We start from the raw sequence: 72,089 nt of genomic DNA on the forward strand, positions 1-72,089 counted from the left end.
GTAAGGGTTCAACTGTAGGTTGATATAAGGTACTGAGATTCTTTTACTTGTAACCGTTTGTTGTGATAATAGTGGATTCTCGAGAGTGATGACCTTAAAATCACCTTATGGAGTTTTTGCTTTGGAGGTTTTCTCAATTCGTAAACAAATCACCGTGTCAACTTTATTTTCCGCTGCATTTAAATTAGTTGGTGATTTGTTTGTACTACCACCCGTTTTGCATGTTAATTGAATTAATTAATTAACTTGACTAAATTAATTGGTTAATTTATCATAAAGGGTCAATACACTTTTGGCCTATCATATATATATATATGAGATATGTTCAAGTTACACCTGGTGTAACTCTAAAGAGTTACACATTTTTTAAGCCATTGGATTTAAGTACATCCAATGGTATAAAAAAAAAAAACCATCATTAATGCTAACATTTTTACAACTATCTCATTAATTATCCCTAATTTCTCTAAACCCAACAAAAGAAAATTCTGACTCTCTCTCTGCTTGTCTCTCTCTCTCTCTCTCCGTTTGTCTCCGTCTGACTTTCTACGTTGCTCCTCCACCATTGTTCCAGGTGCCGCTAGAAAAAAAAAAAAAAAAAAAACCAATCAGCTCGGTTCTATTGTGAGTACAAATCCACCATTGTTCCAGATAAAAAAAAAAACTAAGGTCACCATTGGCTGCTACCAGAAAAAAAAAAGAAAAAAAAAGAAAAAAAAAACAACCAGCCGAACTGTGGGTGTGTATGTGAGTGTGAGTACTCTATTTCTTGGGTCACTAGGTTGCCGCCAGGAAAAAAAAAAAAAACCAATCGCATTAAAGCTTCCATTGTTCCATCTCCACCATTGTGAGTACTCTGTTTCTATTTTTCCTTTATTTTCTGCTATGAGTGCTTCTTTTTTCTTTTTCTTTTTTTTTCTTTTTTTTTTTCTTTTTTTTTCAGGAACATAGTAAATGGTTCACAAAGAATCATGTGGCAATACAGATTTGTTAGAACTCAAAATACATATTCAATATAAAATCATTGAATGTGTAGGAAATTTAGAGAAACTTACACTGTGACTTACATCGTTGGTAGTTTCCTAGTTACATCCCCAAGTTGTGAGTGCTCTAAAAAAAAAACTTACACTGTTACTTACACTGTTGAATAGTTGAAGAAATTGATAAACAAAAGACATCACTGAAGCTAGACATGAACATATTAATTCTTTTTTCTTTTGCGAGAAAGAGACATGAACTTATATTTTTTTTGTTGAATAGACATGAACTTATATAGGTGGCCGATAATGATATAATAATGGACAAACAACAATTTGCCAACCAATTAATGATTTTGATGATGCAACTACTCTGGAGCAATTTAATAAAAAACACTATCTGGTAGAAATATCTCGTTTTCATGTTCCAAATCTGTAATTAGACTGATGGAATATATATATATTTTTTATTTAAAAAATCTCATGTTTTCAAAGTCGAAATCGAATTTGAGTGTCAATTTGAGTGTTTGGTTATGATTATGTACATTTTTATATCTTTGTCATATTTACAACTTCAAGTCAATTTGAGTGTTTGATTATGATTATGTACATTTTTATATCTTTGTCATTTTAAATATTTTTATTTAAAATGTTTGCATATTTTTTATTTGTGTTCATTATTTGTATTGGTTCTTATAGTTACTAAATCGCAAATGGAACATGAAGAGTTATATGATGCCCCAAATAATTAGAGACCATCAGAGCAAGAGTTACCACTTGAAGATTTTGGTGATTGTGAGTTGAAATCCAAGCCATATGTGGGAATGCAATTTGACTCCCTTGATGATGTCGAAACCTTTTACAAAGAATTAGCCAAAAAAGAAGGTTTTGGATCCGTATCCGTACGAGTAAAAAAGCACCCAGAAGTGATAATGTAACAAGTCGTATTTATGTATGTTGTAGTCAAGGGCAGCGCAAAACAAAAAATGCATTAGACAGTGGTTTGAGTAAAGAGGATGAAAACAAGGCCCGTAGAAGTTGCTTAAGCCTTAGAATTGGATGTGAGCAATGCTTAGGGTCGTGAAGAATAATAAGTTGCAGGAATGGGTTGTGAAGGGATTTGACAACAACCACAATCATAGTATTATTAGTCCAAAAAGTGTGTCATACCTCCGATGCCACAAAAAAATGTCTACTGCTGCTTAGAGTCTAGTTGAAAATTTTGGTGAAGAAGGTCTTCCAACAGGAAAAGTTGCCATGATGTTCAATGTAGGTGACCAGACATTTACAAGTAGAGATTGTTGGAATCACTTGAGAGATGTTAGGGGAAAAAATCTAGATGTTGGAGATGCCTCAGCTGTCCTTAATTATTGCCAAAAACAACAAGCTCAAAACTCCAATTTCTTTTATGCAATTCAATGTGATGATGTTGGCCATATGGTTAATTTTTTTTGGGTGGATGCGCGATCAAGAATGGCTTATCAATACTTCAGGGATGTAGTGACATTTAACACAACTTACAAAACAAACAAGTATGATATGCCATTTGCTCCTTTTACGGGGTTAAACCATCATTGTCAATTAATTTTATTTGGTTGTGCATTGTTGCAAGATGAGACAGAACAAACTTTTGTATGGCTGTTTGAAACTTGGCTTTAAGCAATGTGGGGGAAGGAACCAAAATCTATTATTACGGATCAAGATATAGCCATGGGTGCAGCTATTGCAAAGGTATTCCCAAGAACTTATCATCGTCTTTGTCTTTGGCATATTAAGAAGAAATTTCCAGAGAAACTTTCCCATATATATCATAAGAAGTCAATATTCAAACGTGAGTTGAAGAGATGCATACGTGAGTCACCTAGTGTGGAAAAATTTGAGGAGGCTTGGAAGAACCTAATATTGACTTTTGGCTTGGAGAGAAATGGATGGCTTGAAGGATTATATAATATCCGAGAGTCATGGGTACCGGTTTACAATAGAAATACTTTCTTTGTAGGAATGAACACTACCCAGAGAAGTGAAAGCATCAATGCATTCTTTGACTCCTTTGTTAACTCAAGAACTACATTAAAGGATTTTGTGGTCAAATTTGCAAAGGCGGTGGACAGTCATTATAAGAAAGAAAGGAAGGAAGACTTTGATTCAAGACATAAAACACCTTCTTTGGTAATTGGCTAAAAAATAGAGCATCAAGCTGCTTCTATATACACGAGAACCATATTTAGCAAGTTCCAAAAATAATTGGTGAGTAGTAATCACTTTATTGTGAAGCTGAACTTGGAATCAAAAGTTTGTGAATGTGACTGCCAACTTTTTGAGTTTATGGGAATTGTTTGTAGGCACATGTTATTAATCTTCCAGGTTAAAAATATTTTTTAGATTCCTAGCCACTACATCCTACAACGTTGGACAAAAGAAGCAAATAAAGAACTCAAAAGTGTAGAATATAGATCAAGCTTTGAGGATGAGCATCATATGTCAAGAGCCTTACGAAGCATCCATGTTTGTCAACGTGTAAGTCAATTGTCTTACCTTGCTGAAAAATCTGAAGATATATATAAAATGATAATCTCAGACTTAGACCACATCCTTAAGAAAGCTTCTGGAATGGAAAATGAACTGTTGGAAGATAAGGAAGATGATGAAATGGATATGCATCGCAAGAGTGGTGAATCAGCTGACATTGTTGAAGCAGAAGATTGCTCTGACATTGTTGAAGCAGAAGATTGCTCTGTCATTGTTCCTTTGAATATAAAATAACCACATGTATCAAAAACCAAAGGTCGAAAGAAAATTACTGAGAAACAGGGTCCTGGTGGGAGAATTAAAGGTGGGCTTGAAATATCCTTAGCTCGTGCAACAACAAAAAGATGATCTTGTCAACTTTGTGGGTGGCTATGGTCATAATTGTCGTACTTGTAAACAATATAATGGTGAAGGAAGTGATTACCAAGATGAAGAAAACATTACAGAGGTTGATGACAATGATATTGATGATTTAGCATAAAGTGAGTTCTTTCATTACATTTTTCGAGTTTTTTTTTTTAAAAAGAATTTTTTATTGTAATAATATATATATATATATATATATCTCATGTTTCAATTTTACTTATACCTTTTTTTGTTCTACTGTAGGTACATGTGGCTAAAGAGAATCACAAAATGATCATTCCTTGGTGGAATTTATATATATATTGAGTCCAAGTAGCTGAAGGAACTATGTTTAAGGATCTCTGTTGTTAATCATGATGAAATAGTTTTATTTGGTTTTTTGTTTTGTTTTTTTAAGGACCTATGTTGGAATACTATTATTTAAGGACATATGCCTCTTTTCTTTTTTTCTTTTTTTTTATTTTAGATTTTCAACTGCTCACCTCTTGTTTTGAGGGGGTACATGCAGCTTTGTGTTTGCTTTTTTAATAACAGTTTCTTAAGGATGATCTATCTTTGTTTGTGGTTCTAAATAACAGGTAGTATAGCTACTTTAAGTTATCGCATTAGTCGTTCTGCACTATTTACTGCACTGTTTACAGCACTTTACTGCACTGTTCTGTTTACTACATTGCACTGCATTAGTATAGCTGCACTGCACTTTACTGCCTCTGAAACTTCTTCTTGTTTACTGCACTGCACTACATTAGTATAGCTGCACTGCATTGCACTTTACTGCACTTTACTGCCTCTGAAACTTCTTCTTGTTTACTGCACTGCACTGCATTAGTATAGCTAAAACTTCTTCTTGTTTATTGTCTTTATTGTTATCTTTACCCTTATCATGCATCTATGAAGCACGGGTGCGGTGGGACTCGGCAATTAAAAAATTATTAAAAATATTTTTATTTATATTTTCTATATATTTTTACTATTAAAATATTCTTAAAAAACATATTACTAATTTACTATGCCTTGATTCACAAAACAAAGAAAGAAAAAAGCAAGAAACACAAAACACAACACAAAACCAAAAAGAAAACACAAAAAAGCAACAAATATTCAAAATAAAATTAAGGAAGGATAGATTTAGGGTTTTTGGGTCTCATTTAGAGCCAATTTCGGCTGTTGCAGCATGATTCGAGGCCTGTTTCGGTCGTTTCGGGCCTGTTTCGGCTGTTTCGGTCACCGGCCGATACGGCTCGATACGGCCGAAACAGCCCGATTCTGGCCGAATCGGCCCGAATCTGCTCGAATCGGCACCGCGTCGGCGCGAGTCGGCGGGAAAAATAAGATGCCACGTGGCCGATGCGGCCGGACGCCGCACCGACGCGCGAGCAGCGGCGTCCCTCGCGCGTCGGCGAGTCCCGCCGCGTCGGACGCAGGTGCGGCACCTCCGGTGCCACGTCCGTGCATCCCAGTCATGCATTTGAATGATTTTAAGGATCTTATATCTACTTCTTTCTTTATTCTTTTTTTTGTTCCAGTTCACTAGAGCCATTCTAGAAAACCCAAAAGATAAGACCAATGTTCATCTAATTTTTGCACACTTGCATATGATTTATGGAGTTTCCTTCCCTTCAAATATGATATGTAAGTCTTGCCAAGCCAGCTTCAACAACACAATATAAGAAGCGAACCTTTGATTATTTCAAGTAGTTGAACAGTTTTAAACTCCTGATTTGAGGCTTTGCAAGTAACTAAATCTTCCTAATTTGAACAAAAAGGCGTAAGCATTTTCTTTTGTATATCAACCAAAGCTTCAGCACTAGCAGGTTGGCAGTGCCTGTCGCCAGCAAAAACTCTTGAGGCACTAGGATTCAAGTGGCTAGCTAAATCATATATTATTCCTTGACCATATTTTTGCATAAGAGGTCCATTTGGGTGCCAATTAACATCCAATGGGGAAAAAAAAAAAACGTTGATTCCCACTGCCAATTTGATGCTTTAGATATTGCCTTGCCACCTCTTTAATCTAGAAGAAAAACAAAGCTTCACTCATCAATACAAAACTTCTTCATATTCTCTATGTGGTCTCAAAAATGATGGCTTATTTGGATTTGAAGGGAGGTCATGAGACCCTGTGCTTCCCTTTAGTTTTTATTTTATTTTATTTTAAGTTGCATGAATTAGCTTTAGCATATTTGGACAACTAGTATATAATATGAAAAAAATAAAGCATGTTTTGACAGTGAGTCTACAAAGATTTGGCTTGTTCAGCTTTAATGATTTACTACAAACGTGTGCTATACATGAACCATAACATGGAACAATAAGGCCGCATGGCTGCACATTCATTTTAGTCTATGTAATACTGTGTATGAATTAGACAAGTAGCAGTGAGCTAAACTCTTCATTTCCCATACTTCTTTCTCAATCTTTTGATAAGATTCACCTTATCCTATCCAAATAAGAAGAAACAGGGGATTGAAAGAAGAATGGAACTGTGAGAGATTAGAGAGAAAAGAAATAGAGATTAAGAAGAAGGAAAGACACAGGAATTGCATTAGATTTCTCATTGATACCCATATTCAGAACCTACATCCCTTTATACCTGAGCCTAACAGAATTGTAATACATTGGCATCTCCTATAACTGCTATTAACTAATTAACTAACTACCCCATCCCTTAATAGCTGTAACTAACTGAATACTACTAATTACAACTATCCCTTAACTAACTACACAATGACTTAGACCCATATACATGGTAGCAGCAACCTCTGATCCAAGCACAGCAGCCCTTGGCCACATCAGCACTCAACGCACCAGTCATCAGCACTCCACGCACCAGCCTTCAGCACCCCCCGCACCAGCAACACCCAATACACCAGAGCACTTCTATCATCTTTCTTTGACGAAATAATTCCGAGCTTCAGTTCAAGCTTGTTGAGGGGCAATGTTGACATAAGAGAGATGCACACCAGCAGCAAAAAGAGCAGCACCAAAGAAATGCCACAGTCATTAACAATTTCTTGGGAGTTGAAGGAAAGCTGAGCACCATTTTCCTTAATTATCTACATGCAAAAGGAGAAGATTCAATCAAAGATAACCAAAACTACACTCTTGAATCCAATTCCTATAAAGTATAAAATAAGCTAATTAGAGCCACAACATCACATATCCTACCCAACCAAGAGCTTAAAGGAAAAATAAAAAATCAGTTTTATCTAAATTCTAATAGGTTCATACTTCCAACAGCTTACTTGAGTATTATTAACTGGTAATCATCGTTAAAATTGTGCATATAACCATAGTAAGGTTGGCATTGAAGTGACTTCACAAGCATTAAGAGAGGGAGAGAGCTCCAATGGAACGTTGATTGTATTGCTAATTTGTAATCTAAAAGGAAAAAAAGAGGTTCAACTTATTTCTACATCTTTCCATTGTTATTTTTAAAAGAACACCATGGGTTTTCCAACCTGAGAAATTTGTTGGAATCCCTATCTTACAATCATGAAATTTTCAGGCTTTCTCAAACACATTAATAGAGATTATAAATTTTTTTTGTTTCCTATCAATTCAAACCATAACTATTAATCTACACTTTCAATAATTCTGTTACAACTTGTGTTTTGCAAAGGTATTCCATTGCTTATTCAAGAAACTATCATAATCTATTTTATTAGTGATTATCTAAACAATGTCATACTGTAAAAAAACATAGACAACCCAATCATTACTAAATTGCAGAAAAACAATTGAAAACCAAAAGAACTAAACAACCACCAAAAACAGCAGGAACATTTAAAAAAATATATATTTTAAGTTTGAAACTTTTGTTTTATCATATTATTTGAGAGCCATAAAAACTAAAACTGAGCCTAATAAAATCACTTTATTAGGCCCATATATATATAACACTTGTAATTCCGCGTGTCTCTTTGTCTTCGTAACAAACAACGTCCATACCTTTTTTTCCCCAACATTCCACTCGGCTCTTTGTCTTCGTAACAAACAACGTTACTTTTGTTTTTGTTTTTGTTCTTCCTGTTGTTTCTCCACATGGCTCAGTGCGGTTTGAATTGCGTCCGAGGTTTTCCTGTCGACCCGAACCACGGCTCCATCTCCGGTGTTCTCTTCCCTATGGACTCATCCTTCAGAATCTGGAAATCAAGATTGAGTAGCTTGAAATTGCGGGTGAGCTTTCCACGGGGGCCCTCCACCTCTATCTTCACCCCATCTGGGATCTCCATTGAAAGAAAGTAGAAAATGAAATTAAAAGTAGGTCACACATACCTTCAATTGAAGATTGAGAACGCGACAAAGGATTTTAGAGGGAAGAACATAGGTTGGCAATTGTTGCTCAAACACTTGATTTGTTGTTAACACAGATATCAAAACAAATATCGTAGTATGATTCAAAATTAACATTCCCAAATAAGAATTAAAAAAGAAACGATGATACAATGCAAAATTATTTATTAAAAAAAATTGATTGGATGCATGGGTAAATTATTGAAAATGACAAATGACATAATCTTGGTTTACTTTACTTCAATCATTGTTTTATTATAATCTAATAGGAGAACTGATTTTGCATAAATGCAAAATTCTTACTTTCATTTGGAAATTTCTGCATGATAGTCTTTCTGTTTTTGCAATCTTAAATAGCAGAGGAATTCCAGCTACTAACAGATGTCTTATGTGCAATGAAAAAGAGGAAATCATAACTCACCTTTTCCTACAATGTCCATTTGCAAGAGCTGTTTGGCATGGTTCTATCCTTGAGATTAGAACCTCTGATTTAATTCACAGCACAGTTAAACAATGGATATCAAATCGTATCAATACAAGCAAATCCATGGAGCAAAACAGAATTGAGTTTCCTACAATCCCTCTTCACCATCCTTTGGTCAATATGGAACCATAGAAATCTGGTCCTTCACCGAGGGAAATTTCCTAACCCCATGGAAGTTATTCTCACATCTCAATCTCTCATTTGCAGATACCAGGAAGCTTTTCAAGAAAATCAAGAACAGGAACATAACTCTAGACAGCATCCTCCACAACCATTCACTAACCAGGATTGGCAGATTATCATCAAAGTGGCAGCATATAGGAACAGAAAATCCAAGAGAAGTGACTATGCCTTTGAAGCCATAAATCTGGATGGGAGTACTCTATTCACAAAAGGAGCTAGCTGTGGAAGGAAACCTCACTATCTTGCGATCCAGGATGCTTTTTTTGAAGCAATTCTCAAGGCTGAATAGCTAGGATTCAGCAGAATACTAACCCTTAGCAATAGCACAAGACTAGAGCACGCTTGCAATTGTTCAAGAAATCCATCATGGCAGGAACAAACTCTCATATTAGACCTTAATCAACTGCAGCAACAGGGAATGGTCACACATTCCATTTTTGTACCTAACATAGTGATTTCACATGTAATAGAACCAGCCTCTATAACTACTAGTTTCTCTGTTCACCACTGTAGGCTAAATCCGAACTCTACATAAGCCAACTGGCTTTATTTTGTACTTCTCTCTATGATCAATGCATGTTTATTTGGTATTAAAATAAAAAATAAATAAATAAATTGACAAAACTAATTTACCAATGTATATACGAGGAAAACAATTAATCATCAATAGACGAAATAAAAGAACTAGTCAATGCTAGTTGGTAGTTATCATGACCTAAGAGAAACAAGAACCACCACTGGCAGACAAAGACGAAAAAACCATTAACCAGTAGTCAACCACGTGGCCGACTCACATAAGAATAAAAAGAATAAATAATCATCTAGTGCGTATAAAATATCAATTTTTTGAATAAAACAGTCATGCATGCAGTGCGTAAATGAAATTATGAACTTGAACGGATGCATAATGTTGACTTGTCCGGCCATGTAAACCGTGAGTTTTAGAGTGGTTGAAAAAAAGTTTTGATTTTTGTTTTTTGTTTCAATATATATTTTTAAATTTTTAACGTTTTCTACATAATCTATTTTTTAAATAAATTTAACGTAACAATTACCAAAACTTATATATTTAAATAAATACTATGCAAAAAAGTTACTAAGAATAAAAAAATATAGTTGTTAGGCCAATCAATTTCATAGCTGAATTTAATTGTTAATTCAAAAATAATAAAGGTATAACACCGAAACTATAGCTAGTACAGTGGGAAGGGAGGATTTAAACTCAAGATGTCTTGAAAACGTCAACAAGTACCAATTAGTTGAATTACAAAACTCTTGGCAAATTTTACTATTTTGACTTAATTGTCTACAAACATATACGGACGGCCAATGCAACCCACACTAAGATCTTCACATAAAAATGTAAGAACATAAGTTTCTTAATAACCATAATGATTCACAAGTTCAAAGGCAAATACCAATTACCAAATTCTTCATCAAGTGCAACAATAAAATTTTAATGGTAAAGAAAAATACAAAAAACAAAGTCACTATCTGAATTCCTTGGGGGTAAAAGTAATAAAAGGTAAAACAAGTCGCAGTCTAAAGAGCCAATGCAACAAGTGTTGATATCATAGTAATTTTAGTAGGAATCCTTCCTTTGTCTCTCCTCAAAGCCATTGCTTCAAAAATTGGCCAACAGTTCAAGGTGACAAAACTTGTTATGAACATTTGCACAAACAATCTTCCCAATTGCTGCCTCCAAAAATTTCTTTGAACCCCACAAAAAATGGGACCAAGTACTCAGCTAAATCAGACGAGTAACGCGAGGGTCAACTTGTGATCCAGATTCTTTGATCATTCCACCAACTCTGCATGGTTTCTCCAGCTAAGAAAAAGTCCAGGAACTCTTGCACATAGGCCCCTAAGAAAAGAAACATATACAAGAGAAACCGTCGCTCTGATACTTATATAACACAATTTTCAGTTTAATTTGATTAGTCATTTTGTTACAAACTAGTATTCTGAGTGTAACAATATTGGTTATTCATGAATTTTGGGTAAGTAAAACACAGTCCTAACACATCTTATAAGTATTTGGATTAGTCTGCTTACTGATTTAGGGCCCGTTTGGATTGAAGGGATAGGGAGTGAAGGAAAGTAGAGTTGAGTTGATTGAAAATAGGTTAATTTTGGGTAAATTTTATTTTACTTTACTTTTCCTCCCTCTTCAATCCAAATGCTCAATCCAAATGGACCATTACCGATTTGCTGAAAATGAATAAAAGTTCATTGTACTGAAAAGTTAAAGCTTTAAAAAAATTGAATATAAATAATTAAGATATTTTTTTAAAAATATAATCGAAATGCACATTTATGACCCAACCAAAAAATAGATACAACAAACTTATTGTAGGTAAATACACATACTACTTATCTTTGGGAATATAGTAATCTTATTAAGAAGAGTTAATCCTTCTCAAAAAAAAAAAAAAAGAAGAAGAGTTAGTGGGAGGTGAAAACATATGTAATAATTGGAGCTAACACAAGATGAAGACGTATATAATCATAATTGGAATGGACCATATGGCCCAATATTTAGCGTACAGAAGTAAGGCCCATCAGAGGGCCCATAGCCTGTGAGCCGAAGGTTAATTATAGGATTGTATTTAGAGAAGCCCACCAAAAGAAGGCCAATAGCCCACTACTTATTCTGATTTAGCACATTAATTTCAATTTAATACACCTATTTACTCAACTGGTAAAGTCTCTGATGGTTGTATAAGAAATTTGGAACTCAATCCCCGCCTACACAAAAAACTGATTGGTGTCTTGATCTGATGATAAAGAGCTATCATCAGGAGCAGATGCCATAGGTTGGAACTCTCTCAAAAAATGTTCAGTTTGAAAAGTTAAAGGGCAAGAATTTAAGAACTTTCTTAATATACAAAATGCTTTATTAAAAAGTAACAACTTTAAGCTATTTTGATCAATCTTCTTGACCTAGAAAGTCTTTACAATATTTGAAAAGGTGTTTAGGATCATTGGTGCACATTGGGTCAAGATAATTGGTGCATTAGTCATGGTAGCTGATACTCAAAGCTACATTAAAATTATATTATTTAAAATTTAAATATAGTATATAAAAAAGAATTGATTCCCAAGTTGTAATAATACTAATTAGATACATAACAAATTTTACAATGTTCTTCTCAACTTATTGAATTGATAAATTATGACTCGTGTAATATCACTTTTATATTGACCGCAACTTAACGCTAATTTTATTGTACATGAATTACAATATGCGAATTCAGTGGTCAAGACAAAATTAAAATTTATTGTGTAAATTATCTAAAACGAAAAGAATAAATTATTGTGCAAGGAGACATGTGCATAGGTATAGTCAATCAACTTGTAGGACAGGATACTTACCTAGACATTAAGGGCACCTGCCTTAAAATGGTGGGGTTGAAGTCCTGCTCTTTTCTCTGGAGACATAGATGAGATTTGGCATTACATTGCCAATGATATCTTTGTCCTTGTCACTCTTTAAATAAAATTTATTGAAAGTTCTAGATAGCCAACTAACACCAGCTATTTTTTGGGTCGTAATTATTTCTTCATTTACAAAATATCTCATTCACTAGGAATTGAAAACCTGGGACTTAATTTAAGATTTTTCTTTTAAATTTTAGTATTGGACAATGCTCAAGATTATTAGCATTGTATTGTTTGCAATACATATTTGCCTGCACATGTATGTTGTTTACAAGTAATCGGAATGGACCGAATCAATGCAAAATGTTACGGCCACTATCTTATTTACACACCATTGATGTGGCAAAAGCTTTTTGGTTCTCATCTGAGCTTATCATTAATATCATATTTTTATTCACTAATAATCACTTACAATATCAAAAATTTGTAAAAAAAAAATTGTAGCTTTATTATTTTTTATTTGAAATAAGATAGAGCAATAGAGACATTAGTTGCATTAGTTGCATTGAAAGTTCAAACCTGAATCACAATTGGATGATCTTTACGTGTAAATCTATCATTCCATTTTTTGAAAGCTCGTGCTCTTGATCTCTAGCAATGTACTCATCTTTAACTTTAATTTCCCTCTCTCAATAATATTAAATAGATCTAGTTTTATTTTTAAGGTATTAATTTTTATTTGAAATTTTCGTTGATTTCTTATCCTTGAATGACAAAGTTTTTTTAAAATTATAGTTCCATTTTTTCATTAATATCTTGGTATGCATTGCTGGCATGCTTGAAGCTTACATGACTAATAAATAATAATTAATAAACTTAATTATTAATTATTATTAATTTTTTAAGTTTATTATTAATTTGTTTCTCAAAAAAAAAATTAATAAACTTTAATAGAAATTTAAAAATGCCACATCAGCATTTAAATAATAAAAAACTTATTTTATTTTCTCTCATTTTCTTAGCAACCAAACAGAAAAAAAAAAAAAAAATCCCTCAATCATTTTTATTGGTTGAGATTGAAGGTTGCCCAAATTTCCAGAAATTACCATAACAATTCGTTTTTTCCACAAGAATATTTTATTAACCCTAACATACAAATATTAAAGTTTTTACACAATGAAAAGTAATAATAAACTGGTATAGAAAGCTATGCAAAGCTCATAAGTTCAACTCCTTAGAGTAAGAGAAGCTGCAGCAACAAGACCCCATGCTAGAAATATCGAAATTAACGTAGTTCTAATAGGAATCTTTCCTTTATCACTTCTCAAGACAATGGCTTCGTAAATTGGCCAGGAGTTCACCACTACAAAACCTGTTATGAACATTTGCACAAACAGTCCCTCCAATTTGCTGCCTCTAAAAACCTCTTCAAGCCCCCAAAAAAATGAAAGTAAGTTGATAATTGCTGCTGTTACTAGTGGCACAAACATGGGTGATGGAACTCCAAACTCATACATCCCTTGCTCATATCTTTTGTGTTGTTCATCATCAATCACTTTGCTTGTCACATTGAAACCATGTGTTGAAATGCCTAAGAACTTGAGAAAAAATTCCATGAATCCAAACAAGTAGCATGTTAGTCCCTTTATCATCCATATCCTCTGATCATTCCACCATCTTTCGACTGTTCCACCAAATAAGATAAAATCTTGGAAATCCTGTACATATGCTCCTAAGAAAAGGAACACATAGAAGAGAAACCATGGCTCTGATACCTGCAACATATTTTTCACTTTGAATTAGTTAAATCATGTACACTCAATTACATGAAAATTATTATTTTAGTACAATTTAATTAATAATCTATAATGTACTATCAATTATGATAAGAAATATTCTGGATTTGGTGCATCATCAAATTACATTATCAAAACTATGGTTTTTGTGAAATTCAACATAATGAACTAGACATTTTCAAACAACGCTAGTAATCTATGAATTAAGGGTAACAAATGAAAGAGTCTAGCTCAGTTTGTGTTCCACATAGTTAAAACTTAACTAAAAAGGTTTATAATATGCTCATGTACATACCTTTGGAAAGATGCTAATCCCATTGATGAGAGCGAGTTGAGGGAGAAAGGCATATATGGTGACTGGAATAGACCATATGGCCCAGCACCCAAGATTGGCGTAAGCAAGACTCATGGAGAGGCCCATAGACCTTATGCCAAAGGTTAGTGGGCTAAATTTAGAGAAAACCACCTCAAATAGGCCTATGGCCCATCGTTTGTGTTGATTTAGCATATCAATAAGGGTGTTGGGTGCATCACCCAAAAATGCTGGCCTTTTTGGATTGCAGAATATGGACTTCCATCCCTCACAATGTAGCCGATAACTTGTGAAGGAGTCCTCAACTAATGATCCATATCTGACACCCATCTGTGCAATTCAGTAAAAAAACTAGTGTATCATAAAAATTACCTTGCTAGAAAGATCTTTCTAAAATCTCATTTAATTAAGAATGACTTGCAACTATGTAAGATACATTCCAAAAAATATGCTTATTTACTTATAAATTTGATTGTTTCAAGGGCGAAATTGAACCATGTTTGTTTCCTTTAAAAAAACTAAGATGTGTCAATTGATCTATGAGATTTTTGCTTTCAAAAATATGTTTGGAGAAAACAAAAAGAGACAATAAAGAAAGTCTATTTCTTGTTTAAGATTTTATTTTTTGGATATTATAGTGTGCAGGTTATGACGTCATTAAAAATTTAAAATGACATGATACTAAATACAGATTTGTATTGTCAAAAAAAGATAATTAATAACTAATAAAGTAATAAGCCTACCTCATAGCCCCATTTGGTATGGTTCTCATAATTGCAACCCGCAACCTTATATGCCAATTCCATAATTGGTTGTGACTGGATAGGTTTGTCAACAACATTGTACGGTCCTAATTCGGGGATTTCAGGAGACACCAACTTTGATGGACCTCCAAAAAAGGCTCGTCTACTAAAAAAACATCCAGTTCCGACATAGTTGCCACCATTTAGTCCATCAAACCCCACAGGATTTATTTGAAACAAACGTTTAAATTCACAAGCATAAATGTCATTCTTGTTAATCCCATTGAAAATTTGAGGAAATTGAATGAATCCATATTTCGACTGATCTTGAGGATTGAATAGGTAGCATAATGCACGAAGGGGCGTACTAGGATCATTGGAGTACATGTCACAATCTAAAGTCAAGATTATTGGAGCATTTGTCATGGTAGCTGATACCCGGAGCTTCATAAATAGAAACAAAAAATAAATAAATAAAAAATAGGTTAATAGATCATGAATTTGCAAAACAATAACTCTAGAGACACTTTTCATCTTTGCTTCTTGTGATTTGTGCACAATAAAAATCGTGTCTATGGTCAACTAAGTTGAAAGTAATGTTATTTTAATTACAACAGGTTATGTGAAGTTATGAAAAATATTATGTTCCTATTGTTACTTTTTGCAAATATGTAACATGGGGCTGTCTAGCTTAGTTGTAGGGATGCTTAATTACTCACCAGGACATTAAGGGCACCTGCTTTAAAATGGTGGGGCGAAGTCCTACTTTTCTGTCTGCAGACATAGATGAGGTTCGGCATCAAATGACCAATGATGTCTTTGTCTTTGCTATTCTGTAATAGAACCTGCTCATGACCATGTTTACCATTGAATTATGATGTATTTTAGATACTAGCTACTTGATTTATATGTTGATCACTAGGCCAAAAAAACTTGATTCTTCCAAATTTTATTTCAATTAAAAGGATTATATTGCTATCATTTTGGCTTAAATAGTGATATACTTTGGGCTCCACATTGAGAAATACAAACCTGAATGACTGTAGGATGATCTTGGCGTGTAAAGCTATCTTTCCATTTGTTAAATGCTTTTTGCTCTTCTTCTCCAATAATGTACTCATCCCCAACTTTCCCTCTCTTGACAACATTCTCTACCTTGATTTTCATGCTATGGTACATTGTCTGTAATTGTAACATACGAAGTGTCATTGTTTAGATCAAATAGTTCACAACATTGGTGTCACCCATCATCTTTGTATCAATTGTATTATTTCCATATCGCAAGTGAACTAAGTTGTTTTATATAATTAATAACTCGATCTTGGTTCGGGAAATAAAACAATTATAGCTTTATATTTGTTTATTCAAAAAAGATAATCTTAAAAAATCAAGTTTATACTCGACTACTGTTAAATAAGCCAAATTCAAATGATAATGTATTCACAATTAAGTTCGTGAGTATTGGGATTTGAGTATATATAATATTATATGTTGATATGTGTACATGTATAAAATATACATACATAGATCCAGGATTGAATTGTCTCAATTTGTAAATAACACTAGATATCAAATTATTATTTGTAATCTACTAAAAAAAATAGAAATAGTCAATTTCTTTGTAAAAATTATATATAATTTTTACAAAACAAGATTGGCAAATAGAATAATTAATATAATCTCACCTACATTTTTAGTTATTGATTATCAGTATAGATTTGTAAAAAGAGTAAAAATATTTATCTATGATGCTTATTGTATATAATTAAGAAAATAATAAGTTAATCAAGTAGTTTGTGAATAAGATTAAGCTTGTTCATAAAGAAAATGAATCAAGCTTAAATATGTAATATTGTTTGATGATGAGTTCAAGTCAGCTAGTATTAAAGAATGAAACAATTTTAAAATTTTAATACTCGGATAGATTAATCTCATTTACAGCCAATTTGTTCATTACAAGATTAATTTAGCCACCATGCAATCAAATTCAAATTGATATGGTATGATATGACCATGTGATTATATTAAAGGATGTTACCTCAAATAATTTCTCTAAATATTTTGTGTGTTTGGATGAATTTATTTTTATTAATTTATTTTCATATTTTCTTATTATTTTTTGATAAACTTATATTTTTTATTATTGTATAAAGCTACAGTTGCTCATTGAAAATATGATGCTTTAAATGGAAAAATTTTAGACGAATATAAGTAATCAACTAAAACTTGCTTTTGTGCGGTAAAAGTTCTTTTTTGTAGTATCAAAGATTTGGAATCAAATCACCTTTCTTATAGGGGAAAGTTTTAAAGGATGTAAATATTCTTTCATATTCCTTCACGTTTACTATTTCTCATATATAAGTAGGAATGTCTGCATTTTAACGCATGATATATATATATATATATATATATATATATATATATATATATATATGTGTGTGTGTGTGTGTGTGTGTGTGTGTGTGTGTGTAATAGATTGGAGGTGAGAAAATGAAAACCCAAATGATACACACGCAAACGAGTTAAACCTTTGTGGGCTCTTTCTATATATATTCCTAGATATTCCATTTCCTAGTGCTGAATGGTCAAATTGTGCCAACCCAAGTTGTCAAGGACAGGACCACTAAGTAACTCTCATTTGTCAATTTTTTTTGTACAAATGGCCTAAATTTTATTTTTTTGGTAGGAGCCCAATAATCAGATGACTAGATGAGTCAATATCAGCCACCAATTAGCAGTGGCAGCTCCAGGTTTTTTTTGCTAGGGGGTCAATAGTGATGGAATTAGGAATTTTTCATGGGGTGATTAAAAAATAAAATGATTATTATTATTATATATATATATAACTTCCATATTATATACAATAATCCAAAATAAATACAATTTAGTCTACAATACAGCTATACCGTATAATAGTCTAAAAAATTTATTAATAGTTTAAAAATTAGTAAGACAACAACCATTAAATGCATAATAACTTATTATATTTATATGTAATATTAATTAAATAAAAATATATGATAAAGAAAAAAAATTTTTTTTTTGCTACAAGATAGAAATTCTACTCTAACTTAATGTGAGTGTATATGCATGTGGATAAAAAAGAATAATAACAAACCCAGGAGTAAGACTAGGAGTATGTGAAACTAAGAAGGAAAAAAAAAAACTGATATAAATTTTTGCTTTTGAAGTGTATGCCTTTTTAACCATACACGTGGTCACTCTTTTGGAATTGGAGCAAACAAAGATAAAAGCTAAGAAAACTACTTGATCAAACAAAGATAAAAGCTAAGAAAACATAGAAGAGAGAAAGAGAGAGAGAGAAAATGAGGAAATAACCATAGATATAAATATAGATATGTTGGTTGGAACGATAGTGTAATTATTTGCTGATGAGGAAGAAAAGTGCAGAGAAAAAGAGCTTCATTTTGCTATCAACCAAAAAGTAAGCCAAAGTCCCGGATCGAAGGTTTATTTATTTATTTATTTTTAACAAATGAGCAAAAATTTGAAACATTTTTTTATTATAAAATTAAATATTTTAAGAGTAGTGTTGTTGACACAACACTTACACAAAAATTTCACAACAAAATATAGGTGGCAAGTTGTTAAAGGTGGGTAAAAAAAAAGTGATATATTAGCAAAAAGAGTAATGTTAGTTGTGTCAAAGTAAAAACTAGTTATAGCTTATCACTTAACCTCCATTATGGAATTAATTATTGTAAAAATATTGTGAAAATAATATTAAAATGATCATATTTAAGTTTATTTTAGTTGAATTTAAACTAAATTTAAGGTAAGGGCATTCAAATATTTTTTTTAGGGGAGTCAAAACAATTTTTTTTTAAATTTTATATATATATATATAAAAATTGCCAAGCCAAGGGGTTCATTTGAACCCTTGTAGCACGTAATGCCGTCCCTGCCAATCAGATGAGAAGATGAGTACTTGTATGTGTGTAGATGTGTCAATATCACCCTCTGTTAAAAGTTACTATAATTTTTTAGTGGAGTTGTGATATGTTTTTGTGTTAAAATTTATAACTTTTTTCCCTCTTCCATGTATGTGTGTGTTTGTTTCTCATAAAAAAAATATGAGATGAGTAGATGGGCACTTGTATTTCAAAGGGTAATTACACACGATGCAATCCTAATTATGTCTGAATGATAATTATTATCACAAACCCAAAAACCTTTCAAAGTAAAAATGTTCAAAGAATATAGAGAAAATCAAAGCCTAAAAATAAAAATTAATGTTGAATTGTTATAATTTATACTTACAAATTGACCAATAATTGATAAATGCAATTGTGATAAAATAATAAATAAAATTTTAAGTTCTGTTACTAGTTTATTTTAAAAAAATTAATATATTAGTTTATAAGATTTATAAATTTATAATAATCATAACATCATCTTTTTTATAATTAAAAAAAAAAAAGAAAAAAAAAAAGAAACAGTTATGATCACGAATTGAAATAAAGGTCAAATTATTATACCAACAATAAAGTTAGCATAAATTATATGAAAATTTTTCATGCAAATTTAAGGAAGCTTTATGCTTTATTACCTTAATCTTCTCAGCCTCAGAGGACCAAGAATTATTTGAAACAAAATAAGCTTCTGGGTTTCGCTCTACTATGTTGTTTTTTCGGCAGAAAGGTAACCAGTGACTTGCAAACTTAGCAGCTTCCATGAAAGCAAAGAGAGTCAACTGCGAGCCCCCATCATCTGATACATAGACTGAGATCTTCTCTGTTGGATAGTCATATGCCAAAACCGATAAGGCCGTGTTCACCACACCCATTGGTGGTTCCTTGTAAGGGTCTGCAGTGCATATAAACACGTCCAGTTCAGGAAAATCAGATTCTTTCACAACCCTTTTGAGGTTTTCGGGGAATTCCTTGCGATGGATTGGATTCAAGCGGCAAGACTGTGTAGCAACCCACATGAAAGCAAGAACAATATCAGAGATAAGCAAGGAGAGGGTGATGAAGAAGGAGGACAAGGTTGTGGAGTTGAGGAGTGTGAGTGCATGGTGATAGAGCAAGGCTAGGATGGCACATGTGTAAACTGTAGCAAACACACGGTTAAAGAATTTGAGGCGTGAGAACTCAAGTGTGTGAAGAGGAGGGGCATGAGTGGTGGATTTGGTTGTGCTGCTACCTTTCAGAACCTCCATTCTTTTAGGTACTGCTGTATGATAATAAATTATATGAGTTACAAGTGAATAGGCTTCAATTTATAAGCGTGTGCACAATGACAAAAAGAGTACCTACCAACCATCTCTCTTAAAACCCGTAGAAATGATATTAAGATTTTCTTCATTTAAAATTGATTAATTTCACGCTTCAGATTACAAGTTTAAGATTGTATTTATTTATACCACGTTACTTTAAATTGTAATTGATATCAAATTCAAAAAATAATATATTACTTGTGAAATAGGCTCTTTTGTCAAATGATAATATATCAGAGTTTTGTGTATTGGGTAGATATAGATATACAACCTCTCTTTTTTTTTATTCTTTTTTTTTTTTATAACTAAATACAACCTCTCTTTTTACTCTTTTGCACATGGGTGATGGGACGACACATGTGTGCAGGCTTCTTTCTCAGATTACGTATATATGTGGGCATGCATAAGTAGAAAACTAGAGTAAGGCTCTCTAAATTATTGGTTTTCTATGATGTATACAGCGCAAGAATGTGGCCAGCCCCAATAATTGTAATGACGCTCGAGACTGGAAAAAAAACATTTGTGACTAAATTCTACGGTTCTGGATTTTCAGGAGCAAACAAAAGCAATCACTATCACCATGTACTAGTATAGTGGAATATAATATAAACTGAAATATTCGAGAATTTCTATTGATTACTCAGTACACATTTTAACTTGGTTTTTATTATCCGTCATTTAAATGATTTCTTGGTTAATTATCTTACAAAAATAAAACAAACAAACAAACAAACTTGAGGACAATGATCATTTATTTTTTTTAATTTTTTTTTGATAAAAAAAATTACATACATGGGATGTTCGTACCACATTTTATGGGTGGTTATACAGATAAACGTAATTAAATTGGGGAATCACTAGGGAAAATTAATGATTGGATAACATGTTTAATTAGCTTCCCCTTAGGGCTAAAGATCACTTTTTTGTAACGATCATGACTATATATATAGTGGCGGCTCAATGTTATGGTTAGGGTCCTTGAAAAAAATTATATGTAATATTTTTTTTTTCTACCATAAATAAAAATGAACACCCTTAGATACAGTTAAAAAAAACCAATAAATATAAACACAGTTACAAAAATCAGTAAGTAATAATAACAAAAATAATGATGTGGACACAACAAAAATTATGCAACAACAACAACAAAAAATTTGAGCTGAGTTAAATTATTAATAGAGTAATACAATATATACAATAAAAATTATTAAAGTATGAAGCAGTGATGGAACTAAGTTAGGATTGAGGGGGCTAGGGCCCCATCCAATTTTTTTTTTTTTAATTTCTTAGTGTGTGTATATATATATATATATAGACAATGGGAGTGTAAGAAGATCATGGAAACTTATTAATAGCATATATTACTAAGACACTATAGAAAATAACATGAAAGTATGGGATGAAACACAGAACAAGGTACAACAAGCTTAAGGATATTATTAGATTCAACAAGTTTTTTACAGGACTAGAAGACATATATCAAAATGAGAAATATTACAAAAGGCTTTCTTTCACTCTCTAACTCTGCCGATCTAAGGATAAAAGAGGCCTATTTATAGGCCATCCTTTTTAAAAATATTTTATAATCAGAAGATAAACTTGGATTATAGGAGCCGGCTTGTTCTTGACATGTGTCCAAAGGAGTAGGGGTCATGAGAATGGAGTGACAAATGTCCTCTCGAATCAGGAATGCCAGTGCAAAGGTGATATTTCTGCAGATATGTTGCTGACAAAGAGATAAACATGATATGGGCATTTCTTGCATGGTTGACATTTGTGAGGGTATAGTTACGGTCACCAAATACAAAGTAGGGAAAGTGATAGCTTGGTGAGAGAAAAGTCAATAATGATGGCTATGCATAAAGTTGGTTCTGACTCTTTATATATATATATATATATATATATATATATATATATATATATATATATATATATATATATATATATGTTTATATGCGTATATCTAATCATCTCACCAATCTCTTCCTTCGAACCATTCTTCATCAATGTCCGCATTCGGATCATGGTTATCATAATAAGGGTCATCATGTTCAATTAGGGGATTGGGCATTTCCCAATGGTCTTCATGTGGCCATTGCTGTCTGTAAAAATTTGGGTCTGCTGGTACTATGTCAGGTAGGATTCCCTGATTGAGAGATTCTGCAATTATGAGGGAATAGTAACAAGATATCCAAGATATGTCCATGTGTGTGTGAATAGTACTATCAACATTAGTCACCCAATGCATTTCTGTAGGATGGAGGATTCCTTCTGCCCGAACATTATTTTTGGAATTTAGTTTGGCTACTATACATGCAGAAGTAATTTTGTGACCAAAACGTGGGTGCTCTATTTTGGAATATTAGAACCATTGGCCATTATGAGCATCATTTTTCAAGATTTCAAACTAGAATTTGTGAAAATATTTGTTTTCATGTGAGAAAATATATGAGTAGAATTCCGACTCGAAATGAAGACATAATTAATACTCATTGAATAAGTACCACATGTAAAGGTAATGCACCACTGTCCAGTTTGTTATCCAAAAGGCAAAAGGAGTTTTCCATGGTTGTTCTATATCTGGGAAAAATAGCAAGAAAATGGCGTTGATGCTCTTGGAGATAATTATGGAGTACTCTAATGATTCTTTTGGATCTGGCTTCAAGGGCCAGGGTCTTTATTTGGTCTTTTTATTTCTGGAGGAAGGGTTTCTATCATATGAAGGATATCATTAGGGGCTACAGTAAAAGGGTCAAAGGATGAGGATGGATCTGTTATAGGATATATACATAGAGGTGGAGGAATTATTGTGGTATGAAGAACTGGAAGCTTTCTAGAAAAGTAATCATTGATAAGAGTATCTTTACTTTTGATGTGTTTGACCTAAAATGGCTATTATGAAAACCAATTTGACCATCTGAATAACTAAGGATGTGGAAGCATTTTTCTTTTGAATTGGAGCATTTTAGTAAAAGAGGACATGTCCATTTCTACAAGAAAATTGTGGCCAAGGAGGTGAAATTGGAACTTTTCAATGCCATGTTTGACTGCCAAGATTTCCTTGAAATTCAAATGGTAATGAAGCTCTGAAGGCTTGAATGCACCACTTTTATATCCACAAATACTTCTTTTGCCATCAACTTCTTCAAAGAGAGCTACTGTCAAATATTCATCACTTGCATCTGTCTGCAGGACTCGTCTGCCTGGTCCTAGAATCTGCAAAGGGGGAAGTGTTGCTGCTAATTTTTTCAATTATTGGACTGCTTCTGTATGAACTAAATTCCACTCTAGAGGAGATTTTTTCAGCAATTTAGCCAAACAATCTCTGTGTCTGGAGATTTTTGGGATGAAGTCTAACATGTAATTAACAATTCCAAGGAACTGTTGGATCTGTTTGGTGCTGGTGAGCTTATCTGAAAATTCAATAAGAAAAACTGCAATGTGGGGCTGCAAAGTATACTTTCCATCTTAAATGTTTACACCCAAGAAGTCAATAGAGGATACTCATATGACCATTTTCTTTTCTGAAAGCATTATCCCTTGAGTTTTTACTAAATTGTAGAATTCAGTAAGCAATTGTTCATGGGATTCTGCATCTTTTGAAAATAGGAGAATGCCATCTACATAAATTAATGCATTTGACAAAAGCGGTTGGAACAGCGTTACCATTGCTTTTTGGAATTGAGATTGAGTATTTTTAAGACCAAAAGGCATTACTGTCCATTGGTAATGATGGTCTGGGATACAAAAAGCTGTCTTGTACCTTTCTTCTAGATGAATTCCTAATTGCCAGAATCCTACCTTGAGATCAAAATTTGAAAATACATTAGCATGGAAAAGATGCTGGAAGATGGCACTTTTGTTTGGCAAAGGGAACTTGTCATCTGCAAGGAAATGATTAAGATCTTGGTAATTAATTACCAATCTAAGCTTTCCTCGGACTTGTTCAGCATACTTGTTAACATAGAAAGCTTCACAAGCCCATGGAGAAGTTGTGGGTTCAATGAAGACTTCTGAAAGAAGGGTAGATAACTCTTGCTTAGCCAAGAATAAATGTTCTGGTTTTATTCCTTTGTGACTAGTTTTTGTAGGGTTAATGTCTTCATTCTTTTTTAAGGGTAGATTTATGAAAAAAGATGGGGTTTACCATAAAGGATTTGGATTTTTAAGGAGAAATTCAGATTGAGTGGTTGCACAACATTCATTGATAATCTGAAATCTCAAAGAATCAAAGGGATCTATTGAGAACAAATGAGGTACTTGGGTCTAGGTGAGAAGGTGTTGTTTATGCAAAAGTCCTTTTGATGACCATCTGAGACTAGGTAATTGATGAAGGAGATCAAATCATATGAGAAGGTCTCTGCCTGTGAGTGGGGATTCAAGGACTTGGTGTTTAATGGTAAGGGTTGGAAGAATTCAAATGGTAATGGGCTTAGTTTTCTAGGTGATCAGAAATGTTTCTTCATTGGCTGCTCTAAACCTCTAACGATGAGGTAACCAAAAGTTTTCAGGTAAAATCTTGGGATAGAGAATTGTTGTTGCTGCTCCTGTGTCAAACAAGGCTATTATTGGGATGGGTCTGAAATAAGTGTCAAGGAGGATGTGCACCTGGGCTACAGGTGTGGGGCCAATTAGTGGAGCTATAAGAGGCTAAGATGTGTAGATAGTTTGGATTTCTAGGTCTTTATCATTAATATTGTTTTGATTTGAATCATCTTTTGAGGTAGAATAAGTCATGACTGCCAAGGCTTGGGGAGTGTAATCATCATCTAGTGAGAAGAGTGATTCAGCATCTGAAAATGGGGTATCATCTGCATAAATCTGTGCTTGGTCTAAAAGCTTTGCTGATTTTTCCCTTTTTGGACAATTTTTTGCAAAGTGACCGGGTCTTCTACATACAAAACAGACTTTTGAAGTTTTTTCATTGAACTGCTTTCTTCTAAAGAACTTCCATTTCTTTTTCCTAAAAGACTTCTTCTTCTATTGATTTGCATAATGTTTCTTCTTCCAAGAATACTTCTTGAAATGATCTCTTCTTTTTATCGGACAAGCACAATTTTTGTCATAATACTTTATCTGCAAATCTTTCCTTTTACAGTTGTCTTTAAGCTTGCTATGAACTTTGTCAATTTCTAAAAGAAACTTTCTCTGATTGTAGAGTTTTTCAAGAGCTATAAGCACATGCTGGTAGATTTCTCCCAAAGAAGCTTGCTACAGGGTTATTTTTTGAAGGTTCATCATGCGGAGAGTTTCATCTCCTAATGGCTCTAGGAAAGAGTTAAGAAAAGTGTGCTTAGAATTGACATCATCCATTCCATTAAAGGAGTAGTATTGGCTTGATATTCTATCAAAATGTTTTTCCAGATCTTTTCTTTCAAAAGAGCAACATTTCATTAGTAAGAATTATTCTCTTGCCACTTCTATGTAATGGGCCAATGAACCAAGGAATTCACTATGAATAATTGTGGAAAAATCTTTTCGAGTGTTGCACTGAGCTGCCTATCTTTGTCTGTATTCTCCAAGGTTGATCCACTATTGTCTCAATCTTCCTGTAAGTCTTGCCACAAACTTGGTAATGATTTGTGCAACAATAATATTTGGGGCCTGAAGTTCAGCCGTGCACCATGAATACATGTTAAAAATCTCATCATACCATTTTGAAAGATAAATGTTATCAATGGTATACAAATGCTTTGAATCTGTGGTTGATAAGTAGGTTAGTCTTGTATGGTGATCAGGGATGAAAGGTGGTGGAGGAAATATTAGTGGTGGTGGAGGTTGTTCAGGGTGAAGGATATCATCATCTTCTTCTACCTTTGGATCTGTCATAAATACTCCTTCTAGATGAATACCAGACAAGTCTAGATCGGTGTCATCAATAACTGGGAATACAAAAGGTTCTTGTGATTCTTGAAAGGTAAGAGTTTTAAGAAATGATGAAATTGGGATTTACAGTTGCCAAAACATAGAAAATTGAAAATTTTCCCAAAATATATGTTATTGGCCCCCTCCTCTATCAAAATGTACAAATTGACCAACCCTTTTACTTGTTGTCCTAAGAATAACAAGAAAAACCTAACCAAAAATACCCACAAAACATATCACATTTCCAATCTAAACAACCCCAATTGTCCCAAAAATAACAAGAATAACCTTTAAACAAACCAAAATTACCAATAAGCAACAATCCAATCTAAACAAAAAGACAAACAAAACAACCACAAATCTAAAATCACAAAACACAAATCTCCAATTTTTACCCACTTACCACTCAGCGTTGGTCTTGACTCTAACTGCAGGACTAGTTGCCCAACAGTGGTATGTTGGCTCTCACTCTCTCTATACTGTACTTTTTTTCTTTGTATAAAACTTAGACTGTGAAATAGATGAATAATTTGTACTCGATGTTTAGCAAAAATAATAATAATAATTTGTGCTTGGTGGTGGACTGGATTAAACCAAGTCAAAGTGTCAAATCTGTGTGTGTCCATTAATTAATCTTAGTAAGTTGGGGTGCAATGTGTGTGGCTATAAATTTTTTTTTTTTGGTAGTTTTAAGAAAATATAAACTTGCTATAGTAGTGGCGTTAACCCATTTTGAGTGTCAAGTTAATAAAGCAGTATTAATTTATTTGGGCTTTTGGGGCCTTCGGCCTTGTGAAATTAAATATTTGTGTTAATAACTTAGCGCTAAGCAACTGAGCTGAGTGAGTGAAATATGTTTATTATTGTGATATTAGGGAATATAATGGACATTATTAAGTAAAAACTGTATTTAAGTTTTTTCATTTTTTATACAAAATAGAAATTCTACTCTAATTCAATCTAAGTATATATGTGTGTAAAACTCTCTCCTGGAGAATTAAATCCTGACCCTTACCTCCACACCCCACAAGCACTTATACTTGTATAGTGACTATCACACCAATAGTGTAACTCTATGAATACTATAAATTTTAGTAAATAAATGTTACAAACTGAGGTTTTATCAATGGCAAAATAGTAATTAAGATATTTATCTGTTATTTGTTGAAGTAGAACCAATCACATTTATTACTACATTAGTATATGTTTTTTCGATGAAGTGCTACATTAGTATAATTTATAAATATTATATACCTTTTCTTTTATCCCTTTTTTTCCTATATATTCTATTTAAGTTTTTACTAAATAAAATTATGAGACATGAAAATGATGAAATATCTGAAAATATTAAACAAATATTGGAATGCAGTATTAGAAACATTAAGTTTTTATAAGATAAAGTATCATGTCTATATTCATTAAAAAAAAAAGGTCTCATGTCCTTACAAATCAAGAACCTATTAGAATTGTAATCAAGACAGCATAATTATTCAAATAGGATCAAACCTCGTAATTAATTCATTTGGAGATTTTCATTGATTTTGTGATCAAAATTTAGTGCACAATAAATCCTAGGTGATATTGTGATTTAAAGAATATCAAGTTCTATCTTTTTAGATGATGTAGTTTTAAGGTATTATGAAACGATAATTTTCTATGCTCTCTTTTGTTAATATTAAATATATGCTAGCTTAGATTTTCATGGGAAATTTTTTTTATACCTTCCCCCCCCCCCTCCCAAGGTTTAAATCCTAATTTCATCCCTGGTATTAAGAACATTTTCTTTTAATAGAGTAATGCTATGCACACAATAAAAATATTGCAACAACAAAAATTAGAATTGAGTAACTTAATGAGTTGAATATATTATATATATTTAAGTTCTCTTTTTATTAAATTTTGTATAATATATTTAGTCTCTTAGAGTATTTGCATTAGTTAATGCAAAAATTTCTATATATTTTTCTATAAAACCTAAGTTTTCTATTCTATATCCACTTTTCAAAAATATCTACATCAAATTATCTATGTTACACTATATTTCATTAAAATATTATTTCTTTATATTTTTTTACTACTCTCTCGAATCATCCATGCGCATGCATGTGTGTGTATGTATATGAGTAAATAAAGTGTTAAAAAACAAATATGCATATGACCAGTAACATGTATATTTGCACGATTATTGTAACTACAAATACATTTTGCACAATAATACATAAGATGATGTGGGTAATTTTGGTGGTTAGTTGTGTAAAATTTTGTATTTGTGACATTTTAATATGAATGTTAATGACTACCATAAAAATTAAATTTTAAAAAAAAATCCTAGAGCCGCTCATTGTGTTTGCACATTTACAGATTTTTTTTTTTTTATATACAAGATAAAAATTTTACTCTATCATAATCTAAGTATATATGTGTGTGAAATTTCCTCCTAAAGACTTGACCTCCGGCCCTTACCCCCCACACCCTACAAGTATTTATACTTGTACAATCACCACTGCATCAAGGGTGCACGGTAGTGCACATTTATAGACTAAACTTAACACGTAATGAAACCTGGTAGGGGTGTGCATGGGTTGAGTTAAGGGGATTTTTTTACCCAACCTACCATGGTGGGTTAAAAAAATTCAACCCAACCCAACACATCGCATAAATCCAACCCAACCCAACCCAACCCAACGCAATCTACATGGGTCGGGTTGGACAATTATTATTATTATTATTATTATTATTATTATTATTATTATTATTATTATTATTATTATTAAATTGACTAGAAAAAAATATAAATATAAATATATTTAAAAAAAAAAACCCAAAGATTAGTATCAATATAACTCTTTAAAGGCAAACAACACTAATAACTAAACAATAATAGTAATTTACTAGGGTTTGTGTGAACTAATTGACTTTTATATAAGATAGGAAGAGCTAGTTATTTAAATTTTTTTTATTAATTATATAATATATTTTAAATAAATAAATATATATATATATATATATATATTAAAAATATGGGTGAATCGGGCCGGGTTTGGCAAGTTTGGAATTTTATGACCCGAACCTAACTTGACCCGCTATCAAAAAAAAATTTTAACCCAACCTAACCCACCAGGCCCTAAAAACCGACCCAACCAAACGGGTCACGGTTAAAACTTTTTAAGTTAAAAGTGAAGGCTACGCATACACCATTGTTCATTACCATTTAAACATACAGATCAGTGCATCAACGTCCAGGGACGGAACTACCAAGGGGTTAAGGGGGGCCGTGCCCCCCCCCCCCCCCCCCAGTCTTTTAAAAAAATTCCCTAGTATATATATTAGCATAAAAAATTTATTTTTGGCTCTAAAATTAATATACTTGGCCTCCCTCTCCCAAATAATTTACAAGCTAACCCATGAAACTAAAAATGAAAAAAATTATCAAATCATCCCTTGTTTGGTTGTCCCAAGAATATCAAGAAAAACATTTAGCTAAACATTTGGACAATTTACAAATCTAGACAATAAGGAAAATTTACAAAACAATTCACATATTCCAATAATAATAATAATAAAATCTTTGGACACAGTCTAAGTAAAAAAAAAAAAATTATAACAAATCAATTATAAATCCTAGCAAAACAAATCACAAAACCCTAATAATCTTGACCCAATTTTTATCTCTAACTTGAGAGCTCTTTGTCCCTCTCAAATGACTCCACCTCATAGTCATAAAGACAACTCTTATGCTGCTAATCACTTCATCCACATGCCAATTAGTGTCACTAGCAACTTGGATCAATTGGTGTCTTTAACTTAACTCATAAAAAAATTATTTTTTTAAAGAGCTGCTACTCTTTAACACAACCCGTGGAAAATTTTTATTTTATTTTTGAATGATAGAATTTTATTAATTTTTAATATTTTATTAACTTTGAGACACATTTAGCATGCATGCATAAATATAATACACATGTGAAACAACAATCTACTGTTTTGTGTCTTACCTAAACTGCCACCGGAGCATGTGTGTGATTAGTCTATTGGTATTAAACTTTGTGCCTTAGCTAAATTATTGTAGTGATGGGAAAAACTTTATTATTTACATAGTTGAAGACTCAATGTTACAATTCATTATCATGTGATTGTTTAACAGATCTCTTTTTCTTTTATTTTTTTACTACTTTTTCAAAATGGAAAATTTTTAAAGGAAAAGATCTCACAATTTTATACTACCTCAACCTTAACCATTTAATTATAAATAAAAAAATTCCTTAACCAAGACACCGATAATTGTCTCCTCCTTTTTTTTTGCTGAATATTTGTGCATGATGTTGATTAACCATTATTTTAATTGTTTTATTATGTAATACTAGACATGGATTTGAATTTTTAACTATACATTTTGCAATTTTTTTAAGAATATTTTATATATAGCATTATGAAGTTATTAGGTATAGAAATATGTGAAAATAATAAATAGATTTAAAAAAAAAATTATAACGTGGATAGAATAAAAAATTGGTCTAATCTCAATCAAACCTTGAAAATATTAAAACATACCAATTGACTTACAGAACTTATGATTATAAATATTTATTATTGAATTTTTAAAATATAAAAAAAATTAATACTGATAATACATTATTGTCAACTTCTAGTATTAATATTCTAACTTTCTAAAATTTTTTAACAGAGAATTTTGGCCTCCTTAAATTTGAATCTGGTGCCGTCCCTGTCAACGTCAGAGAGTTGGTATGAATTAATTAACAAAGTCAGTGGCATAATCATATTTAAAGCTCTGGGAGATATTTCCCTAAGGTTTCATGCTATCAGAGTTTAATGTGGTATGGGTGAGCAGTGAGCCAGACTCCAAGTTTAACATGCACTTATTCAGCAAAAAAAAAAGTTTAACATGCACTTGTACGCATCATGATCAATCGCTATCAGAGGCTCCTACTTTCTTGAATGCAGTGAAAATGCTATAGATGCATAACCATCAACTTAAAAATATCCAGTCCAACTTGTAAATCCTAGCATACCAGTACCACCATTTGTTTAGGTGTTGTGGCCAATCACGTGGATGTCATTCTCTCTCTCTCTCTCTCTCTCACCTGTAATGTTATCACACATGTAATGTACTCTCTCTCTCTCTCTCTCTCTCTCTCTCTCTAACCTGTAATGTTATCACACATGTAATGTAAATTCAAAATATTATTGTACGGGAATCCCACTTTGAACCAAGTAGCAGAGGCGGCTTTAAAATTTTATTTTTGTCTATCTTTTAAAAAAAAATTTGGGGACACCCACAATTTTTTTTATGTCAATAAAATTAAACTTTGCTCCCTAATTTGTTTTACTTAACAATATATTGGAGCTTTCAAGCAAAAAAAAGCCAAAAAAAATTTGAACTAAAATCCAGAAAAAAAAATTATAACATAGCAAGCCCAAATGCCCAATAGACTCTAGGAATAAAGCCTAAGATTAATCTCTTTTATCAGATTGTGTAATTTATACTTCTTAAAGAACACCTTGAAAAAATTTCTTAGAACCGCCACAACAAAGTAGATTCTAAAATCTTTGCATCATTATCAAGGCTGTAAGATCAAGTAAAACTGCGAATGAGATTTACTCTGGGTTTTTTCTCACATTGCTAATAACTAATAAGTAAGCAGGATGGTGGCTTCGTATATATCCGAACTATTTTTAAGGGTAATGATTAACTTACACACCTTTTTTACATCTACTTCATGTTTTAAAATTAGACATTTTCATATTAACTGTACATATTGATGTAAAATTGATAATAGATGTAAATAATTGAGCAGAATTATATTTGTTATGGTTGGATGTATAGTATAAAAGTTGATATATATATATATATATTTTATATAAAATAAAATTCTACTCTAACCTAATCTAAGTGTATATGTATATGAAGCTCCCTCCTAAAGACTTGAACCTCAGCCCTTACCCCACACCCCACAAACACTTATACTTATGAAGTGACCATCGCACCAAATGTGTGCAGTGGTTAAAAGTTGATAAATTGATATATCATAACTAGACCCAAATTTAAAACTTAAACTTTTGGATAAATAGTGTCTTGTGTCCTATATTCAAGGTTTCAGTTGAAATGTTTTAAAGATGTTGTTTACCTGACAAGTAGATTAAACATAATGATAGTGTACGGAGCGAGAACGGGGTGGCAAGAATTTTAAACGAGCATGAATGAGCTATGTATACTTGGACCCCACACAAATGTGTACATATGATTTATGAGAGAATAGCAATTAGATTGACTAGTATATATATTATCATTCCCTTGAGTGTGAATTTCTTTACTTGTAAGTTTTCTGAATTATTGCATATTAAATTCTTCGTAATGGAGGCGATTATGAAGTATGAACCCACGAAAGCAGATGTAGAGATGCTAATGTCTACATGAGGAACATTAATCTCTTGAGGCTTTTATAAGAAAAGAAAAGGAGGGAGTTTTCTAATTTTTTTTTTCCAGCAACTAAGAGATTACATGCTAGGCCGGTGATCCTGGAACCACTGACCCTATTATAGGCTTTTTCCTGAAACCTAGGGGTAGTAGGTGGGCTATTGTAGTCTAATTCTAGCCACAAGAGTCCTAAGAAAACGAGGGAGTTAAGGTTCATGTGCGTGTCTTTCGCTACTTGAAGTGCATTTCAAATGGCGTTTGCCTCTGGCATGGAATGCACTTTGTAATGGTTCTCTTCCAGGCATGAAGCTAACCCCAATAGAAACCTGATACCATTGATCTCAAAGAGTCTTTAGATGTGAGGTCTCTTTTGTAGAATATGGCTTGATTAGGAGTTCGACTCCTTGTTGAATTTGGATAAGAAAGAATTTTATTCCTTTTAGGTTACCGTTGTTTGAAGTTAATTATCAAACTCTATTAGAAGTCTTATTCACCACTTGATTTTGAATTCTATTTGGAATTAGAGTGATTCTCCTTTTGTGCATTGAAAAGAAGTCTAGTCCTTCTTGGTTTTGGATATACTAACCGACTCAAGTCTCCTATATAAGCATAGTGCTATTGCAGCAAATTTAGAGAGTGGTGTGAGAAAAAGAGGCTCTCTCTTGGTTTGGTTATTTGATATTTGTGAATTGCAATTTAGAATAGTGAGAGAGGTTTTGTTACCACTTGGTTTTGGTTTTGCGATTTGGTGATTTGCTCTTTCTTGGTATGTTGCAACTTTTGTATTTGATTTGTGGCTCTCTTTTTAGTTTGTGCGCAATTCGTATTTTGGTATTAGGTATTCATATTTGGTATTTGTGAACCTTTGGTTCTTTGGTTTTGTATTGGTGAGAGAGAGCTATTAATTACAAATTTGTGAACCTTTGGTTCTTTGGTTTTTTGTCTATTTTCTTTTGGATTAATTTTCTTCTTCCTATTATTTGTTTAAAAATCTTTTTCAAGCCTAAAATATTTTCACAATCAATCTTGATAATTTTGAGCTTCCACTATTTTACCACATCTTTTCTATATACTCTGGGCTTTGTTATGCTCCTTAAAACATTATGATATAGCAATGGCAAGGTCTCTTGTATTCACCAGCTCCCTTTGAAAAAATAACTCTATTCCTCTATTTCCAGAAGAAAATCAATGACAATTTCTAAGTGTAGGGTCAATTCTTCTTTGTGGACTAAATCGTTTAGCAAATTTGGAGGATTTTCAATCATATTAAGTAACTCAAAAGGAGTAATTACCTAGGGGATTATACAAGCAAACCCCACCTGAAGTGATATTAGGCTACCTGAGCATATAGTTTATTTGCATATTTGCACTACAATTTGCTCAAAGGGTTGGAAGGCGGTAGTGTCACCCACCTGGGGCTTTAGTATGTTCTAAGGGTTAGGTTATGAGCCCATTAAAGCGTACTTGAGTTCAATTATGAAAATTATGAGAAAGTTTGGACTATATACAATGTGAGCCTAAAAACAGTAATAGGACCTTTCCCTAATAGTTTTTTTTCAACTCTCTCAAAATTGAATCATTTCCAAATAAATAGGTTAGGAATTCGATAGGGTAGCAACTAAGGGTGCCCACAAATTTGACAACCTACCTAAATTTGACCGGATAAAACCAAATTGGCAAAGTTCAAAAGGTTTCAACAACAACCTTTGGTTGATGACAATTTTTGACATGTCAGACTCAAATCTCATCGATTGGCCATCGATTTTGGTGTTAATGAATTGAGTAATCTGATCCAACCATACAACCCTAAAATTGCCATCACTATCCCTCCTTCATATCACCACCATTGTCCAACCTCAAATCTTTTCCACCATTCTCACTACTATCCAACCCCAAATTTGCGATTTTCATCAATGGTGCTAGTTCCAGGCCAATGGACCTTTCTACCGACCTCATCCTCTTCATGGGCAATGACACTTCACGTATAGTTTGTAGATTGGTCATGCCTTGAGACACGATGAACCACCCAAGTCCAACTAAAACCACGAATGAGCAAATCAATCATATCTCCTTTCCCATCAAAAAAAAAAAAAATCGTATCTCCTTTGCATTTTCGGTCGACAGCAAGTTCAAATTTGTAGAACTCGATCCTTTTGATCGGGTCTATTGTAAGTTGGCCTCCCATTTATCTTGTCATGCCTTGTCATCTATCATGTCATGCCTTGTTTATTATTATTCTCAATGTTTGCGTACAAATTAATTTTTATCTTGTTAAAAATGGATTTAAAAAATCAGATTTTGATTGAATATTAAAACTTAAAAGTGATTATTACAATTTGATCTCCCAATTGTCTTGCTAAACTCTATTTTAAATAATAATTATCTAATGCATATGACATATACATCATCTTTCTCACAACATGTAAACCCTATAACAAGACCCACGTATTATGATAAAATTAATGTACAAAATACATCTTTCTAAGTCTTGTAATTCCACCGACTTGGTTCTGTCCCAGAATTTTTTTTTTTTTTTTTTTTGAGAATGGGGTCCAAATTATTGGGAGAGAGATTCTTCTATTTTATTTTAAATTTTAACCCATAAATGCGACGCTTAACATCTAAGAACCTATTGCTGTGGTTTCAAAAAAAAAAATTTACTGTTGACACTTGCAGCCTACTGTCCCATCTATTCATTTATTTGAAAAAATAAAAATAAAAACACCTAATTGTTGCATCTTTAACATAGTTTTATTTTATTTTTTACTCTTTTTTGGTTTTTTTGAAGTACAGCTCTACTTTTGTTGGGAATAAGCAATAGCAAGGAGCCAAAAGGCCATAACACATGGGGGTAGATTGTCCCCTAAAACCAACAGGTATGCCTAAAACCCTTCCCACAGTTTTTGAGCATCTCCTGAAACCATCACAAGTACACACCTTTCATGGTACAATGAAGATATAATTGAACATGCATAAGACGACAAGAACAACAGCCGGCTAGGCCATCCAGACAAGGCCCGGGGCTCTCTCTCTCTCCCTCTCAGTATTGTATTATAAAGCCTAGTAATTTAATTACATCATGCCCAAAAAAAAAAAAAAAAAAGCTAATATAGCAAAAGAAGAAACCTTGCCAATTTCCACTCGCTAAAGAGCAAGATTACAGTTAAATAACACTATTTACAATCACAATAAACAAAGACTGAATGCCAACACCCACTCACCCAAACCCCTCTACTAATTATAAATTATTCAGTACCCTTATATCACAGTGAGTGTGAGTCCCACTCACTAGCAACCCCACATTCCACCCCACCCCACCACAATTTCCCATTAAGTATGCACAAGATTTTCTATGCCTAGACTCTCTAATTCCCCCACTAATGCATAATGAGCTTGTTGAGTTTCAAGATGTTAGCTCTTAAAAATGAGCCATCAATTAGCCAGTATGTCTTTTTCTCCTTCCAACTTCAAACATGTCCTAGCACAAAAAATAAACCCACTTTCTCTCCCCACAAACAAACAACGACTGACCAAAAAGAAAAGATGCAAATAAACTAAACAAAGACATTTTCAGTTTTCTGCTGAATCTGAGCTTATAACTGTCCCTTCGCCTTCTATGGAAGACATAGGCAGCTTCCTTCCGGGCCTCAGCTTCTTCACGTCCTGGCTAGAACATATTAAGATTCTTCTCACCATGTTACAGAATTCCCTGAAAGACAATTACAGTGGACTGAGGAACATTTCATAGAGAAAAAACTCCAAATAATATCACTACTATAATATGAAACCATTTTTTTTATTTTGCAATAGAGAAAGGACATAAATCTATGGAATATGTCATATAGAAACTGCCAAACATTTCAGTATGAATCATATTTTATTTTGTCACAGATAGGATTGAAGAAACTTACTGCCATGGATCGTCTCCCACGAGCATCATATCCCCTTCATCATCAGTATACACAATTTCCCACTTATTACGAGGGTGAAGCTGTCCCTTGATATCAAACATCTCCTCAAGTTCATCTATAAGCTGTTCATATCCTTCCAACATGGTTAGGTCCACAGCTCGACCAACAGCAACCCCCTGCATTTGAACCTTTTGCAAATTCGAAGACCAAAAATAGAAATTCAGAATTTTGTACGAGGGCCATAAAATCTTGTTATTAAGCAATAAATCATTTTCCATTCAGCACCTTGGTGCGACTTCTGGTTGAAGCGAAGCAGCTTTGCTTGCTCTGAATCTCCTTTGACAGCACTTGCAGCTGTCCCAGTTGCCTATCTTTAGAACCCTTGGAGAGATCAGACTTCTGGTCTGAATCAATTGCTGAGAGGGTACTGACATGTCCTTCTGTGGAGCCACTAGACATACTGACTGGTTGCACAGTTGCATTCTCTACAGGAAGTGAGCTTGTAGAGTGACTAATCAGCTCAAAACCAAAGATTCGGTAACTAGTAGCAGTTTCAGTTTTCTTCGCTTTTTCAACAGGGTCGGGCAATGGATCATTGTTTAATTTTAATGGGTGTGGAGTTGAATAGCCTAGGTGAGCAGGCCAAGCAGAGACACTTTTGCTATCATCCACCATCTCCTGAAATAAATGCTGAGTAGCACATGGACGGGGAGAAGAAAACCGGCTCCCATCAGTCTGAGTCCTTGAAATAGAGTTGCTGTTGCTGTTGCTGTTGCTGTTGCTGTTAATATCTATCTGCTTGTGATGCCACGCATGGTTTTCACTTCTTTTGCCTTCAGCCATAAGTTGTGTCATTTCATGGCCCTGAGTCAATCCAGAATTCCAGAGAGTTGATGGAGTCGAAGTAGTATTATCTAAAAGTTAAGAGAGAGAGAGTGAAGAGAAACTTAGAATGTAACCAATTCATCAGGTGAAAAGTGCAAATGGAATGATAGAAAAAAAAAAAAAAATGTTTATCTCACCATGAGTTGGAAGCTCGACGGGTGTTCGAGGCCTTTTGTTCTTTGGCATGGCAGGTTGAGTTAGGCTTGCAGGTATAGAAGCCACAAAGGGTTCTATCTCCCATGGTGAAACCCTATCAGGTCTTGGAATTGATGCAGGTTCATCCCAATGAACCTAATATAAAGAAGAATATAATGAAATTGGATGGCAATATTAATTTGAAATAACGAGGAAAAGGGGAAAAAAATAAACTACTTTTAGTGATCGCCATTTTGATTTTTCCCAATGAGGAGAAATATCTTCAGTCCCAATTATTGTGCCCGAAAACCTGATCAATCAAAAATGCAGAAAAAGAATCTAAGAAAACTCGCACAACAAGCAAACTAATAGTAATTATGTTTTGGAATTTTCTTACTTTCTCTCTGGAGAATCCTCCCCCTCAAAGTTCATCTTAAATCTCATGCCAACTCCAAATTTATTGTTAACAGCTTCCAAATACTTGTTCAGGCTTATTATGAACTGGCTCGTCCTGATCATTTTTGCCAAAGCAAATAAAATCAATGATGTGATATACTTTAGAGGAATTATTAAACAGAAAAATCTTTTCTAGTTTTTTTTTAAGTAACATTAGATACCTTGGCTTATAATAGACTATGAAGAGAGTTTGGGTCGCAACAGCATGAGATGCAGTTGCAAGCACTCCTAAGTGCATGCTCTGACTTGAAATCACAGATGATGGCATGCTGCTCTGTTGATGGGCAAGACGCCTTACCCCAACACGCAATTGTCCATTTTCTCCCCTAGATAACCAATTCATTAATGAATTAAAGCTTTGTAACATTGGAAATAGACATCTAACAAAAAAGAATAATAAAGAGACAAGAAGAAAAAAACAAAGTACAGTATAGACCTCAGAAATACAAAGGTATCCCCAGCAACTAATCTCTTTGATGTCACAAACACACTCCATCCTGTTGTAAGCAAGTGCCTTCGTGGTTGACCTGTTCATTTAAATGAAGACAAAAGTAGAGATTAGGTTGTCTGGTTTCTTCAAGCAGCATGCCTAAATCTAATTCACCATGGACCAGTTCAATTAACTCAAAAAACAAGGGATAAAAACCATCTGTTACTAAATTAGTAGAACCACATCAGAATAACAAAGGACAAGATTTACTAGCAGATAAATTGATTACCTCTGAAAATATGTTTAAAATGCCACGCGTAACCATGAAGATCCTTGGCAACCAATTCTTGAGTAGGGGTTGACTGGGTCATATCCTGAAGTAAGTTTGGTTTTGGAAATCAGTAACACAGAGAGAGAACATCGGAAACCACTAGTCCCAAAAAAAAGAGAGAAGCATTACCAGTGGAGGAAGGCATTCAGTGGCATGTTTGCGGAGAACAGAAAACCCACCATGGGTGCTTGTATCAGATGCAGTCAAAACTTTACAGAAGGAGTGAACAGTTGGTTTTGGTGGTTCAGGAGGGCAGTGGTCAGGACTTGTAGGCTCAATTTGCTAGAGATATTTCAACACAATTGAAAATCATACACGTCAAGCAAAACCAAAACCAAAAGCAACAGCAACAGCAGAAAACTTTATTCTGCCCATAACTTTAAAAGATGTTGAAATCAGAAACAAAGACGTTTGGTTCTTACCTCTGATTCTGGCTGCAAAGTAATCTGTGCATAAACCTCATCCGTGTCTTGTTCAGCCTAAAAAAAAGGCTCAAAATAAGTTCTTCCGAACAAACAATTTTTAGAAGTCCAATGTTCTATTTTCTTGTTTAAACAATGCAACAAATAGAGAGAATTACATAAACTTTGTCCCAAACTTTGAGTAATGGGAACCCAGTGAAATTAGAAAACCCAATTCAACTGTGCCTAGTTCAATCAATTGGTCCAGCTGATCTGGGTTTTCTATATTTAGCAAGACCCAGAAACCATACCACTCTATTTCCTTTCCTCCATTTTCTCAGTAACCAAACAGAAATTAACCAAAATAAAAAATTAAACACAACAAAATAATCAGAGAGAGAGAGAGAGTCAAATACCAGAAGCTCAACGTGAATAACACGACAAAGAATCTTCGAAGGAAGATTAAACAGTGGAATCCTCTGATTCAGCTCTTGATTCTCTAACTGCAAAGCTCAAAAATAGAAACTTTTTAATTTCTTCTTCATTTCCCACCAAAAATAACACACTCCCAAAAATGGAAAACCGCCCCAGGTTTCTATTCAAACATTCAACACCAAAAAAAAAAAAAAACACCCATCCATTCTGACTTTTCCGGGAAAGACAGAAGCTTTCCAGCGAAACAAACAGAATCCGATCCCAAAACACAAAACAAACACTTACTTGTTCCATGTGACCCTGAGGGAAATAGAAGACTCTCTCGCCGGACTTAGGCACGTCCACAAGTGGGCCCGCACAAGCCTTCCATAGCTCCACGTACAGCTCATCTCTCAAACACCCTGAAAAAGTTCAAAAAACCAAAATTTTCTCAACATTTTCCCGGAAAATCAACCAAACAAACCCCACTCCAAAGAAAAAAAATAAAATTAACGGCTCAACCGCCATTTCTTTTCACCTTCACCCGCCGCAATATTTGTCTGCGAAAACGACCCTCCCCGATTCGCCATCATTGTACACCAAAATCCCAAAAGAGAAACAAAACTAAAACACACACACACACACACTCTCTCTCTCTCTCTCTCTCTCTCTCAAGTCTCTCAGAGCCAGACCCTGATTTTATCTCATAATATACAGATAATAACTAACACTAATTATTGATTAACAACACCAAAACCGTTAATTACACACAAGAAAAGCTCCGACTTTTCTCTTTCTCGTAACGACTGCGATCGAAATTGTAACGTAAAACCACTTCGGACCGTTACGAGACCACCTTTGAAGCTCGCAAAACCACTCTCTCTCTCTCTCTCTCTCTCTAGAGAATCTCAGGTGGAGAAAAACGGCGTTACGAAGAGAATCCCACAAAACCGCTTTGCGCGCGTCTTATAATACTCTCTACGCGACTATATGTGGTGAGTTGTGTCTATGTATGTTGTTATTGTTGCTGCCTTTGTGTTTTGTTTTTTGAGACTTTAACTAAATGTGGTTGGGATTTAACTCGAGAGTGTGGTTAAAAGTAACGGAAAGCTGGTGGTGGTGCCGTGACATAACGGTTGGGATTGGGGAGTAGTGGTGGGATTTGATTTTTTATTTTTTTTTTAAATTAATTGATGGAGTGTACGGAAAAATTGGGAAGCGTGAAGTACGGGGATTTAACGGAAGAGGTTAGGTGATGGGCTTCCGTTACCGTTAATTTTTGCCGTCCCTGTCGTTGTCTGCTTCGAAGCAGGCAACAGGGTTGGCTTGAGCTAACCCGGCAGAATTCTTGGAACCTTTTTTCTTTTATTTAAATTGGGTTTGAGTTTGACCTTGTTGATGTGGGTATTTACGGTGGTATGCCGTTTGAGTATGTGGGGACCAGCAAAATTGTATAAAGGATAGACCATACCAAAAATAAATGAACGCAAATGTTAACAAGTAGCATAACTGCATAAGTGCTCGTTATAGATGTACTAAAATTAGTCTTATTTAATAAATAAATAAAAAGATATAAAATTAGTTATTTTATTGATTTTAATATTTTTTTTCTCTACAAAGTTAGCTCCATATTAAAAAAAATGACATAAAGCTGTGAGAAAAGACAAAAAATTGTATCCTAAAGAGTCAGAAGTTACTATTAACGAGCACCTTATGGTGCTCGTTAGCACAACCCTAAATGACAATCAACCTTAAAAATCATCAACATCAATAAATGCTTGCTTATAGTAATTATATGGTTACTATAATTGTGTATATGCATTTTTTTATTCATTTATTGTGTTTCATGAAAACTAAGAAAAATAGTAGATGGTAATTGTGACGTGTGAAAAGAGAAAAGCAATTAAAAAAATCTAAAAACAAATTGAGATTCTAATAAAATAGACAATGGAATAGATATTTAACTTAAATATTTTAATAATAAGTAAGAAAATAATGTCAATAATAAGATAATATAATAATTGGTAAAAACTTGTAAACTTAAAATTGCACAGTAAACTTTGTTGCCTATTTTTTTAAAAGAAAAAAAAAATGGTTGCATATATTATGTAGCATTGTTAATTTGTTAGGGCCCATAGGACACGTGGGAAGTGTTTTCTTTTTCTTTTTTTTCTTTTTTTGGGTAAATGTTTAACTTTTCCTAGTTCTTTCGCAGACAATCTCTGGGAACGGTCTAGTGGTCCTGGTCGACACACGTCAGCTGAGTCCTCATTCTGAGGTTCCACGTGTTTCAGTCTTCTGGGAGCCTTCTCCACGTGTATTGTTGATTTCCTCTTTTATCAGCCTCCAATCTTTTCCTCCCTGTTTCTTTGACCTCATTTTGTTCAATAACCACAGACATGGCTGCTGTTGTGTTATCTTATAGAAACCAATTTGGGAGTACATCAATCAAGTAAATGGTCCTTTCTATCATTTTATGATAGTACTATCATGAATTTAAGGGAAGTTATTACATTTTTAGGGAGCATTGATCTCTCCTCTCGTGTGACAATGAGGGGTGGGCTCATAATAGGGCCTATACGTTGGGTCCACTTATTATGTGAGAAGAATGAATAATATTTTTGGAGTCTGTAATAAAGTATGTCTAAATATTGTTAAAATTTTTATTTCTTTTGCTTTTTAGTTTTTGTCTTAATCCCTTTATTAGCAAATAATTTAGTTTTTAGTTTTTTTTAAAATAAATTAACTTTCAACTTTTTGTAACACGTAACATAAAATATGTTAAAAACTATATATCTCTTAATAAATACTATGCATATAAGCAACCGAAAATAAGTAATTTTCAAAAGAACACTTACTAATATATAAGAAGATGAAGCATCGCATCACTATATTTTTAGAGTGCTTAATAATTATGTGGGATTCAGTTAACTCAATTGGTAAAAATATCTTATTTTCAAACAAGAACTATGAGATTTGAATCTTACTTATACCAAAAACTAATCAGTATCTTAGTTTGTTAATAAACAACAATCATCATTTTTTTATGAAAATAGCAACAACAATAACAACAATTATCATGGAATATACGTCATAAGTTGAAATTTTATCATATTTATATATATAAAAAAGTATTGAATAATTATTTATTCCCATATATAATAAAGTAATATTAGTGATCGGTCTATATTAAATGATGTTTCTTTAATTATAATTTAACATTTTAACTAGTAATGAAAAATGTTGTAAAAAAAAAAAGTATGCTCTATAAATTGCTAATTTTTTTTTATCTATTACCATTATATTAGTCTCATAATGTGTTTGAATGGAGGGGGAGAAGAGGCAACGAAGAGATTCCATTTATATCTTCAAAAAAAAATTAAATTATCTATTTTACCCGTATGATGTCAATTTATATATATTTATTTAAAATTGTCAATTTATATGATTACTACTTAATTTTTAAAACATTCAAACAAAATGGAGGAATATTTATTCCCCTTCTCTCTACTTCATTTTTAAAAATATCTAAATTAAGAGAAAGGGTAATTACTCTCCTCTCATCTCCCTTTAAATTCCCAAATACATTGTTAAGTATATAAGGTGTTAATGACTTTGATTCATTAATGAGCAAGTATTTGAGTTTATACATGTTTTAAGTTATTTTGATAATTAAAGTAATTCTTTTTATAGTGAGTTTGATCATGTTTCTTCCATTTATTTTCTTTATTCACTTACTTAACAAATATTTGCATATTTAATCAAAGAGAAAAGAGAGCTATCCAAAAATGTAAAAAATAAATAAAAAATAAAAAAATTGGACATTCAATTGGGAATGGCACGGCTGATTTGGTACTAAAATAACTTTTCCAAACCCAAACCCTCTACCTATTTATATATCAAACTCTATTAAATTTTTGGAATTATATCCCAAACCCACCCTATTTATTTTTGATAAATACAATCATGTACCAAACCTACCCAATTATTTTATCAATATTTAGGTCAAACTAGTCGGATTAAGCAGTTAACGTAAAATTAATAAATATCTAAAATACTATTTAACAAAATTTGAGCTTTAGTGTGTATTTTTACACTAAATTAAGTAATATTTTAAAGAGTAAAGGAAAAACACACCTACCTTCGTTAATGAAACCTTACTATTTTTGTGTAAAGAAAATTAAAAATTGCTTCTTTTTTTGGTTGGATTCAACTACTAAAAATTACTTCTTTTTTTGGTTGGTATGAAAATTTTAAATTACTAATTTGGTTGGATTCAACTACTTTTTTATTTATTTATTAGATAGTTACAATATACTGCTAACTCCACAACTAGAATCATTTTCTCTCTAGATCTCCAAGCACTTTATAAATGAAAATGTGTCAATTAAGCTACAAAGTTCTTGGTATGTTCAAATACCTAAGTTATATAGCCTAAACCCTTCTGAAAATTGGTTAGAGTTTAAAAAAGTGAACTCAAGCCCATTTGGAGAATTCCAAATCCTTATTATTAGGATCATGTGACCAGAAACCTATAATCTCAATCCATTGTCATCCCTAAATGGATGATTTCTCGTATTTTTCATATCAAAATAAAAATGAGCGTAATTAGATTGATATATATATATTTTTTGGAAAGAGTAAAAGCTTTGAATGAGTAGTCGTTTGGAAAGTGTATACTTATCGAGGTGTTTTCCTACCATTTTCATGGGTTGGATAATGAAAAAAGTTGGGTGCTAGTTAACCTATGTGTGAAGGTTGGTCCCCATGAAATGAAAGTTGATCGTTCGAATTTATAGTTCTATAGTTCGAATTTCGTATATTTTCATGAGTTTGGAAAATTGAGAAAAAATTCGATGCCCCTCTCGGATGCATGAAAGTAACGGTCCCCATTGAAGATGAATGAGGTTTATATCTTGACATGTCCTATTCATCAGTCATTATTAGATGCATCTTCAATGGGGGTTTAGAGCCAAAAGAAAAAATAAATAAAAGTGTAGTTTGGATGATGGACCACCACCACTCTTTTATTTACTTATTTATTTATTGTGGTGGGTAAAGTATTGGACCACCTCTAGGTTAAGTATAAGTTTTTTTTTTTGAGTTGAGAAAAATATAGGAATTTTCAACTTCAGTAAAATTGTATTTGAGAAAAATGTACAAATTCACACATTCCATTATTGTAAGAGGGAATTTGTAACCCACCCACAATGCATATTAAATGTTAATTCATAGTCATGTTATTTTAAATTATGTGACATTCTATTTATTTTTAAATTGTAAAAATAAAATTTTAATTGTAAAATTGAATCTCTCTTTTTCTTACACATTAAATAAAATCTTTACGCCTTTTTATCATTTTGGTTAAAAAGATTTAACTAATCATGATTCTACAAATTTGATATATATGTGAGAGTTACACATAAATATTTATTATTTAAAAATTGAAAATGCTACAACATGCATAATTAAGCCACGGGTTCATTATGGATTCTAACTAACTCAACTGGTAAAGTCTTTGAATGATTGAATAAGAGATCTGGGGTTCAATCCCCGCTTATACCAAAAACTGATTGGTGTCTTGGTTTGACGATAAAGAGCTATCATTAGGAGCGGACGTCATAGATTGAAACTCTCTCTCACAAAAAAAAAAAAAAAAAAGGCCACGGGTTCATTAGCTCATGCATATATATTAGTTTTGGTGGTTTTGATAAACAGAAGAGCATATTTTCTTCACCCAATTATTTTTAAACTATTAACAATGGCAGATGTTTTTAATTTTTAACTAGAAATTTATGATGATCAACTCCCTTTTCACATAAAATGCTACCTTGTAATTGGCCATCTATTTAGCGGACATGGCTTGGATACAATTCTTTTGTACACTAGATTTATTAGAATGTCAACATATATTCAATACCTATCACCAGTTAAAATATTACCTGATCCAATGCATAAGAACACTAAACCCAAGTTTTACTATGTTTAACTTTCTAACGTGAAACACCAACTTTTACCAGAAAATTGAAATACTTTTTTTTAACATTAATCTAATACATTTCTTCTGTCCCATTTGATTGTTATTTTATAACTTCCCTAATCCTTCTTTAACCTTTCTCCAACTCTCCTAATTAGATATGTGCGTTGGACATGTTGCCATATGTTATTTCTTCTATTACTACTTCTAACATTAATTAATTGTTGTTACTTGTTACTAAAGAAATGGCACCCAACAGTTTATTTAAACATATATATTCGAGCTTTCCCCATAAAATATGAGAAGTACGATGTTAAAGCATTTATATATATTCTATTAAGAGTATCATTTTATATGGATGAAATAAACCTGGGTAATGTATATATAAAAAGAAATAATCACTGTGCTCTCGCCACGTCTTGTTTATGTTTCCTAGATTTTACATTATAATTTCGACATGTTTGTATCGTATTATACCCGCGCTTTGTGACGGTGTTTGTGCTTGAAGTTGAACAAGTCGTACGTACATATAATTGTGTTGCTACTTGCTATACTCACATCATATATCACACTCATCCACCTTCAAAGGTTCATAGGTAATCGTGGTTGCTTTAGACTTGAGTGCCTATAGGGAGCAGCTATATAATTAAGAGGAAAAACAATATTTTACAAGGTTAAACACAGCCCATGAAACAAGTTGACTATATACTAAAGCTAAGTTCGTACGAGTGTAATTATATATATATATTTTTTTTTTTACAAACAAGAGTATTCATCTCCTTTAATATTTCACTATTCCATTTAGTATGTATGGTTCTTTCGTTTCATACATATCAAATTATTATATAAAGGAATTCCTTAAATGGTAATTTTGATAATTGTTATTCGTGGTGAAGGAGATTTGAATAATTGATTTCCTCGTAAACAGGGACGGAGCCAGAACTTAGAGTTAGGGGGGGCGACTTTGCTGCTAGCTGTGTGCGGTGGCTCCGACCCTTGAGTCTATTTTTTTACTACTAAGGATTTTTGTTAAAATTTTTTTAAATGGCCAAGTAGTTTGTTCTGGGTAAAATATATTGATTGGACTTAATTTTTTTAGTTTTATTATATTGGTAATTTTTATTGTTGAGCTAATTTTTTTGAGTTTTTATATTTTGTTTTAGATTTAGTCTATTAATTTTTTATGTCCTTTAAAAGGTGAAAAATGCTAAAACTACAAAATTTTTACAAATTGCTAATGTGATAAGTGGTTATTGATATATAAAAAGTTATGCAAGTGTACGAACTAATAACAATTTGCTACCTTAATAGTTTGTATAAACATTGTAAAAACGTTTTTGGCTATAAGATTACTCTCAAAAAGAATTAATGGCATTATTAAGGGGGGCAAAGTGTAATTTTATTGGACAAAATTGTTAAACTTAGTACCTATTAATATAATAATATTTTTATAAAAAAAATTAGGGGGGGCCATTGCCCCCCCTAGTCCAATAACAGCTCCGCCCATGCTCGTAAAGAAGACTAATCAATGCAGTTAAGTTATAAAGCTCTTGATAGTTTATTAGAACAATTAATTATTGATTTTATTTTTTGTTAAAAGGTATCCTAAAAACTCAGGTTAAAAATAATATATATTTAATTATGAGCTATAATTTACATTTGTTTTAAAGAAAAGTATACTTTTTATTGATAATTTATTAGTTTATTTGTGTACACTTAGACTTTATTTTTAAAAAAGATATTATCAATTTTCAATTTAGGATTTAAAGAAAAAAAAATAAAAGAAAGAAAAATTTATATATTTTTTAAACTTTCTCATGCATTGCATTGGTTATTTAATATTTTTTAATTAAATTAAAATTATATTCTATATTTAAACCATCAATTAAAATCTTTGCACATCATATCTTCTTTATATATCAGAATATATAATTTCATATATAAGCACAATCATAAATAAATAATAAATAAAATCATATTATGTTAAACTATTTAGTGTATTACACGTGTTATTGACTAATTTAATTAAATATTAAATACATCTACAAATTTTAGATCTTTAAAAGAGCGCTTATTAGCTTAATTGGTAAAGTTTCTTATGATTGAATAAGAGATCTAGGGTTCATTCCTCGCCTATACCAAAATTTGATTGGTGTTTTAGTCTGATGATAAAGAGCTATCATCAGGAGCGAACATTATAAATTGAAATTCTCTAAAAAAATACTTTGATTTCATTAAAACTTAACTCTTGTGGGTTCCAGTTAACTCAACTGGTAAAGTTTCTGATGGTTAAATAAGAAATCTGGAGTTCAATCCTCGCCTACACTAAAAATTAATTGGTATCTTAGTTTAATGATAAAAAACTATTATTAGGAGTAGACGCCATATGTTGAAACTCTCTTAATTTTTTTTTAAAATTTTAAAAGGCATCACCTTACGTCAGATTAAGTTGCTTTTGTTGCCTCCTTCTGGCGAGAACAATATAAAGGAGAGCAAAGAGGATTTGTTAAATCCATATTGGGATTAATTAATTAGTAAATGACCTAATTTCAATCCTTACTTTGCATCTTTTCCACCTTAAGCAACTCTTTGTCCCCTATAAGAATATATGATATGTTTACACACAAGATGCCTACCCCCGCCACTTTAATTTATATGCTCTTCTCTAATCAGAGAGTTTCAACCTATCTTTTATTTTATTTATTTTTTATTTTACAGTCCATCAACTTATCTTTTAAAATAGCATACATTGATACATCTATTTAATACGTATTTTAGAATTCTAGTAGTAGTAGTACCATACATGGATATAAAAGGGAACCAAAAAGAAGTATATATTATTTCTAGTGTTATGTTGAATTGGCAATGGCAAATAACTAATTGTCAGTGCTACTGCCAATTCAGCAGTTAGTTTAATTATATAAAACTCTAAGGCCCTTTTTTTCTTTTTCATTTTAATAATTAAAACTCTAAGGCCTAAGCATGCACAGTAAGTGAAAAGGACAAAATTGGAGAATAGTCAAAGGTCTGTCTATATTTGTATGTAGGTTTTTTATAGGAAAATACTAAAGTTATTATGAATTTTACCGCAAAAAATTTATAAATTTATATGTTGATGTGATTGATATCACATCAACATATAAATAAAAATAAAAATGATTTTATTATTTATCTTTAAAAATTGATATATTTATAAGTTTTATATATTAACATTTCTCTTGAGTAAACTTTAAAAAATGGTCCAACTTTTAAAGTAAAAATCTCACATTTTGGATCCCTTCTTTTTATGAGTACTCATGCCCACTCCTCCAATGCCCTCCTTTCCTTTTCTCAAAAAAAGAAAGGGGAATAATACATACACTTAGGACAGAAATCAGTACATTAATTGTACGTTGAATATAGAGAGTTTTTATTCTCAGTTCCAACAAATTGGAACAGAGATAAAGGAGGGAGTTATATATAAGAATCTTAGAATATTCTAAACGCGTTACTTCTTGTAAATACTATTTTTATTCTTGGTACATTGTAATTAACATCTAATGATTCAATTAACCAAACTGTGCTTATAGTTTTTTAAATGAACCAATGGGCCAAGTTGATTAGCTTTTCCTTATAGTGAACTATTGGGTAATATATGTTAAATAGATGTAGCTATCAATTGGTAAATTCTTCTCCCCCTCTTTGATTAAACTGTAATTGAATCAATCTTGGGTGTGAAATCAAAACCCCAAAGAACACAATGTGAAAATTCGTTGAGTCCATGTCAGAGCTTGGTTTATTTAATAATTTTTACCTTATATTATAGTGGTTTGGATAAGCATTATTATTAGCTTAGGTGTTCAAACTTTTTTAGGCTTTTAATCAGAGAACATGGACGAGAGCAAAGACAAACCAATCACAATTGGGTTATGTGTGTGTTTGTCTGTCCCCCGTGCATAATTAGGCACCATAATAGATTTCTTATACATGACTTTATTGCTTGACACCTGTCCATTATTATGATATAATTGAACTATGCTTTAAGGTAATGGGAAATGTTTATGAGTGACTCTCGCTCTTTTTGGAAGGGTAATAGCATTCATTGTCAACATAATTTGAAAATTTTCGATTAATTTAAGGATGGGGAAATGAGCAGTAACACAATTATTGGAGATTAGGATATTATTACAATATCATTAATAATGACTATCAAAATATTAGTAAAGGATGAGATGGGTTTTAGAATTGAATCTTACCTAAAAAAAATACTAGTTTTTTTTATAAAAATAATAATAACCAAGCTCGATTAGAGAAATGACTCGATAAAGTAGTATTTCATTGAATATTTTCAAAAGATATGAACTATTAAATTTGAACGAAAAATTTGTGACGCAAGTTATACATTTTATAAATCTGTGTTTCTCTTTTACTTAACCACTTATATAAATAAGATTATTAAGAAATATAAAATGACAAGACTCAAGTACACGAGCATTGTACAGAGGAAACCCACCCAACAATAAGAAAGTGTTTAACTTTCACTAGACATAAAAAGGAAACCTAGCAAAGTGTGAAAACAATTTTTTTTTTTTGTAAAAAAAAAAAGAAAAAGAAAAAAGAAAAAAGAAAAAGAAATTTATGAATAAATCTAGAATACAAGTGGAGGGTTCTAATAAAAAGCCTTTAAAAATGAATTCTTACAAGACTGAAAAAGACTACCACAATAAGTTCTAGATAATTCAACACAACTGCAGTGCTAATAATAGAGAAAATAGACTAGTGAAATTGATGTCTTATAAATTTGTAGTTTAGAAGAATGTGGAATTCAAGTACAAAGCTATTTACAATTATATCCATCTCAAAAATTCTTCTTTGATCAAAATGAAAGATCATTATCCAGAAACGCACCCATCTTATGGAATTCATTTCTTTGTCAAGGAAATTAATTTTCATAGAAGTCCACGATCAGACCAATAAAAAATAAGGCTTAGGTTTTTTTAATATATATAATTTTTTTTCGAATAGAATTTCGACAAAAACAATAAGAATGCATCAAGTTGTTTGAAAATAAGGTTCTAGAGAAGTGGATATTGGAGCTATATATTAGATAAATATTGGTGTACTAAATAGTTATTCAACTATCAGCTACTTGGATGAAAGGACTAGTGAAGAAATCTGGGGCCTTCTAAAACTACTTGTCATGACTCTTGAGTACAGGAAATACTTAAAGTTGACTAGAAATCAGCTTGGCTAAAAGCTACTTGAATATATGTTCACTCTACTCCATTAAACAAGATCTACTCTATTTTAAGATTTGATTATGCAACAGATTTTATCACTAAGCAATGTCTATAAACTTATTAAACTATAATCATTGTTAGGGTTAGATTTGAAATGCAGCATTTTTTGAGTTTGGAGGATGTTGTGTTGTCCACCCAAAATAATAATTTGGTCACATTGGGCTGAAATTAAGAAATGGTGGTGCAAAAAAAGAAAGGTAAAGATAAAGTTAGAATCCTCTAATATAATCATCAACATAAACAGGTTCCTCTTGATCTACTCTACAATCTCCAATGAAGCATGCCATGGATTTCTCCCACCAGCCCCTTAAACCAGGAATGCCTTTTACTGTCGTCACTATACTAAAGGCAACAGTTTTTTTAACAAAAAAAAATTAAAAAATTAAAAAAAAAGAGACAAGAATTGTTTAAAATATAAGTTGGGTTAGAGAGAGATAGAGAGAGAGAGGGAGAGAGAAAGAGATACAGTATGATTGGTACACAGCAGGGCTAGTGATGTGTATGCACGCCCCATGTGGACACCAATTTGTTACTTGGCTGCCTATATAGGCTGCACAAATTAGAGACCTCATTAGCATCAGATAGAAATAAAATAAATAGATATGCAAACAAAATGACCCAACAAGTTGAAGTTGAGCCACACTCCTATTCTTTGCCTCTTCTACCAATCTTATAGGATTTAGCATTCTTTATGTGGAGGGGTATCCTACAATTAACTTTAGATTACTAAAAGAAATGCAACTAAGGTTTAGTTTATTTTAGGTGGATACCTTAAAAAACTGCATTAAATGAAGCATTTTGGGCTGGAATCCATGTGAGGACAATCATGGGCAAACGGGAAAATTTTTTTAAGCCTGCCGAGTGCTTAGCCTTGGAGGCTAATATAATTCACAATTGCTTCCATGTAAGCATATTGTATTAGCTCGAATAAATGTGAGGGAAAGCTGAGTGGGATTTTGGTCCCCCAAGTTATACTTTATTTTGAACTCATTTGATGCTTTGTTAGCCGTTTGATCTTATGACTAGGACTTCTTTTATTGGTTATGTAGACCTAGTTATTACTCCATGAAGCTTGAGGGTTGAGATTTAGACCCACTGGACCCTCATTTTCCTTCTTCTTCTTCCTTTCTTTATTATACTTCCTTTGCAGAAGGTAGGACACAATTTTAATGTGACATTCACCATTAGACAAAGGACACATTCATCTGGGACCTAACCATAAATAACACCATCTTCTTTACATGAAGAGTAATAATATGTCATTTTAGCATTGAATTTGAGCCACAACTTGCTAAACATATATAATTTTTAAAAATATCTTCAAAAATATTCCAAGAAAAGTATATTAATTCTCTATCAAACTCATAATTTCAATGTGTGATAATAATACACCATGCATGTGTACAAAGAGAATTAGTAGTTAGTTTGACTTGTTTTCGGTGTTCGCAGAGCATTGAACACGACACATACATGATACATAGTAAAAAAAATAAACACGGGTCAAATCCGTGAAAGAAAGGTATATGTAAATTTTTAAAAAAATAAAAATCTAATGGAAGAAAAAACTTCTTTAACACGCAAGATACCTCCTAATTTAACTGCTCAGATTTGGAATATAAAACTCACAAAAGCAAAGTCATATAAATGGCATAAGATTGGTCAAGCTGAAAGGCTAACCAGTAAACTAGTCAAAGTCCATGTTACTACAAATCTATTAGCCAGTGGTAACCCAATTATTGATGAATTTAGTGCATAAATTAGTTCAACGGGGGGTACCACATAATAATGTTCGTAGTAGATTGCACGATGGCTAGATGATTTCCAGATCGGAGGTTCTAGAGGTTGGAAAATGTAAATAAGTAATAACAATTGATTAATCAATATAGTTAGAGCCTCAGGAATTTTAAAAATAAAAAAGTGAAAGCAAAAGAAAACCAATGATGTAAAACGAATATATACTAATACGATGTAGTGATGTACAGTTAGTCAAATATTGATACTGTCATGGCCTATAGTATTTAATTATTTATTGCTAAATTAAGAATAATAAAAAAGTAACTGTGTTATGAATTGTTTATTTACTATGTATTATATAAGTTTTGATATAAATGTCACGAGTCTTGTAACTCGGAAAAAAATGTCTTATTTTCTTTATAAGAAGAACTATGGTTTAAATTTCTCTGTTCCACTTGATGTAACAATCATGAATCATATATTTAGAATTTTATATAAGATTAGAGTTATTGAAAAGGAAAGATGTTATTAGATTTCACGCAATAAAACTTGATTCTCATTGGTCCGATATTGGATGGTAATAGTTTTGATTGACCAAAAACTTGACATGGGAGGCTGCAATCTATTTGTGAAGTGCACTCTCTCTTCTATTAGGTGTATACATGTGAATAAAGTCATGCGTTGAACAATGATGAGAATAATGAGTGATTAATATAACATAATCTTGAAAGATGCTTATCTCCCCAACATCTCCCTCCCTCATTATTAATAATTTCTAAATTAGGTGGTGATTGGAACAAAAACCCACCCAAACTTGACCTGTGGCAATCCCTAATTTTTTCATTGAAGACATCTATAAGCATATCTTTGTTTTTTTTTTTTCAATGCATTTCTTAATTATGTAGAAGAAATGAAATTAAGTTCAGAAATTCTAATTAAGAGTCTTGTTGCTTAATTAGTTAATATCTTTAGGTGTTTTTAACTGTGACGTTTAGGATTCAAAATCCCCTCTCCAACAATTATAAAAAAGTTGAAAACTATCTTTCATTAGTAACACCACTGGCAACTTCTGTCACGGAATGCATTTGTTATGTAACATATTTTGTCCTCAAAAACTTTATATGGCCTTTACAACTCATTTTAAAAGATGACAAAGAATGACCTTCCATTTTAAACAAGAATGGTTCTAGTTAGGGAATGGCTTTTACATAAACTGCCATAATTTTTGCCACAACTATCTTATGTGTTAAATTGTGACTGTCTGCTTATCATTTTTGCATAAATCCATCACTTTTCTCTACCACTTCGTCGTCACCAAGTGAAAAAATGTGGCACACGTTCCATTTGAGGTGGTCTTAGAATTTTTCTTCAAACAAGAATCGAATCACAACGATACCACATACGATACGACTAACAAAACATCGTCCTCACAAATCTGACATGTACGATTTCCGACAAAGCTCTCTCTATTTCTCTCTGTGTGATACCTTTTGCAAAGACCAATAATGGAGTTCTGTCTCAGAAGTCAGTAGCTCTACAATGGTCCTAGACATAGTTGAATTCGACCCTCTCTTCCATGCAACCTCTGCTTTTCTCAGAAGGTAATAGGGACCCTAGCTATTATCATTTCAGAATTCAGATGCCACAACAAACAAAAGGGTCTGCATTATTTTCCAAGGGAGAGTCTGATATCTATATATATATATATATATATATATGTGTGTGTGTGTGTGTGTGTGTGTGTGTGTATAGATATACCTAGTAACCATATATATATTAGATTATATAAACAAAAGGGCCTGTATACTTGTTTTATACTTAGTAACCATATATATATATATATATATATATATATATATATATATATATATATATTATATATTATATAAAATAAAAGTCTAATTAATAAGATCTTATGAGCCATGCCATTAGCATATATATATATATATATATATATTAGATTATATAAAATCAAAGTCTAATTAATAAGATCTTATGAGCCATGCCATTAGCATGATGTTAGCAATTGCTGTCAAAAGCACGCGATGAAATTAATATATAACAATGTCTTCAACTTACTTGTGTGAAAATAACATTTTATTCAAGACAAGCACTTAATTTTTTTTAAATATGGAGATTAAATATGGCATTTTCTCTCTATATTCTATATATGAGGATGTGGGGTAGGGTTAATGTTAGATTACCGACCAACAATGTGAAGTTAAGCATAATTAGTTGTTGAACCGCGTTAGAATGGCTGAATTTCGTTTTCTTCAGTCAAATTGAGGTTGATGACAATTAATAAGAAGACCCAACTTTTTTAAAATTTAATTTTATTTTTATTTTTTATGAAGTTAGAAGACCAACTGTTCACTAAGCATATTCGAACACCTTCATTAAACATTACTAATGTGATGTGGAAGTATTTATACAAAAAAATAAAATAAAATGTGATGTGGGTGCAGGAACAAAGATACTGAGATTTTTTTTCCTTTTCTTTTTGTTCTCCATGAATGTTGGTTAAAATATTATTTATACCCATTAATTTGGGACCTTTTTTAAATCGATCATTTAACTTTTGGAACTTGTAAATTTTTTTTTTTTGAGGGACTTGTACTTTATACTATTGAGTATATTACAACATTCTCAATGTGTCCATTCTGTCTACATATGTTAGAATATTGGTGTTAATGCACCAAAAACGATATCATTTTAGATACAGTATAAAATAAAGGTGGAAAAGACGTGGTTTTTAGGTGGGTTAATAGTTAAAATGTGATGAATCATGGTAGAAGGGACGTACTGACATTATTAATTTAAAATAATCGATAAAAAAAATTGAAATATTTGAAAGTTAAGAGACCAATTTAAATGTCACCACAAAATTTGGTGTATAAACCTTTTACTTTGAAAATTTCTAAGCAATTTCTAAATGCAAAATTAATCTCCAATTGCCAGTTGGAAAAATTTTATGAGGGACATTCGTATTTCGTTCAAGTCCTTTTTTTTTTTTTTTTTTTTTTCTGTTTCTGATGCTGAAGGTCTCAACATCATCATGATCTGATTTCATTTCACTTTTTTTTTTTTTTTTCTTTGTGGGGTCTTAAGATCATTTTACACAGTTGATGCATGTTTTAGTTTCAGAATTTGTTGGGAAGTGCTAGTGGTAGCCTTTTTGTTAATGGACACATTTTATAGAGATATTGCAATGTTATTAGTTTTTAATCATATGATTCAATATTGTTCAACCCCTGCAATTGATGATAAGCTTAGTCGGGTTTGTTGGTCCTCCACTAATACCATGTCGCATTATGGTGTTCAAAGATCCAAATCAGGCTAAGAGTTGGATCGATTGTGTAATAAGGATTTTCAAAAGCTTGAAATCCACTAGCCTAAAAATAGGCATCACAAAAAATGCCCCGTGTTACTTGGCCCGCCTTATCCCATTTAGGCTTTTCCGGTCTCAAAGAGGTGTCACAAAGGGAAAACTCTTGATAGACACACCCAAATCCATATTACACTTAAGTGTCAGCTTGTGATTGGTGCACCCAAATCTACTTTTTCACCATGAACCCATGGTGGTCCTATGTATAAGCATTGACATACAATCACAAGTTTGACACATAAACGTGTTATGAAAATGAGTGTGGATTTGGGTGTCCTTAGGCAGATTGGTCATAAAGAGGATAGATCGAGTTATTCTAGAACTACAACTAATTCTGCACTTATTCTCAAAATTATCTTATGTGGTAAACTGTAACTGACTATCTGTCACTTTTACATAAACCTGTCACTTTTTTCCACCACTTACAATCAGCTAAATCACTTCTCTTAATATCACAAAAACGTGTTTTTATGCACTCAGTACAGCATATTCTATCATCATCCAGCCCTAAAACTCATCTGGTTGTTTTCTTCAAAAAAAAAATTCTTGGCAATGACATCTTCAACAAACAGTCTGTTTCTGTTCTCCAGTTTCAATTTTTGGCTTTAGTTCAGTGAACCTAAAAAGAGCCCTTTTATGCTTCAACTTCTGTAATTTGTGGTCTGAAGGTATCCATCAGTTATTATTCTATGAAAATATACCTAAATTATTATTCAAAAAATATTTGAGCTCTTATTTTTAATGTGAGGTTTATTCTATATGATTGGGAATCAGAATGATATATTATAAATATATGTTAGTAACATTATGGAAATTTCAGTCTGCATCAAGTTGGTTTGGACTAGAAGTGAAAAGGCAAGGATTGAATGATTAATAAATTGAAGACTGAAATCTTCATTATGGTTACAAAACGTTTGAAAGAATTGCTGAAGTAAACTCAGGATCTTCCAAAGGCATATTCCCACAATTAAACATTTCATTATACTAATAAGTTATTATAAAGCTCATGATGCTTTAGTGTTAAAGGCCCTATAATGTGGCTTAGGATTAAAAAAAAGATTAAAAAGTCATTTAGGTAATAACATCCTAATCCATTCGTATTATCATAGGAACCTTAATGTCAACATCAAGCTTACCCATCTTCTTGGTCATATTCACCAGAGCAGTAATCAGCATCAACCTAGTGGGTTTACTAACTTTAATGATAGTGTAAAAGCTGGATTACTTTAATCTATTTCTAGGCTATGATCTACAATAGAGCCTCAAAGGGCACACCTCAACCAGCCAAAAATTATCGTCCATAGTGATTCTTTGACAAACCTTTTTGTGGGCAAGTAATTGCAAAAGTTGGCTTGCTAAAGTAGAACCTGCTTATCATATGTAATCCTCTCTTCTATGATTAACATTCTTTCTCAAACAATTGGTAGAATGTGATATTCCATCCATACAGAGTAAAAGCAAAGGATGACATATGCAGTGATGCAATTTAATGGACATATTGTACCCGGAGGCCTGCATTATGTGAATTAAACTGTATATATGTGTGTGGCGAGGTCGCGTAACGAATCCCACATTAAGTGTTTATTAGGTTGAACTCGACCGTATTCAAAAAATATATATGAAGAAGATCAAACTAGACTATAGAAGTAATTACAAGTAATTTGAATTGTAATTTTTTGTTTTTGAGAGAGTTTCAACCTATGACGTTTGTTCCTGATGAGCGCTTTCTTTTATTCAATCATCAGAGACTTTATCAGCTGTGCTAACTGGAACCCACAATTTGAATTGTAACTTGATTAGTTCTAGAGTACTATAGTGTATATATGTAAAGAGTTTCCTCCAGTCATGATAGATACATTCTTTTAAGGTTTGATGTGATGAATAAGGTTTTTGCCGTATATTTCACTTATATCCCCCTTTAAAATTGTATCATCAATTTAAAAAAAAAAAAAATAGTAGGATAAATTCGGAATTATAGAAGGTGGAGAGTTATGTAGGGCTAGCTAATGGAATATGGCAGAATTCAGAAAATAATTATGTAACTAAATATATTTTGTACAGTCAGTCAAACCAAGATTCATAAATCATCCTTTTTCTGAGTCAAATTACAGAAGGCAAGACTTTGAATTCACATTCTATGATCTGCCGTGTCATTTCATGGAAACATTGTTGAAAATTGAAAGCAGGCACCACTATGTTGGGATGGGACCCTCATTGACTGATCTTTTTGAGAGCCTTTGACACAGTGAACAACATAAGAAAGGCTAGGAAGGGTCTCAATGCCATGAATTCTAAGCGGTAAACTGGATCCATGAACAAAATCAATTTATCTAATTTTGTTTTATCTGTCCTTGTGATTTTAGCTATATTGTCATTAAAGGTTTGTATCCATCAGTCCATAGGCAAAAACATGTTTTCCTGAATCTGACAAGTCATACCCAGTAGACATGAGTCTGTAACAATATAATCCAAAATTCCATTCTTAGCAAATACACAAGAAGAACAAAGAGAAATTTGGCATGAATGTTTTATTCACTGAAAAAAATCACTAAATCTGAATCATCAAAACAATGATGAAGGGAACATTGCCTTCAGGACTCATTATAGCACACTTGATTGCAATACTCATGTAAACGCTTTTATCCTCCCAACAACTTTAACATCTCAAAATTGATGGTTCTAATTATAGAAAGGTGAAAGGGGGGGGGGGGGGGGGGGTTGATTTTTATTTAGGGTGTGAAGGGGGCAAAGACAACCACTGAATTGTGCCCACCAAAGCCAAATGAGTTCGAGATAGCTGCAGAAAATCGAAAATTTTGATTAGTCAAAAATGTTAGAATAAATGTACCATTATGTCATCATTCAGATACTATTAACATAAAGTGATGAAAAAGAAAAACTGCTTCTTGTTGCAATGTATTATTGAAAGCAATTCATCAACATCCCCTCAAAACAAACACACGCACAAAATTTATTGACATACCAACATTCACTTCATGCTTCTTCTTTACGTTCGGGACAGTGTTGATTGTAACGTCAGGCTCCAAGTTCTACAAAAGAAATAAAAATAAATGAACATGAAATGCATTAAGAAACCATTGGAATTAGCTAAAATGATGCATATGAATACGAGAAATCAAGGACTAAGGTTTAGTACATTTTGATTAATAGTTGGATGCAACCAGCTAGTGTTAATTGCTTTTATAGTTGCTATGGCCTCCAACCCACCAGCAGCACCAAGGCCATGTCCAATCATTGACTGAAACAATGAAACAACAACAAATTTGCTAATTTTCACTTTAGACCATTTGATTTGGTGAATATGATCTCATTAAAAGACTTGAATTGGTTTCACATGGAATGGTCCTTAGGTTTCTTGCCTTAGTCCCATTCATCTTTATCTCTGATGTGTCCTTGAAAACCTTCTTGATTGCATTGACCTCAGCCAAATCCCCTGCTAGTGTAGATGTTGCATGAGCATTCACATAGTTCACCTGCAAATCATAAATTTAAAATGATTATATATATCAGAATGTATTTGACCTTATAGATGTTGAGAAATACTTTAGCCTTGACGTCAATGAGCAGTTTTACCTCTTCAGGAGAAACTCCAGCATCTTCTAAACTCTTCTTTATGCAAGATGAAACTCCAAGGCCATCTGACCTAGGATCAGTCATGTGATGAGCATCACATGTTATAGCACCACCCAAATACTCTGCATATATTTTAGTTCCTCTTTTCATTGCACTCTCCAAGCTCTCCATAACCTTTTTCGTTTACAAAAAATTAGTATTGTTAGAAGTATTAGATTTAGACAAACTATTGTTAGGACTGGAAGAAAATACATGAGCTAAATCGCATTAAATTGAAAGAACATTGTATGATTGTACAAGTACCAGCACTCCAGCACCCTCTCCCATGACAAAACCTTCACGATCTTTGTCCCATGGTCTCGAAGCTGCCTGGGGTTCATCATTTCTCTGAGACAAAGCCCGACAAGCTATAAACCCAGCAACCCCAGTAGGCGTGACTGCAGCCTCAGTCCCACCAGCTACCATGATTTCTGCCTCACCTTTTCTAATGTGATTAGCAGCTGAAAAGAAGCAGTAATTTGCAGTTGCACAAGCAGTTGAAATGGAGTAATTAGGTCCCATTAAGCCAGTGTCTATAGCTAACAATGCTGAACCCATGTTGGTGATAGAATAAGGAATGAAGAATGGTGTGATTTTCTTATATCCCTTTTGGATTAGAGCTTCCACTCCAGTGCTGAATGCTGTTAAGCCTCCCATGCCTGTTCCCACTAGAACGCCAATTTTTGTTCTGTCCATCTGCAGGGCATGCAAAATGATAAAATCTTTAATGCTTAATGTACAAGCTGATAAAACTACAATGTGCTGCTCATAGAATGACTAACTTTTTCAAGAACTTCAGTTCCAAGGTTGGCATCTTCAAGGGCCCTCTTGCCACCAACTAAACAGTACCTCCAGGAATCATCAAGCCGGCGATCATTCTTCCCATCAATGTAGCCTTTGGAAGAAAAATCACGAATCTGACCTGCAAACCGGACGGAGAAGTTTGAAGCATCAAACCTGTCAATTAGGCTAATCCCACTCTCTCCCTCAAGAAGTTTGTTATAGAATGTATCAATATCATTGCCAAAAACCGAGACAAGGCCCATTCCTGTTATGACAACTCGTTTTTTAGGATCTGTTTCCCGTGTGGGAGCTGAAATTGTTGAAGCCTGGGCCTTAATTATTCTGCATTTTGGAGCTAAGAATGGGAAATCAAAAACAAGTTAGTAATAATCCAAGATAATACCCTGCTAGACGTCAAGCTTGAAAGAAACATGTATAATACATAATCAACCATTACAAAAAAACAAAAGAGTGGCTGAATTAAAAGAAGATAAATCAAGAATAAGCACATTTAGAAATTGCAAACAGTTTCTATAAAGAACAACATTCCACCAGCCAAAACGGTGGCTAATAAATGTTGCAATTAGGGAGACAAAGTGAGGGTGGAAATTAGTCAACAAAATATAGCTAGAGCATGATGTTGCTGGCCCCAATTAGTTTGATGAGGCATTGTGAAATACTCATTCCATGTTGCTACAATGATGGAGAGAGTTCCAGGTACTCCCATTTCTGTCATTGCAAACAAGGTAAGGAAAGATAGGATAGACAGGGATTGGATATACTTCATCTACAAGGTACATAATTTAAGAGGTGTAAAACCCAAAATATTGTTTTGGCTTTTCTCAATATCAGATACATTTTACATCAGAGAATTTCATTCTCATGTTTGAGTGATATACATTTTACCAAGAACACCTACCAAGTACACAAGACCTTAAATTGTCATTTAAAGAGCAACCCAAAAAGTTTATAGAAAGAAGTAGAACTCACGAAAGAGAGATCATTATCCAATATCAACTATATCTGCTCTCATACCAATAAAATACCTAACAAAATTCAGTAAAAGCAATACATAATAAATAGGAAGATAGGAACTGTACAAGGGGGAAAAAAAGAACATAGGACTGAAAAGTCACAAACATTCAAGAAAATCTAATGGCCAATTGAGATTAGGCCTTATTAAAAAGTAGGTTTGGAAGATATTCCTTTTTTAGCTTTTTAGTGGCTCCCCTTCTATTTTATAATCTCATGGATCTCTTCCAAAATCACTACAGGTTTGGTTTTCCATGCTTAGTAAACTACATTGATACTTAACAAACATTATACTCTTTAAGCCAAAAAAAAAAAAAAAAAACACATTCAAAACTTGGAAACCATAGAATCTTACCTCTAGTAGAAATCAACCAACTTGCACTAGGCCTAGTTGAAACAATTGGCATGTTTTCACTTGGCCTAAGCCCACTATACTGAACCAAAGAAGCCCCATTACTTCCAGACTCTCTAGCTCTAAGCAGCACACTAGAAGAAGAAATACCAGCTGCAATGCCTGCCATCTTTTTTTCTCTCTTGCTTTTTTGCTAAAAGGGGTAGGATAGATGTGATAGATATAGAGAAACTGGGATCAAAGCATTGGGTTTTCAGTGAAGACTGCTAATTAAGACACAGCTTTTTTGTTGTCGTTGTTGTTGTTGGCTTTGGTAAACTTGGGTTGGAAAGTCCGCCACTTCTTTTTATGCATTTTTATAGGCAGTGAAACAAAACCTTGGCGATGATAGCAAAACAATGGCTTTGAATTTCCCTCACTTTCTTTCAACCTCTTAACTACTTCAAACATCCACGTAGAGAGTGTGACCAAGACATTGCATGTGTGTACTTTGATGAGCTAAACCTGTTCTTGCGGCTGTTAACTTGTTGCCTCTACGTTTGGTGGAGAAAGGATAGACGCAACTGTTTTATTACAACATTTTTCCTAATTTGAATGCATACTTGCCTGCAAAGATATTGATTTCTCTATTTCTATTATACATCAGTCACAACAAATCACATCAACAATAATAACAGATGTTACAAAAATTTGAATGATGCTGCAGCTATGATTAATTTTATTGCCTAAATCTTACAAATTAATGTATAACAAAAACGAAATTCAAGATATTTTTCTATAATTGGAATAGAGCTCTTTGGTGGCCATTTTATTATAATTTCAAATATAACATATTAATTAATTGAAAGTGATTGAATCAAAATCCAAAATAATGAGGATTAAAAAGTAAATTGAATAAACCTAGCACCTCCTGGAGTCTATGATTTGAATCACCGTTCCCATATTTGTAACTAATTATAAATTTGAAAAAAAAATCAATAAATCTCAAAAAGATTCTTGGTCTCCGATTTTTTGTCTTTTAAAAATAACCCTATTATTTAATTTAATGATATTTAATACAAATTCAAAATAATAATGCTATATAAAAATAAAGTGAATAATTTAATATCACCAAAAAAAAAAAAACCACTGACACCATTTAGTTCTTATTCTCTAATTTTGTTTTTCTTTACATTTAGCTTTAATTAAGGGATAAAATAGAAAGATTGAGAAAAAAGCTTCAAGTATTATGTGAGTAGGAAAATTAAACAATATTTCGGGAATATAATAATGTTGCACTCCCTCATCTCATATGAATAATGAATCCCACCATAAATTTATGTGATGAAGAAGTGCTATTATGTTATGGAGTACGATATTATTTTGTTCTCGAAATATTATGTAATTAGTCGCTAAAATAATTTTATAAAATCTTAAATTGATTAAAAAACTACACCATTACATGATTTGCTCTTATATGACTTCAATTTGTGTTACAATTTGATGAAGAAGCCATTATTTGAACGTGCAATGGCTTACAAAAAATTTGTCAGACAATTTCAGATACTGCAAAAAATAACTTAAAAATTCAAATATTAAAACTTTTGAAAGACCAAAAAATATTAAAGAATCAAATAATTCATGGCTTAGAAATTATGGGGAAAAAAAATATGACTAAAAAATAGAAAAATATAAGAAAAAGATTGGGTTACATTCAAAAGAATAATCTATAGTTATAAGTTTGCACCAGATTATAAAAGATCATGTTAATGAAGTAAAGAGATAATAATAATAATTGTGGGGAAGATAGGTCTAGGAGTACGTATTTATGTGCATATTGGGCCGGAGGCCCAATCCGAGGACATTAAGTAATCTGAGAATGGGTAAATATCTTACTAAGAGTCCTTGTTGGTATATAAAGAAGTAAAGTCTAATCATGATCATCTGAGAAGGTGGTCCGAGGAGGAATACCTCCTCGGCTCAGCTACGCAGAGGTCGGAATGTATTGTCTACCACCCAGAACCAATGTCCCATGAGACTCTGTTGATAAAAATATGCACCACGAGAACATAGGACAAAAGAAAACCATGAAAAATCTAAAGGGAAAGCTGCTACCACCACATTGAATACTCTGTAGCTAACTCTCTGGTTGCATTAATGAGGAGGTGATGTCTGTGCATCAGTGTGCAGCCTTACAGCTACTCCCAAAAGTTTCAGGGAGGTGCTGATGGGACAAGTATTCGTACTAACAATCTGATTCATACGTGAAGGATAGAGAGAGGAGGAAGGATAGTATAAAAGGCAGAGGAAACCCCCAGAATAGGGGATCGAGAAAGAGAGAGGGAAAAATATTGTAGACTGAGGAACAATATTTGTAATCTGTTATTAAGTGAGAGAAAGACATATAAGGAGGAGTTAGCCTCCTTGGATTGAGTCCGAGGACGATTTACCTTATATAAACTTGTTTCTATTGTGATCTTGACCCATTATAATTGGTATACAAACTCATTAGAGCCTAGATTTCAAAGTCACTCTCTACAAATTCATTGTATTGGGCTCTTTGATCTTATTTCCTCACTATTTTGGGCTTAGATACAAATTGTGTCATTACAATTGGCGCCGTCTGTGGGAAAGCCTTGTGTTTTAGTGAGTTTAACGTCTAGTTATGGTAGGTTCAAGTCCACACCAGGAAGAGTCTATAGGGTCCTAATGTCTAGATCACTTTCTCAACCTTGAACGAAATAAGGACCGGAAGGGAAGTGTACACACAACCCATACTAGTAGGAGTCAATCACGAAGTGGGAGCAAAGTCGCTCATGAGGAAAATGCTAGAGCCATGCAGTTGGAGATTTGATCATTTGAGGAGAAAGTTGCGTCACGAGCGATGGAAGCGAACTCCTTCCATTTCTGACTATTCTTTTGATGATGGTGGGGATAGCAATTATAGGCCCAGGTCAAGGACTCCCCCTAGTGAGTCTTTCTCGTATGAAGCAGACGATCCTCGCGGCCGCAAAAACAAGAATTCGTCTTGCAGGGGCCTGGGAAATGACGTTATGAGCAGAGTGTTAAACCAGATTTCTAAATAACCCTTCACACGTAGAATTGAAGAAGGAAAACTTCCTCGGCGTTTCACTTAGCCAACATTCACCATGTACAATGGCCGATCAGACCTTATAGAGCATGTAAGCCGCTTCAACCGAAGGATGGCTGTGCACTCTAAGAATGAGGCTTTGATGTGCAAGGTATTTCCATCCAGTTTGGGACCAATGGCAATGGGGTGGTTTGACAGCCTAGGAGCAGGTTCTATTGATTCCTTTAAGGAACTCACCCCGGCATTTAGATCTCATTTTATTACATGCAGTAGGGTTCCTCGGCCCTTGGATTCTCTATTGTCTATGACTATGTGAGAAGAAGAGACCTTAAAAACATACTCAGATAGGTACTAGGAGATGTTCAATGAGATTGATGGAGGACTTTAATGATGTGGCCATAAGAACTTTCAAGGTTAGCTTACTTGGCGAACATGGTCTGAGGAAATCGTTAACAGGAAAACCAGTTAATAATGTACGTCAGCTCATGAACCACATCGATAAGTATAAGCAGGTTGAGGAGGACCAACAATTAGGTAAAGGAAAGGCGAAAGTGGTCTCTCAGGATAAGAGGGACTTCAGGTCGGATAAGTACAATGATAATCGTCCTCGGTGGGATTTTACTAGGCAAACTGGGGCTGTTGCTGCGCCACAAGTGGTCAACATGGTATTTCGAGAGCTAGTGCATCAGGTCTTAGAGAAGATGCGGGTTGAGGAGGACCAAGTATTAGGTAAAGGAAAGGCGAAGGTGGTCTCTCAGGATAGGAGGGACTTCAGGTCGGATAAGTACAACGATAATCGTCCTCGGCAGGATTTTACTAGGCAGACTAGGGCTGCTGCTGCGCCACAAGCGGTCAACATGGTATTCCGAGAGCTAGTGCATTAGGTCCCAGAGAAGATCAAGAATGAGTCATACTTCAAATGGCCAAACAAGATGGGAAAAGACCCCATGAAACATAATTAGAGTCTTCATTGTCAGTATCACTAGGAATGAGGACACACCACCGAGGATTGCACGATTCTGTGGAATCATTTGGAGTAACTGGTCAAACATGGAAGGTTAAAACAGTTTTTGTATTGGCCCAATGGGTAAGGAGACCATGCAGGTTCAGGGACTCAAGGGAATGCTTTTTCAAGGCCTTCTTTGGACACAATTAATGTCATTTTTGTTGCTCCCGGGTTTGTGTTCCTCTAGAGTAATGACTGTAGCTCAGCCACCAGCCGAGGAATTTAATCCTGAGCCAAAAAAGGCTAAAGTTGGAATCCAACCGACTTTGAGTTTTTCGGAAAAGGACAAGTTTGGAACTATACAGCCACACGATGATGCTTTGGTGGTCACACTCAGGATAGGGGGTATGATGTGAGGCGTGTATTGGTTGATCAAGGCAGTGGGGCAGAGATTATGTATCCTAACTTGTATAAAGAGTTGTGGCTAAAACTAGGGGATTTGACTAGTTATGATTCACCCCTAGTAGGTTTTGATGGAAAGGTAGTTATACCAATGGGGCAAGTTAAACTACCAGTGCAAACTGGGTCAGAGGTGGTAGAGGTCAATTTCATAGTGGTGGATGCATATTTTCCTTACACAGTCATAGTGGCAAGACCTTGGCTTTATGCCATGGGGGCTGTCTCCTTCAGCTTGCATTTGAAGGTGAAGTATCCATTTGACGACCAGGTTGAGGAGCTGATTGGGAGCTAGTCTATGGCTAGGCAGTGCTTGGTGGCCGCAATTAGACATCAAGTTGAGAGAGAGCCCTCGGCATCAAATGAGCAAGGTTTGTAGCAATCAATGGAGCCAGTGTTAACTAAGGATCTAGTGGAGGAGGTAGAGTGTGAAGGTTTGGAAAAGGTTTTCGTAAGTAATGATAAAGAGAAATACTTTCAGGTCGGAGCTCAACTGCCTCCTCAAAAGAAGGACGAGTTGATGAATTTTATTAGGGAAAACATTAATGTGTTTGCTTGGAAGTCTTATGAGTCTCCGGGGGTTGATCCGAGCTTCATTTGTCACCATTTGAATGTCAGCCTAACTGTCATACCAAGGAAACAACCTTCTCGGCGATCATCTAAAGAGTATTCCGAGGCTGTCAAAGATGAGGTGATCAAGCTCAAGCAAGCGGGAGCTATCAAGGAGGTTTTTTACCCTGAATGGTTGGCTAATACAGTGGTGGTGAAAAAGAAGAATGGGAAATGGCGAGTATGTGTAGACTTCACAAATTTGAGCAAAACTTGTCCCAAAGATCCCTTTCCAATGCCTCGTATAGATCAATTGGTGGATGCCACTGTGGGGCATTCTCGGATGAGCTTTTTGGATGCCTTCCAAGGATATCATCAAATACCCCTGGCCTTGGGCGATAAGGAGAAAATAGCCCTTGTCACTCTTACAGGAAATTATCACTATAAGGTGATGCCCTTTGGTTTAAAGAATACAGGAGCTACCTATCAAAGGATGATGACCAAGATGTTCGAGCCACAACTGGGTAAAAATATTGAGGTCTATGTGGATGACATGGTAGTGAAGAGTAAGATGGTGTCTGAGCACGTGGGAGACTTGGGAAATAGCTTTGAGATACTAAGGAAACACAAGTTGCGCCTCAATGCTTCCAAATGTTCCTTTGGCGTAGGATCAGGTAAATTCCTGGGTTATATGGTCACTCATCACGAAAGTGAGGTCAATCCTGATCAAGTTAAGGCAATTAACAGTTTACAGCCACCTCGAAATCCTAAAAAAGTTCAGAAATTGACGGGAATGACTGCTGCCTTGAACCGATTCATCTCTCGGTCCGTAGACAGGTGCAAGCCTTTCTTCCAATTGTTAAATAGGTGGAAGGGATTTGAATGGATAGAGGAATGTGTTTTGGCTTTTTAGTAGCTTAAGGAATATCTTTCTCGGCCGCCTGTTATGTCCAGACCCAAGGAGGATAAGGTTTTGTTTGCCTATATCATGGTGGCTTCCTATGCTGTTAGTTTGGTGTTGGTACGGGTTGACAATGGTGTGTAGAGGCCAGTTTACTACGTGAGTAAGTCATTACACAAGGCAGAGATCCGTTACCTACCATTGGAGAAGGCCATTTTGGCAGTGGTGCACACTACGCGTAAGCTCTCCCACTACTTCCAATCTCATACAGTTGTTGTTTTAACCCAACTTCCACTCAAATCAATACTTCAGAGTGCTGATTACACTAGAAGAATTGCCAAATAGGGTACGATCTTGGGGGTCTTTGATATTAAGTACATACCTCGTACCTCTATTAGGGGACAGGTTCTTGCAGACCTGGTGCCCGAGTTTGCTGAACCTTCCTACAAGAGCCTCCCTCTTGGAAAGTGTATGTTGATGGTGCAGCAAATCAAAGAGGATCAGGAGTGGGGCTAGTTATAGTTTCTCCCGAGATGCTTGTTATTGAAAAATTCTTAAGGTTGAGTTTCTCGGCCATGAATAATAAAGCTAAGTATGAGGCCCTATTGGCTGAGATGGCTATGGTCCAGAAGGTGGGGGGAAAAACAGTGCAGATATTCTCAGACTCAAGATTGGTTGTTAGCTAGGTGGAAGGAGAGCTGGAGGCCAGGGATCCGAGAATGCAAGAATACTTGAATCAGGTGAGACATTTACAGTCAAAGTTTGAGGCTTTCACCTTAGTGCAAGTCCCCAGAAGCATGAATACCAATGTTAACTCTCTGGCCACCCTCGCAACGTTCTCGGCGCAGAGCTTACCTCAGGTTATCCTTGTTGAAAACCTGTGCAAGCCCACAGAGATGAAAGGTGAGATGGTCCGAGTTCATCAAATCAGGGTGGGACCTAGTTGGATGGACTCTATAGTACTATTCCTTAAGGAAGATATCTTCCCCGAGAAGAAGTCCGAGGCGGACAAGGTATGTAGAAAGGCTCATCGATTCTGGCTATCTAAGGACCAAAAGCTATATAAACGCTTTTTTTCAGGACCATACCTACTATGTATACATCCTGTAGCAACAGAGTTACTTCTAGAAGAATTGCATGAAGGGATTTGTGGGAGTCACACAGGAGGTAGATCCTTATCTCACAAGGCACTCACCCAAGGTTACTAGTGGCCAAATATGCAGAGGGAAGCGTAAGAATATGTGAAGAAGTGCGACTAGTGTCAGAGGTTTGCTTCGAACATCCATCAACTAGGGGCGTCCTTAATTCTCTATCCAGCCCTTGGCCTTTTATTCAATGGGGCTTAGATAATGTAGGACCCTTTCCTAAGGCAGTAGGGAATAGGAAATGGCTACTGGTCGGCACAGACTACTTCACCAAGTGGGTTGAAGCTGAGCCACTGTCAAACATCAGGGACTTGGACGTAAAAAGATTTCTTTGGAAAAACATTGTCAACAGGTTTGGAATTCCTCACACCCTCATCTCAGACAATGGACTTCAGTTTAATAGTAAGGCCTTCAGAAGATATTGCTGTGATTTGGGAATTACGACCAGATATTCCACTTCGGCTTATCCATAGGGAAATGGGCAGGCTGAGACTGTCAATAAAGTAATAGTGAATGGGCTTAAGAAAAGGTTGGATGAGGTGAAGGGAAAATGGGTGGAAGAGCTGCCACACGTCCTTTAGACATATCGGATTGCCCCTCGTAGATCCACGAGAGAGACACCCATTTCAATGACCTATGGGGCTGAGGCTGTAATTCCTCTCGAAACTAGTTTCCCAACATTGAAGACGAGCTCTTTCACTCCAAGCAATAATGATGAGATGTTGGAAAGGGGTTTGGATTTGATTGAAGAACGGAGGGAAAACGTCATGGTTCAATTGGCATATTATCAACACAAGCTCAAACAAAGTTATGACTCATATGTGAAGTTAAGACTTTAGTATTAAGAAAAGTTTTGGGTACTACAAAGAACCCAACATGGGGCAAATTAAGGCCTAACTGGGAAAGGCCATATTGTATCACCTCAATAGCTGGGATAGGGGGCTTATTATCTTTAAGATCTAGATGAAAATATTGTACTACGTCCCTAGAATGTAAATAACTTACGAATGTATTATTATTAATGAAGGTCTTTTCTATTATATATCGTTTATTACTTCATGCGTCACATTCGTCATTATAGTTAAATATCAAACAGAACATTGGTCATGTCTGACTCCTCGGATCACATACCTTGAATAAATTAATATTTTTTAGTATTTTTCTAAATGTTAAACAGAACATTGGTCATGCCTGGCTCCTCGGACCACATACCTTGGATAAATTAATACTTCTTATCATTTATCTAAGTGTTAAATAGAACATTGGTCATGCCTGGCTCCTCGAACTACATACCTTGAGTAAATTAATGCTTCTTATCATTTATCTAAGTGTTAAATAGAACCTTGATCATACCTGGCTCCTCGAACCACATACTTTGGGTAAATTAATACTTCTTATCATTTATCTAATTGTTAAACAGAACCTTGGTCATGCCTGGCTCCTCAAACCACATACCTTGAGTAAATTAATACTTCTTATCATTTCTCTAAGTATCAAACAAAATATTGATCATGTGTGAATCTTCAGACTATATACCTTGGGTAAATTGATATCTTTTATTATTCCTACAAGTGTTAAACAGAACCTTAGTTATGTCTGGTTCCTTGACCATCTACTTTGGGTAAATTAACACTTCAAGTTATTTTTTCTAAGTATCAAACAGAACTTTGTTTATGCTTGGATCCTCGGATCGCATACCTTGGAGATTCCCACAATAGTGACTTAAGCAAATGGAAGTTCATGAATATCACTTAAAGCATTTGTAAGTATATTAGACATATTTGTTATCTGGTCAATATTTGATTATTTTCTCAAGGTCAATAGGTCTATTAGGAATAATGTAGATGAATGTTCTAGTGTGTTGTGGATTTAGTAGTTTTTAATCTGCTCTGGTATTAGTCAGAAAGGTGTGGTAATTATATCACCATTTGTGCAGATAACCAAATGGGGTCATGTCTCATGGTTATGTTAGTTGGGGGTTAGACAAAATGGAAACTATGTAAGAAGAAATACAGATATCATAATCATGAAACAAGAACTTGCATTTTTCATTGATCTAAGCCTTAGAAAAAGGTAATTTACTTACAAAAGATCAGATTACATTACAGTTAAAAAAAATAAAAAGAAGGAAAAGACAAGGACAAATCAAGGCTTCATCTTTATTACAAGCTTGTCCTTGGAAGTCTTTGGGGGGCTGATTAGGAGCCGTGGTGGTAGAAGCAGGTCCTTTACCCTTCATGTCCTCCTTAGTGGGAATGAGAAGGGTTGCCAAGACAATCTCCATGGAGTGGGAAGTTTCTTTCTCCTTGGCGGGCTCCTTGGGGGCAATTGGAAGCTGGGCAACATTATGGGCCACCTCCTTAGTTGTTTCAATTGCTTTCCCCGTGGCCTCAGACTGCTCAGCTTTCTTAAATGGATGGCTAGAAGAAGGAAGGACTTTGGCTGGGCTGTCCTTTCCAGAATCTACTCCCTAGAAGGCAGTATCAGCCTTAGAGATACTTTCTGGAGGATAGTAAACACTTTCTACCCTCTAGAGGGTAAAAGAGGCATTAACTCCAGCCTGGTTGAGTGACTCATTCCACACCTAGAGGCAGTAGTGTCTACATACCTCCGAGACCTCCAACTTAAGGGTTTCCTCGGTCTCAACCACCCCAGCTTCATACCCATCCTGCTCGGCCTAGTCCCTGGCCTTCTCGGCTTCCTCCTTAGCCTTTTCAGCTTCTTCTCTAGCTTTGTTAGCTTCCTCCTTAGCCTTTTCAGACTCCCTCAGACTCTTGTTGAGGGTATCTATTTGTTTCTTCATCACCGCGTAGTCATCCTCGGTTTGGCGGAGCTATAGATGGTGGGCCTCCGCTTGCCTTTCGGCTACCACTAGAGCAGCCTCGGCTCTTTTCTTGTCACTTTCAGCCAAATTCAATTTGGCGGTGACTTCATTCAGCTTCTTCTACGCCACCTCGAATGTCTTCTCAGTAGCAGCACGCCTAGCTTCCTCGTCCATCATCGTTTAGTGTGTGTTGATGACTATTTCTTTAATCCTATGAGCAGCTTGGACAACCTTTTCCCTAAAACAAGAAGAAGCATTGAGGCATGTTCAAATCAAAGAAGTTAGGTATATAAAAAAAAATTAAAATAAAGAGGAGTTGGATAGTATTCTTACCAGGGCAAGTTCCTTCTTCAATGTGAGGAAGACCTCATGCTTCCTTATTTGCCTCAAGTCGGTCATGTCCCCGGGCAGTAGAAGAGCCTACTCTTATGCATCAGCCACACAAGCAACTG

General features: G+C 33.7%; 3 protein-coding genes and 1 long non-coding RNA gene across 4 annotated transcripts; all 4 read right to left on the minus strand.

Annotated features, from left to right (window-relative positions):
• Positions 1–6,402: 6,402 nt before the first annotated feature.
• LOC142637380 (uncharacterized) lies at positions 6,403–9,408 on the minus strand. Its single transcript, XR_012844620.1, has 3 exons — positions 8,590–9,408; positions 7,824–8,094; positions 6,403–6,928 (listed from the first exon to the last, which is right to left on the minus strand). It is a non-coding gene; the product is annotated as an uncharacterized LOC142637380 (long non-coding RNA).
• Positions 9,409–13,345: 3,937 nt separating this feature from the next.
• On the minus strand, positions 13,346–20,259 carry LOC142637373 (cellulose synthase-like protein G3). The gene is made up of 6 exons (XM_075811656.1): positions 19,639–20,259; positions 16,101–16,250; positions 15,788–15,913; positions 15,069–15,512; positions 14,308–14,655; positions 13,346–13,991 (listed from the first exon to the last, which is right to left on the minus strand). Exons 1-6 carry the CDS (start codon positions 20,248–20,250, stop codon positions 13,443–13,445), a joined length of 2,229 nt encoding a protein of 742 aa, XP_075667771.1. The 5' UTR covers positions 20,251–20,259; the 3' UTR covers positions 13,346–13,442.
• A 15,459-nt stretch (positions 20,260–35,718) lies between these two features.
• LOC142621975 (auxin response factor 9) lies at positions 35,719–40,549 on the minus strand. The gene is made up of 14 exons (XM_075795376.1): positions 40,110–40,549; positions 39,878–39,993; positions 39,574–39,660; positions 39,179–39,235; positions 38,886–39,038; positions 38,715–38,799; positions 38,432–38,522; positions 38,157–38,321; positions 37,937–38,050; positions 37,777–37,849; positions 37,542–37,695; positions 36,805–37,433; positions 36,520–36,707; positions 35,719–36,317 (listed from the first exon to the last, which is right to left on the minus strand). The coding sequence occupies exons 1-14, from the start codon at positions 40,162–40,164 to the stop codon at positions 36,179–36,181; spliced, it is 2,106 nt and encodes a 701-aa protein (XP_075651491.1). The 5' UTR covers positions 40,165–40,549; the 3' UTR covers positions 35,719–36,178.
• A 17,927-nt stretch (positions 40,550–58,476) lies between these two features.
• On the minus strand, positions 58,477–62,303 carry LOC142622551 (3-oxoacyl-[acyl-carrier-protein] synthase I, chloroplastic-like). Its single transcript, XM_075796041.1, has 8 exons — positions 61,750–62,303; positions 60,362–60,717; positions 59,844–60,275; positions 59,541–59,714; positions 59,327–59,440; positions 59,104–59,205; positions 58,930–58,996; positions 58,477–58,743 (listed from the first exon to the last, which is right to left on the minus strand). Exons 1-8 carry the CDS (start codon positions 61,913–61,915, stop codon positions 58,676–58,678), a joined length of 1,479 nt encoding a protein of 492 aa, XP_075652156.1. The 5' UTR covers positions 61,916–62,303; the 3' UTR covers positions 58,477–58,675.
• Positions 62,304–72,089: the final 9,786 nt, after the last annotated feature.

Source organism: Castanea sativa, chromosome 1 (genome assembly GCF_040712315.1).
Source record: "Castanea sativa cultivar Marrone di Chiusa Pesio chromosome 1, ASM4071231v1".
NCBI classification, from domain to species: Eukaryota; Viridiplantae; Streptophyta; class Magnoliopsida; order Fagales; family Fagaceae; genus Castanea; species Castanea sativa.

Excerpts from the sequence above, each read along its gene's own strand:
- LOC142622551 (XM_075796041.1), bottom strand. The coding sequence starts at position 61,915 with ATGGCAGGCATTGCAGCTGGTATTTCTTCTTCTAGTGTGCTGCTTAGA. Across the intron at positions 60,718-61,749 it reads TTGGTTGATTTCTACTAGAG|CTCCAAAATGCAGAATAATT; the intron begins GTAAGATTCTAT and ends TCCCATTCTTAG. Across the intron at positions 59,441-59,540 it reads CTGGAGTTTCTCCTGAAGAG|GTGAACTATGTGAATGCTCA; the intron begins GTAAAACTGCTC and ends TATGATTTGCAG.
- LOC142621975 (XM_075795376.1), bottom strand. The coding sequence starts at position 40,164 with ATGATGGCGAATCGGGGAGGGTCGTTTTCGCAGACAAATATTGCGGCG. Across the intron at positions 39,039-39,178 it reads CTTTGCAGCCAGAATCAGAG|CAAATTGAGCCTACAAGTCC; the intron begins GTAAGAACCAAA and ends AAATATCTCTAG. Across the intron at positions 37,850-37,936 it reads GAGGATTCTCCAGAGAGAAA|GTTTTCGGGCACAATAATTG; the intron begins GTAAGAAAATTC and ends TTGATTGATCAG.
- LOC142637373 (XM_075811656.1), bottom strand. The coding sequence starts at position 20,250 with ATGGAGGTTCTGAAAGGTAGCAGCACAACCAAATCCACCACTCATGCC. Across the intron at positions 16,251-19,638 it reads CTGAGGCTGAGAAGATTAAG|ACAATGTACCATAGCATGAA; the intron begins GTAATAAAGCAT and ends TTACAATTACAG. Across the intron at positions 15,513-15,787 it reads CAGGTGCCCTTAATGTCCTG|CTCCGGGTATCAGCTACCAT; the intron begins GTGAGTAATTAA and ends CTATTTATGAAG.